The sequence below is a fragment of the Mesocricetus auratus genome, unplaced genomic scaffold (genome assembly GCF_017639785.1).
Source record: "Mesocricetus auratus isolate SY011 unplaced genomic scaffold, BCM_Maur_2.0 Super-Scaffold_100008, whole genome shotgun sequence".
Classification (NCBI taxonomy): domain Eukaryota; kingdom Metazoa; phylum Chordata; class Mammalia; order Rodentia; family Cricetidae; genus Mesocricetus; species Mesocricetus auratus.
This window is the reverse complement of record NW_024429192.1, coordinates 28,891,829-28,963,917: the sequence shown is the minus strand read 5'-3', so window position 1 is coordinate 28,963,917 and position 72,089 is coordinate 28,891,829. Positions and strand designations below refer to the sequence as shown.

General features: G+C 39.2%; 2 pseudogenes; one reads left to right on the top strand and one right to left on the bottom strand.

Moving 5' to 3' along the window:
- Positions 1 to 43,884: 43,884 nt before the first annotated feature.
- On the bottom strand, positions 43,885 to 45,199 carry LOC101827339 (annotated as a pseudogene).
- A 4,328-nt stretch (positions 45,200 to 49,527) lies between these two features.
- On the top strand, positions 49,528 to 66,907 carry LOC121141840 (annotated as a pseudogene).
- The last annotated feature ends 5,182 nt before the right edge of the window (positions 66,908 to 72,089 follow it).

Genomic DNA, 72,089 nt, shown 5'->3' with positions numbered 1-72,089 from the left:
GTTCCATGTGGACATCACTTGGAGGACTCAAGCATCCATCTCCCTACTCTATGTTGGTCACTAATAACTCACAGCTGCCACCTTCTAGAGACGATTGCTCTTCACAGTGTGGGAGCTTCCTCCATCAGGACACTGTGTGCTCTTCCTGAGACATCAATGCCAGATGTGGAGGTATATAAGGCAAACTCCTAGCTATAAGTTGGCCAAATTCTGTGTAATGTTTCTTGAAGCAGAGACTCTGTGTGATCTAACTGGCTCCAGCCTCTAGAAGAAAGTCCACCCATGCTCAGGTCTCCCCTTTCCCTATCCCCTTGTGTTCTCCCTTCTGACAACTCTGTCACCATATATCAGAGTGTCCCGGTTCTTGTTCCATATTCTGCTTCTAAGAAAGATGCTTAGGAGAACTGATTGATATACTCTTTGAGAGAGAAATCATTCTGAATTGTACATTGACTCAGAAGTAGATTAAGTTGTACTGAGTTCAACTTCTAAGTTCAAAGGATTAGCTTCGGGAATTCATTTGACTTTTATAGATAAAGATATCAGGAGAGAAAGTGAAGAGCCATCTTGGGCATGTAGCATTGCATGTAGAAAAAGACTGAGAAGAACAGTTCTGAGATTTCTAGAAGGGAGGTTTGTAGAGGCAGCAGAACCAGCCCTAAGGAAAGGAGTATTAAAGAGGTAAAAATGTACAATAACTTTGAGATCAAAGATCCTAATGAAAACAAAGGACAAATGACTGTGCTCAGAGAGATGGTGTTTTATTGAAGTGATTCTTGTGAAATCCATATCTGTCCTTTAGACTTTGAGCCTTATATAACTGACCTATGGAGTTGAAAGCTCAGGCGCTTATATAAAGATGACTTTGTGAAATAAAATTGAATTTTATCTTTAACATCTAGCAACATGCCATAGCTTGACCTTGAATTACTCACAAGGCCTTGAAGATATCCATGTACTATGCAATATACTCATAGTTTGGACCCTCCACACAAGACAGAGCTCTGATTGCATAGTTCCACCCAGCACAGCGTTCTGTATGTTCCTCAGGGTCTGTCTCAACAGCACTATTAAGAAATTCTCCCCCCAAAACTAGCTCAGCATATTTTCTTTCTTAAATTTAATTTAGAAACATTCTTATTTCACATATCAATCCCAGTTCCCTCTTCTTCCTATCCTTCCATAACTCCCACTGGCACCCCAATCCACTCCCCAGGGAGGGTGAGGCCTTCCATGGGGGATCATCAAAGTTTGTCGCATCATTTGGGCCAGTATATTTTCTTTTTTTTTCTTTATGTCTCTTATTACTGAAAACCTTGATTATATATTCATCATTCATTTAACAATACTTAATATTTGTAGTCAGATTTAATAATTGGCATCTCAGACAGGAATAATAGCACTTTTAGAATGTGGCAGGCTAGGACCAATAAGTATAGTTCATTGGCAAGGGAGGAAATAGTTGCTGAATTTCATGTTGCTTAATTTAACACATAATCCAGTATAATCTGTTGCTCATAAAGTTATCTGGTAGCATGTAATGAAGAGTCCAACAGCCCCCGTTTCAAAACTCTACTGCCTTTATCTGTATTGCTTATTGGAATTTGAATAAACATATGTATCAGTGAATGATCAGTCATCATAATTAAGAGTTGAGAAGAACATTTTGAGCTATGGAAAAATTGAAAACCTACAACCTTTTATGTTTTCTGTATACTTTGTTGATTCTTATTGTTTATTGAACAGGCACACAAAGCAAGACTCCCACAAAAGCCCTTAGATAAATCAGTTTACATGAACTTCCCCTATAATATTGTCCAGAAATCAGGACAAAAGGGCCAGAGGAGCAGGTAGATTGAAAAATATGTAATGAACTCATGGAGGTGGAGCCGAAAGGAAATGCAATATAATGTGATGTAGACTTTTCAGTTCTTTAGACTTTTATTTCAGTTTACATGAAATGACAAGCAAACATTGTAAGCTTGGGAAGAAATATATTCTAAATGCATAGTCTACATATCTTCATAAATCTCATCTACTCTGGCAGAAACAGGACCTGATGGAGAAAAATGCTCAGGGCAGTTCCTGCAAGCTCACTTGGCCACTGGCTTATTTACCCCAGCTCAGTGGGTAAATATATCAACATGTAGGCGCTGCCAACTCTTTTCTGCTGAGAGATATTTGCCTTTTATTGTGCAGCTCTGCTTCCTCTGACCAAAGAGAATTTTCAGTAGACAAGTAAGAGCTTTTAAAAATGAAGATTTGTGTGCATAAAGAAATATTTCCTTCTCAATTAACATTAGCACGATGCCATTTGTTGAAGCTGAAAACACAAGTGAGCATTTGCTTAGTTTGAGAATGCAACACATCTGCTATTAGGCAGTATTTATGCATATATGAGATTTTTACTTATTCATGTCTGAAACAAGGAGGCCATTAGCTTGTTTAAGCAGTGTCTACAGCAAATAACTATAATTTTCTGCTTAGCACAGTTTGAACTTAAGTGAAGAGCTTATAGGTGAACTCACACATACATTCAAGTTTTCTAACATGCATATTAAATGCTGTTTAGTAAAATTTCCTTTGAAGAACACATTATTCATATTTATTGGTATTTCGATGTCCCAAATTTGACTCATACAAATGAAAAACCTTACACAAATGTAGCATATGTTCAAATTATCCTGCAATGAATTTCACGTTAATGTTCCACTTATGGAGCAATTTAACAGCCAAATCTTTTGAGATGATTGTGTGTATAACAATGACAAGACAGGGGTGAATGTTTGAGTAGTCTTTTTCTTGGTAAATCTGGCAAAGTATATAGATCAGAAACTAGAGATTTCTATATTGTAAGAACAGTAAAGAAATTTTAAACATAGTGATTTTTTTCTAATTTTGTAATTAAACCAAACAGTAACATCAATATTATTGGATAATAGGAAGATTTCCTTCTCTCCTTAAAAATAGATGTAAAAAAACTGATGTCTATTCTTAAATGTCACTGTCTTGTCCTTGGGTGAGTTTCAATTCTTCTGAATTATAGTTTTAATATCCATAAAATAGAGGATATGAGCTAGCTCAGATATGGATATTATCAGATTTAAAATGTAGTGAGTTTACCTTGTAGACAAGCAGTTTCTAGTAGGATTAACTTTTTTCTAACTTAATTTTCTTCATCATAAACATTTGATGGGCATGTATGTTAAAGTTAAGAGGGGTATATGTAGACTGCAATCTCTAACCTTGAAAAGATAATTTAATCAGCTTTTAATTCCTTCTAGAAATTTCAACTTCTAAGTGATTGGTGCTTTAAAGTTATTTATTGAATAATATTTTATTATATTTATTACTCACAGGTTAAGAACTTGTATGTAATTATTGCCAGAGACTAAGGTGCTCTGTTACAGAGTATCTGTGTATATTATAGCATACAGTTTTCATCATATGACCTTGGGTGGGGCTTTTTCTTTCAACGTACTACTTTATTTGAATAAGAATTATATCCCAAAGACACATTCTATGTGTAACAATATCAAATCATTTTTGGTTTTTACTTATAAGTAAAATGTGTTTCTGAACTTGATCACTAAGGGGTTGTTCTATTTTTGGTATAATGTTACAGTTCTACTAGTTTTCAATTATAAAGAAGGAAAGAATACAAAAGATGTTGACATGACTACTTTTATTAGCTAACACCTATAATATGTTAAAATACTTTAGTAAATGTGAGATCTAGCAACTGAGTCATGAAGCAATGCCAGATAATAGCAACAGGATAAAGACTAAAGCTTAACTGAAGTTATAGTTAGAAATGGCACGCATTTTACTAAGGAAAACCTAAGAGTATTAAGTTAAAGACACATATGTGAGAAGGGACATACAATGGAGTAGTCACTTGCTCTGATTTCCAACTCAGTCCTTAACAGTTCTGGTTTGACTGTTGGGCAGTCATGCAAAAACCAAACCAAAAACCAAACCAACAACCACAACAGCAAAACCCTCTTTCAGGATCAAGCTTTTAATAACATCACATTCCTTTAAGACCAATTGGCCCATCAGGAGGCCACAGCTAAGGGCTTCTTTCTATGCCATGTCAATGAGGTCAAGACCAATAGAGGCCTGATATTTCAAGAATATCACTCATCAAGAGAAAATTTTTCACCATGTATATTTATGGCTTTGATACAAATGGAAGCTTGTCACTGGTCAACATAAATTGTTATTGTCTACTTATAATATGTGGTTTACTAAAGGGACCGAAAGAATGACTTCAATCATTACAGGTGGCTAAAAGCTGTTTTTGTTGTCTTGGGTACAATAACCTAGAGTCAGAACTTCACTAATTAGACTGGGAAGCAGAATCTAGACAGAAAGGAGTTAAATGACTCATTGAAGGTTTTTTCCTTTTTTTTTTTATTTTGAAAGGCAGGGTTTCTCTGCATAGCTGCCGTGACTGTCCTGGAACTCACTCTGAAGATTTTCTTTTTTGTTTTTTCGAGACAAGGTTTCTCTGTATTGTTTTGGAGGCTGTCCTGGAACTCGCTTGGTAGACCAGGCTGGCCTCGAACTCACCGAGATCCGCCTGCCTCTGCCTCCCGAGTGCTGGGATTAAAGACGTGTGCCACCAACGCCCGGCTCTGAAGATTTTTTTTAAAGACAAAATTACAATGTATTTTTTCAATCTTTGTAAAATATCCATAATCCCTAAATTTAAGAAAACTTGTCAAATGATAGTATTTTTATAAGAAACAAAGCAGAATTTTGATGTCGCAAAATTTCAAGTCAAATTTCATTGACAAATTTTCTATGCCAATATGAGGTATTACTCAAGTTCATCAAAGGATAATATGGAGTTTTTCCCTTCAAAATGAAAGGCACCAGGAAGAGGGACTTACTGTGCTAAGTTATTATGATACACCACACTAAACACATAGGTGATAAGGTACTGTTCTTGGTTGTTTTTACTATTTACTCTTTCTGGGAGCCTGCCACCCAGCTCCCAAAACACACACACACACACACACACACACACACACACACACACACACACGCACGCACGCACGCACACACGCACGGACATTCACACACACACACACACTCACACACACACACTCACACACACACGCACGCACACACACACACATGCACACACACACGCACACGCACACACACACACACACACACACACACTCACACACACACGGCTTATTCTTACTTATAAATGCCTAACCTTAGCTTGTTTCTATCCAGATTATCCTAAATATCACCATCTACCTTTCGCCTCTGGGCTGTTTTCTTTTCTTATGTATATCTTGCTTTCACTCTTATTTTATGGCTGGCTAGGTGACTCGGTGCCTGGCTGGCTGGCCCCCGATGTCCTCCTCTCTTAGTTCTCTTGTTCTTCCTTCTTTCCTCTCTTTTTCTCCTTTTACTTATTCTCTCTGCCTGCCAGCCCTGCCTACCCTTTCTCTTGTCTTGCTATTGACTGTTCAGGTTTTTATTCTATGAAACAGTTGTTTTAGACAGGCACAGTAACACAGCTTCACAGAGTTAAATGCAACACATCTTTATATCATTAAACAAATGTTTCACAGTATAAACAAACATAACACATCTTTAAATAATATTCCTTAATAAGTCACTGTGCAATTGCATCTTCAGTTTTAAAACTTCCAAGGGACCATTACACACCTGGGCATGGGAAATGAATGCCATTCATCTGAAATTTTATGTCTAATTAGAAAATGATATTTAAAAGATAAATAATGGCATACTTTGGCTGGTTCTCGGGACCCTATTCCTCACACTGAATTGCCTTGCCCAATCTAAATACAAGGGGCAGAGCTTAGTCTTACCACAACTTGACATACCATGCTTTGTTGACACCCATGAGAGGCCTGCCCCTTTCTGAGCAGAAACAGAGGAGGAATTTCCATCAGGATGTAAAATAAACAAATAAATTGAAAAAGAAAGAAGAAAAATACTAGAGTCCTCTTCTCTGCAGAGACGCTGAGCCAGCCATCATCACGTAGCACGTAAAGGAGTTACAGATCTGGTAAGCCAAGACCACGTGGAAACACATGGATTAGTAGTTATGGGTTAATAATTACGTCAGAGCTAGCCAATAAGAAACCACAGCCAATAGCAATCAGCTTTATAATTAAAATAAAAATAGTGGAGTCTTGTCTGGTACTTACTAAGATAAATATGTGTCACATATAAAATTAAATTTATTATGGATAACATGTAAAGTGAATGATAGATGGACTTAGGTAGGCAGGAAAAGCTCTTGAAATTTCTAAACTCAAGAATAAAAAGGGCACAGGTTTATATGACCACGGATATGCAGCTCAGTTAGCCGCTGTATATGCACTAATATATGCAGTGAGTTTATCAAGAGAACCAGTGACTCTCTTGCTGTTTTCTGCTTCCTAGTGACTTTGTGATTCTTTACATTGCTTCAGGTTACTGTCACTGGGGCTCCAGTATTTCCGTTGGGAGTTTTTCCATTTTACTAGCGAACAAGAGAGTATCTAGCAATTATTTATTATCATGTGGTCTAGTGAATAAAATGTTATTCCTTTCAGCATTATCTCTTCCATTCAATGGGTTAACAAAAGATAGAAAACAACTACGAAGGAATGTTAGTAAGAATTATTGAATCTCTACCTATAGGTTACAACGAAGTTAGACATACATCTGTTGCTCAGAACGATTGTTTCAAAAAATTCTCACTGATATTAACCTAATTTTTTCATTTATATGAGTTAATTTTTTTGCTACAAACCTTGCAAATTACATGGCCTATATGATTATGATTGTACACTGTAATGGAAAAATTGCAAATATTCATAGTACGCTAAATAACCAATAACTTTAGAAACATTACTTACAAAGGGGAAAATATTAAAATGTGAATTTCTGGCCAGGCGTTGGTGGTGCACGCCTTTAATCCCAGCACTCAGGAGGCAGAGGCAGGCAGATCTATGTGAGTTCGAGGCCAGCCTGGCCTACAGAGCGAGTTCCAGGACACCCTCCAAAACAATACAGAGATACCCTGTCTTGAAAAAACCAAAAAAAAATGTTAATTTCTTTAGTTCCTTAAAAGAATGCCCTGGTAAATTACAAATCCAAAACAAGAGCAGTATAGGTTTATGGGAGTTTGTGAGAGATGGGTTGGAGAGCTTTCTTCCTTATTGTCATGGCATCTTGAACTCCATTCATTGTACCCATCAATTTGGACTGAGATCATTGTCTTCTGCATTGGATCATGAGACTTGTGAGTCACAATCACTGCTTATTCACCTTATATCCCTGATGGTTTGTAACACGAATAGGGCAGAGTAGGTGGTTCCTTAGAGTTTGATGGAATAGAAGATTTCACTCATGTTGACTGCTCATGCCTATTGTCCAGTTACACGGCTTTCTAAAAGGAGCTAAAATTCTAATGCCTCCTCAAGAAAATGCTCATACCCACCCAGTCATGGTGTTCAGCCCAGTCAATTTCCACTCTGTAATTTAGGTACAATTTATATTGTAAAAGTTGGCATGTAGTTTTATTTTGTGTTTCTCAGAAAATATAGGTATGTATGCCATTACCCAAAAGTGCATATTTTGTAAGCTATTAGTGATGGTCAAATTTTCTTAGGTTAGATGTTCCTTTGAATGGCATAGTTTAAATATACTTTATTGTATTCAGAATGAAAGCTTAAGTGAATACTTAGTATTATTAAATACATTAAATATACAAATGAACAGTTTATGCTTTACAACAAACGAGAAAAAACTGATGCAAATTGAAATCAAAATGGCTTTGTAGTATTTACTGCTAGTTTTAAAAAGAAAGAACAGTATAATTTTGAATATTTCCTTTTTCAGGACCTATATTATCACCTAGAAATAGCCTCTATTAGTTCTATAATTTTATGTTAAGCAGAGAGGGTAATATGTTTTATTTACATATTCCAAGATGTGAAAGTAAGGAACATTTGTTTCATAAATAAAACCAATTTCCAAGCACTAAAGCCTGGGTCAAAGGATCCTTTCAACTTCCTTTTAAAGAGTCTCTGCCAACTTCCAATCCAGACAAAGAATTATGTGCTATTACCAAGAGACTGGAATATAAAAACATAAACTAGTTTGGTATCGGTTGATGGAGCCAGAGTAAGCAAAAATTCGAAGGAATTAATTTTTTTTTGGTCATAGTTCCCTCCATTTAACACATATATATTTTTCCCATGAGGCTTGCATTTTCCTTTATGTTGATGCCTACCTCTTCTCAAGATTTATGTGTATTTATATTTATATTGAGGATATTAATTTTTTCCCTTGTTTTGAGGAATTTCCCTAGCAAATGTGTATCTGAGCAGATTACTGAGAGTGAAGGAATGAGACATCTCACTCTATGGGAATAACGGGGTGATTTGTGCCCATAGAAAAGGGCACAAATGTTTGCAGAAAAGGGAAAGGAGTTGAAGGGAGTAGGCAAAAGTACCTTGTCCTAAATACTGCCATTTTGACTTCAGACTCCATTTTACCTGTATGGTGAAACAAAGTCCAGGTTCCCAAGCCCTAGAGGAGATGGGAATGTTCCAATAGCTCACCAACTTCCTGCTTAGACAATAGAAATAGTCTGCTATGCCCCTTAGTTATCTAAAACATTATGGTTGCTCCTAACAACAGAAAGAACAAATGAACCCAATTAATTGAATATTCTGTGTTGAATGACAATAATGGAACACACAGGGAAAGCCCCTAATCCCTGAATCCTGATTGGTGAAAAATATAGCTGTAACTTTGCATGGTTATGCTTACAGTTTTTGCTTATGAATCTTTTTTCTGCCAATACTCCAGGCTGTCCCGAGTTCTTGAACTGCAATCCTGATCAATGAGCGACTCCATTTATTTGGTGATTTATTCAAGTCTTTGGAACCCATAAGTGTTGTCTTTCTCCTTCCCCATGGCACACAATGGACTGGGTTTAACAGTGTGCTTAAAGAGGTCCCTAGGGATGCAGCAAGACCACAGGAGACGATAGAGGAGGCAAACCTGTACATGACACATGATATATCTTCAAACTTGATGGGAAATCAGAAAGATTTGATTGACACTTGAATTAATTTTTCCTTCAAAAATAAAATGATGAAGAGATGATTATGTCCTCACCTGACTCTCTGAATTGTTGTCCATGTTTCTCAAAGGCATTTGGGTAAGTATTTAGGCTTTCTAGAATTTAATTTTCTATATCAATAGAATGACATCATTATGTAGCAATATTTTGAGGAGGAGCTGAGACAATTTGTGTACATTCCATCCTGTAGTGCATATTATGTGGTGGTTAGGCCCTAAGATTTTACTTATCACTATAAAGTTTCTACAAGGATCTTCTTTTGTACAGTCTCAGCAGATATCAAACCCTGATGACCAAGTCTTAAGGTGTTATGTTACATAATGCCACTAAATTAGTCTTCATATGTGCAGTGCTCAGAGACTAGAGCTTAGACAAAATTCACCAGGGACTTTCTTCTCCAGATCCAAGTCTGGGCTCAAGACATTTCTCCATGTAGTCTCTATTGCCTTATACCCGCTGTTTCCAAAACTAAAAACCAAACCAAAAGAAACAAATAAAACTCTCTATACAGTTTTTATTAGAATATGTATTTTTGTTAAAGACAAATATTAACTCCAATATTATGATTTCTTATATAAAAGTTTAAGTATAACATGATACTTTATTCCCTAATTCTATGACATAAATTGCAACATTAGAAAGGAAAATATTTACACCAATAAGCTAATTATAATAATGTGGATATAGAAAAGATTTTGTGTATGCATGGTTAAAATATAAAAAGAGAATCTGAGAAGTCATCAAAGTCTAATGTTTAGAAATATATTCACACAAAGAAGCCAATACAAAAATAAATTATCCCAACTTCTGGTTCCTTATGATCATAAATGGCTTTCATATTATTGAAGAAAGAATTTCACTGACAAGTGAACTACTTGGCATATACTCTTGATAGGGTTTTTGCTTCGTTTTACACAAACTTTCATCTGTCATAAACAAATACTTAAAAGAAGAAATACAGTATCTCTAAATTTATATAAGAAAGGTTTTCCTATAAAACACTCATGCATACTGACAAACACACATACATACTCAAAACTCTAAGATTGTGAATACTACCTCAGATCTAGAAATTACTTTCCAAAAATTCTGAAGAAGGCAAATTATCCAGGTTTATACAACCAATAAACACAATTAACATTCAATGCCATAATTGTATATGACAATATATGGCAAACGGTAATAATAAACACTTCCATTCCAATAAGAAATTGGAAATTCCACAGATTCTATATATAAGGAAGAAGGAAGGAATAGATGGTTCAGTGGGTAAGATTAATTTCTGTACATGCGTGAGGATTGAACTCAAACTCTCAGAAACTCCCAAAAAAGCTGGCCATAGTTGCTATTGTTGCCTTCGCATTGCAGTAGAGTGAGGAAGACGGATGAATCCCAAGATTCTGTGACAGACTCTGCTTCAAGGCAATAAGGTGGTGAGGAATGGCGGGAGACACTGGTTGTCCTCCTCTGGCCCTCACATGTGGATGCACCCCCCACACATCTGCCTGTCCTCTCACACACACCTCAGGAAAACGGTGTAGGGACAGTCTGATGCGGTGGATTCTGCTTGATTAGCATTTTCTTCTCCCTGAGAATAATGGCTCTCCTATTCATTATTACAGCTCTCAATCCACTCTGAGGAGGACTTTGTTATTATTATTATTATTATTATTATTATTATTATTATTATTATTATATTTCTTCCCCTGACTGCAGATGATGCAGACTTTGGAGAAGAAAACATTCTTGGAAAGAGTAACCAGATTTTCCAGCAGGACTTCTGCCTTAGACAGCTGAGAATCCAAAGATCATCTCAGAGTCTAGCAATAAGTAATTTGCCCCAGAGATGAGAGCACCTTAGACTATACACATATTTTATAAATTATATTTTATTTTTAATCAAAATATCATTTCCATCTTTTTTTATCCTTTCATCATTCCCATGTATCTCACAAATTCCTGCACCCTCTTGAAATTATGGCCTGTACACACACACACACACACACACACGTATGCACCCACCCACATGCACTCCTAAATATATAAAAACAATTTTCTCATTCCATTTAGTGTTTCTTGTATCTACATAATCATATAATCTCAGGGCTGACTACTTCATAATCCATAACCAATTAAGGGCTCATATCTATGGAAGATTTTTTTCTTCCTTTCAGGTTAGTTGCCTGTGGCTATTTTTGTCTGTGGGTAGAAACCTGTGGGAGGTCCACTAAAGAATGTCTGTTGATACTGTACTTGTTCAAGTCTTGTTTAGGGTGCCATATTGTTGTCATATCATGGCTGAAGCTTCCCTGTTATATCTAGAACATAAAAATGTCACAGTAGATTCTCTGGCTTTTATAGCCTTCCGCCTCCTCTCCTGTGTTGTTTCCTGAGCCTTAGGCACTGCTGGAGTTGGGCTGTAGATATATTCACTGGGTCCAATGAGGTCACACTCACTTGTTCTCTGCATTTTGATTGATTATGATTTTTGAAAGTGTCTCCATCTGTTGCAAAGAGAAGTTTCTTTGATGGAGAATGAAAGGTACACTAACTGGTGGTTCTAAAGATAAATATTTTGAATGCAGTTAGTAATATACTAGTTTATGAAGGTGGCAGTAGACTTTCAAAGGTGGGAGGTAAGTCCCTGTTACAGAGAAACCATGTGCTTCAGACACAAGACCCAGAGGACAGAAATTGTATATGACCTGAAACCTTATTACTTGAAGACTAGCTTTCATGGTACCAGAAGCTGCTATGCAAGCTTCCAAGGGAGGAAAGAAACCAACAGTCCTACTGGGTTATGGACAATGATGACCAGCATGAGATGACATTTGTGGGTGCAATAGTGATGCTCACATCTTAGAGGTAACCAACATCTCTGTAATTGAACCAAAGGTCTGCTCAACAACAGGGAAATCACACCTGGTACTAGAAGCCTAGCCATCTCTCTAGGGCTAATGGAGTCATGGATCTTAGAGGACAATGCAAATCTTTTTTTTTTGACTATGATTTTTTAAATTTTATTTTATCATTTTTTTAAATTTTAAATAGCTTGTTTTACATGTCAATCCCAGTTCCCTCTCCCTCCCCTCCTCCCGCACTCCCCTTCCCCCCCACCCTCCCACCCTATTGCCAAATCCTTCCACATAGGGGATATCAGAGTCTGTCATTTTACTCTGGGTAGGGTCCAGGCACTCCCCTAAGAGTCCAGGCTGAGAGAGCATCCCTCTTTGTGCTATAGGCACATGAAGACTGTTTGTATATCAGGGATAGACACTGATCCACAGCTCAGGGCCCCATAGGTTGCCCAGGCCTTCTCGCTGACACTCACATTTGGGGGGTCCAGATCAGTCCCATGCTGGCCTCCCCACTGTCGGTCTGGGGTCCAAGAGCTCTCCTCTGTTCAGATCAGCTGTCTCTGCTGGTTTTGCCAGCCCATTCTTTGCCAATTTGCTCATCACTCCTCTCTCTCTGTCACTGGGTTCCTTGGGTTCAGTTCAGTGATTAATTGTGTGTTTGCCTCTGCTTCCATCAGTCACAGGATGAAGGCTCCCGGATGGTTATAGACATCAAGTTCATTATCAGGAATGGGCATTGGAGGTGGTCTCTCCACTATTGCTTAGCTTGCCAATTGGTGTCATCCATTTAGATCACTCGAGGTCGCTCTGGTGCCTGATCTGTATTCGATCCTATGATTCCCTCTTCCCCCTATTCTACCCCGACCCCCTCAACTTCCTGTTCCCCCATGACCAACTCTCTTCCTCTTCACCCCCTCTCTTCTTCCCAGGTCCCACTCCTCCCCACCCCTCGCCGTGTTCCCCATCCATTCAGGGGATCTTGTCTCCATCCTCTTCTCTTGGGTTCTATGCATATATGCATATCTTTTAGGTTCTTTCCTGTTTCCCAGACTCTCTATCAGTGGAAGTGCAAACTGGCACTGTCCTGATCCATGTCTACAATCCATATATTAGTGGGTACATACCATGTTTGTCTTTTTGCGACTGGGTTACCTCACTCAGGATGGTTTCTTCCAGTGCTATCCATTGCCCTGAGAATTTCAAGACTCCATTGCTTTTTTCTGCTGAGTAATACTCCATTGTGTAAATGTACCACATTTTCTCTATCCACTCTTCAGTTGAGGGGCATCTAGGTTGCTTCCAGATTCTGGCTATTACAAATAATGCTGCTATGAACATAGTGGAGCAGATGCCCTTGTTGTATGAACTTGCCTCATTTGGATATATGCCTAAGAGTGGAATTGCTGGGTCTAGTGGTAGATTAATTCCCATTTTCCTGAGGAATCTCCATACTGATTTCCAAAGAGGCTGTATGAGTCGGCATTCCCACCAGCAGTGGAGGAGTGTTCCTCTCTCTCCACATCCTCTCCAGCATAAATTGTCTTCGGTGTTTTTGATTTTAGCCATTCTGACAGGAGTAAGATGGTATCTCAGAGTTGTTTTGATTTGCATTTCCCTGATGGCTAAGGATGTTGAGCACTTTCTTAAGTGTCTCTTGGCCATTTTAGCCTCCTCTACTGAGAATTCTCTATTTAGCTCTGTACCCCACCTTTTAATTGGATCCTTTGGTGTTTTGGAGACTTGTTTCTTGAGTTCTTTGTAAATTTTGGAGATTAGCCCTCTGTCAGATGTAGGGTTAGTGAATATCTTTTCCCATTCTGTGGCCTGCCTTTTTGTCTTTTTGACTGTGTCCTTTGCCTTACAGAAGCTTTTTAGTTTCAGAAGGTCCCATTTGTTAATTGTCGATCTCAGTGCCTGTGCCACTGGTGTTATGTTTAGGAAGTGGTCTCCTGTACCAACCCGTTGAAGAGTATCTCCCACTTTCTCTTCTAAAAGTTTCAGTGTGGCTGGATTTATGTTGAGATCTTTGATCCATTTGGACTTAAGGTTTGTACAAGGCGATAAACATGGATCTATCTGCAGTCTTCTGCATACCAGTACCCAGTTATGCCAGCACCATTTGTTGAAGATGCTTTCTTTATTCCATTGTACAGTTTTAGCTTCTTTGTCGAAAATCAAGTGTTCATAGGTGTGTGGGTTAAAATTAGAGCTTTCGATTCGGTTCCATTGGTCTACCTGCCTATGTTTGTGCCAATATCAAGCTGTTTTCAGGACTATAGCTCTATAATAGAGCTTGAAGTCAGGGATGGTGATGCCTCCTGAAGTTCCTTTATTGTATAGGGATGTTTTAGCTATCCTGGGCCTTTTGTTTTTCCATATAAAGTTGATTAATGTTCTTTCCAGGTCCTTGAAGAATTGTGATGGAATTTTGATCGGGATTGCATTGAATCTGTAGACTGCTTTTGGCAAGATTGCCATTTTTATTATTTTGATCCTACCAATCCAAGAGCATGGGAGATCTTTCCATTTTCTGGTATCTTCTTTGATTTCTTTCTTTAAAGACACAAAGTTCTTGATATACAGGTCTTTAATTTCCTTGGTTAACATTATCCCCAGATATTTGATGCTGTTTTTGGCTATTGCAAAGGGTGATGTTTCTCTGATTTCTTTCTCAGTCACTTCATCATCTGTATATAATAGGGCCACTGATTTTTTTGAGTTTACCTTGTATCCTGCTGCATTGCTGAAAGTGTTTATCAGCTCTAGGAGTAACCTTGCAGAGTTTTTTGGGTCACTTATGTAAACTATCATATCATCTGCAAATAGTGAAAGTTTGACTTCTTCTTTTCCTATTTGTATCCCCTTTATCTCCTTTTGTTGTCTTATTGCTGTAGCTAGAACTTCAAGTACAATATTGAAGAGATATGGAGAGAGTGGACAGCCTTGTCTTGTTCCTGATTTTAGAGGAATTGCTTTGAGTTTCTCTCCATTTAGTTTGATGTTAGCTGTTGGTTTACTGTATATTGTTTTTATTATATTCAGGTACATTCCTGTTATCCCTGATCTCTCTAGGACCTTTATCATGAAGGGGTGCTGGATTTTGTCGAAGGCTTTTTCAGCATCTAGTGAGATGATCATGTGGTTTTTCTTTCGCAGATTGTTAATATGGTGGATTACATTGATAGATTTTCTAATGTTGAACCATCCCTGCATTCCTGGGATGAAGCCTACTTGATCATGGTGGATGATATTTCTGATGTGTTCTTGAATCCGGCTTGTGAGTATTTTATTGAGTATTTTTGCATCAATGTTCATGAGGGAAATTGGTCTATAGTTCTCTTTCTTAGTTGTGTCTTTGTGTGGCTTGGGTATCAAGGTAATTGTAGCCTCGTAGAAAGAGTTTGGCAGTGAGCCTCCTGCTTCTATTGTGTGGAATACTTTGAGGAGTATTGGAATTAGCTCTTCTTTGAATTTCTGGTAGAATTCTGCACTGAAGCCATCTGGGCCTGGGCTTTTTTTATTTGGGAGACTTTTGATGACTGCTTCTCTTTCATTAGGGGTTATAGGTCTGTTTAGATTGTGTATCTGTTCTTGATTTAGTTTTGGCAAGTGATATCTATCTAGGAAATTGTCCATTTCCTTTAAATTTTCAAATTTTGTGGAGTACAGATTTTCAAAGTATGCCCTGATGATTCTCTGGATTTCCTCATAGTCTGTTGTTATGTCCCCTTTTTCATCCCTGATTTTGTTAATTAGCATGCTCTCCCTCTATCTTTTGGTTAGTTTGGACAGAGGTTTGTCTATTTTGTTGATTTTCTCAAAGAACCAACTCTTTGTTTCATTGATTCTTCTCAGTGTTTTCCTGGTTTCTACTTGATTGATTTCAGCCCTCAATTTGATTATTTCCTGGCGTCTGCTCCTCCTGGGGGAGTTTGCTTCTTTTTGTTCTAGAACATTCAGCTGTGCTATTAATTCTCTAGTATGACTGTTCTCCAGTTTTTTCATGTGGGCACTTAGTGCTATAAACTTTCCTCTCAGCACTGCTTTCAAAGTGTCCCATAAGTTTGTGTATGTTGTGTCTTCATTCTCATTGAAATCGAGGAAGTCTTTAATTTCTTTTTTTTTTGTTCCTTTACCCAGGGTGGTGCAATTGTGCATTGTTCAATCTCCATGAGTTTGTAGGTTTTCTGCGATTTGTGTTATTGTTGAATTCTAATGTTAATGCATGGTGGTCTGATAAGATGCAGGGGGTTATTCCAATTTTTTTGTATCTGTGGAGATTTGCTATGTTTCCTAGTATGTGGTCAATTTTAGAGAAGGTTCCATGTGGTGCCGAGAAGAAGGTATATCCCTTTGTATTTGGGTGGAATGTTCTATAGATGTCTGTTAAACCCAGTTGGGTCATAACTTCTATTAGTTCTTTTGTTTCTTTGTTAAGTTTCTGTCTGGAGGTCCTGTCTAGCGGTGAGAGCGGAGTGTTGAAGTCTCCTACTATTAGTGTGTGAGATTTTATGTGCATTTTGAGCTTTAGTAATGTTTGTTTCACGAATGTAGGTGCCTTTGTATTTGGGGCGTAGATGTTTAAAATTGAGACTTCGTCTTGATGTATTTTTCCTTTGATGAATATGAAGTGTCCTTCTTCATCTCTTTTGATTGATTTTAATTTGAAGTCTAATTTGTTAGATATTAGGATTGCTACACCTGCTTGTTTCTTGGGACCGTTTGATTGGAAGATCTTTTCCCAACCCTTTACTCTGAGATAACGTCTGTCTTTGATGTTGAGATGTGTTTCTTGTATGTAGCAGAAGGATGGGTTCTGTCTTCGTATCCATTCTGCTAGTCTGTGTCTTTTTATAGGCAAGTTGAGGCCGTTGACATTGAGGGATATTAATGACCATTGATTGGTGATCCTTGTTTGTGCTTGATTTATTGTTAGTTAAGTTATTTTGTGTAGTTTCTCCTCCCTTTTTCTTTTGGTGTTTTGTAAAGTGTGATTATATGTTGCCTGTGTCTTTGTTAATGTAGTTATCTTCCTTGGCTCTAGGTTTTCCTTCTAGCATTTTCTGTAGAGCTGGATTCATGGATACGTATTGTTTAAATCTGGCTTTGTCATGGAATATTTTGTTTTCTCCATCTATGGTAATTGAGAGCTTTGCTGGATATAGTAGTCTGGGCTGGCATCCTTGTTCCCTTAGCGTTTGTAGGACATCTGTCCAGGATCTTCTGGCTTTCATCATTTCCATTGAGAAGTCAGGTGTAATTCGGATAGGTCTGCCTTTGTATATTACTTGGCCTTTTTCTTTAGCTGCTCTTAATATTTTCTCTTTACTCTGTAGGTTTGATGTTTTGATTATTATATGGCGAGGTGACTTCTTTTTCTGGTCGAGCCTATTTGGTGTTCTCTAAGATTCTTGTACTTTCATAGGCATATCTTTCTTTAGGTTAGGGAAGTTTTCTTCTATGATTTTGTTGAATATATTTTCTGTACCTTTAAGTTGAATTTCTTCACCTTCTTCTATACCTATTATTCTCAGGTTTGGTTTCTTCACGGTGTCCCATATTTCCTGGATATTTTGTGTTAAGGATTTGTTGGTTTTGAGATTTTCTTTGGTTGACAACTCTATATCCTCTAATGAGTCTTCAACACCTGAGATTCTCTCTTCTATCTCTTGTATTCTATTGATGATACTTGCATGTGTAGTTCCTGATCGTTTACCCAACTTTTCTATTTTCAGCATCCCTTCATTCTGTGTTTTCTTTATCATTTCTATTTCAGCTTTCAATCCTTCAACTGTTTGAGTTGTTTCCTTCATTTTTTTGGTTGTTCTTTCTTGGTGCTCTTTAGATTCTTTGAGAGATTTGTTTATTTCTTGAATTTTTCCCCCATTTCATGGATTTTTTTGTTTGTTTTTTCTTCTATTTCTTTCAGGGATTTCCTCGTTTCTTCTTTGAGGGTCTCCATCATCTTCATGAAATAATTTTTAAGGTCTGTCTCCTCTTTTTCGTCTATGTAGTGCTTTTCGGGTCTTGCTGGTGTTGGATCCCTGGATTCTGGTGGGTTCATGTTGGTGTTTCTATTGCTGAGTGATCTCTTATTCTGTCTTCTTCCCATCTCTTCTTTCAGTGGGTGCTGGTGGGGTCTTTCCATCTCCACTGGTCTCCTTCCTTCCTGCAGCTGAAGCTGGAGATGTTGACACGGAGTTTGGGTCCTGGTAGGGCTGATGTCTTTCCTGAAGCTGGTCTCACTGGGGTTGGGGGTCTTGGAATTGTTGACTTCTTTGCTGTGTGGGCAGGTCTCCTGAAGCTGTACTCGCTGGGGTTGGGGTCTTGGAAGGGCTGATGTCTTTCCTGAAGCTGGACTCACTGGGGTTGGGGTCTTGGAAGGGCTGATGTCTTTCCTGAAGCTGGACTCACTGGGGTTGGGGTCTTGGAAGGGCTGATGTCTTTCCTGAAGCTGGACTCACTGGGGTTGGGGTCTTGGAAGGGCTGATGTCTTTCCTGAAGCTGGACTCGCTGGGGTTGGGGTCTTGGAGGGACTGATGTCTTTCCTGTGTGGGTGGGTCTTCTGGATGCCAGGAGCGCCCCGAAGATCAAGGGGGATGGGGATTGGGCGGGCGGTCCCCGCTGGAGACCCAATCTCACCTGAAGCTGGACTCGCAATCTTTAAAGGAAAGGTGGCAAAGAATGTCCATGGATCAATAATCGTATTCATATCTTCATCTTTAAAATATACATACATGTATCTAAAATATATCTTAAAATCACCAGAGGCTTCCGTAAATATATTTTCCTGAACATTAGTGTTATCAAGCATGGGTTCCAATTATCTATAATGACATAAAGCATTTATCTTTTTATGTATTTTTTATTCCTGGTAGATGAAGAACACTTCTATTTTCAAACTACTATTCTGAGCATCTGTGATTTTTTTTATGTCTTCTTGCAAATAGAATGATTCTAAGTTTATCCAATGAGGAAAAGAAAATGATCAATGTCAGTAAAATGCAACTTCAAAGTCTCAAGTCTATTAAATATATTCCCTGTGTTACAGGTTACCACAGGTGTGGCTTATTGACATTGATAGCCTCTAAATATAGCTTTTGGTCCAATAACCAGTGTGTTGAACAGCAAAATTCCAGGGTTAGGTTTCACTTTATTCTGTCAGTTTTGCTGTGCTAACAAATATGTGACGTGTGTTCTTCCCGCCAGCTGCCTGGGTCCTGCTGCTGTCTATGCCCCCAAATAATACGCGAGACACTATATTAATTATGAAGTTGTTGGCCATTTGCTATGTTTTCTCATTGGCTAGCTTTGACTTAATTATTAACCCATAATTAGTAATCTATATATTTTTACAAGGACTTGTCTTACTGAGGATGTAGCCTCATGCATCCCCTCGTCCTCAGATCACATGGCTACCCTCACTCTTGACTACATTTCCCTGAATCCTCCTCAATTCCTAGTTCCGACTATCTTGCTTCCCCATTGGCCAACAGTACTTCATTTATCAACCAATAGGACAACGCATACACAGAAGGAATTCCCCCATCAAAAACCAACTTCCAAATCTCAATGGCTTACAAAAACAAGCATGTGTTCCTGCTGTCTCATGGGCTATTTATATCTTTCTGACTGCAGTCATCTCCACTTCTCTTTTGACTCAATAATCTAAACTGAATCAACAACCTTTATTTGGTTAAGATGCTCCCGTAGAAGAAGGTAGAGATAATAAAGAGCTTGAGTTGAACCAAGGAGTTATACTTAAAGCTTCTGTTTGGAAACCTTGTGCATTCCTCATCCGTACACTGTTTTCTTCACTCTATGTCTTAGCAATCATTTTCCAAGGAGTTGTTTATTCTAATGTTTCATAAACTCACTTTTGAGTGAGCTTTTCATTACAATTCTTCTTGTCTTTTTTTTTCTCTTCTCTACTTTTCAAATAAAACAAGAATGGAAATGGTAAAAAAAATTGCTTTCTTTTTTTTTGGACAGGCTGAAAGCTATAACATCATGTATTTACCTCGGTCCTCATTCAAAGTTAATTGCTTTGTTGACTTCAAATGAATGGATAAAGGCCACACTGTAATTCATTCAGTCCTAAGAAAAGCCCACCTGACCACTATAAGTCAGGGACCAAATCACTATCTTCAATCATATTTGAGTAACCATGAGTTTTCTTTTTTTCCTTTTTTTTAAAGATTTAAATAAGGAACAAGCTTGTTTTACATGTCAATCCCAGGTCCTCTCCCTCCCCTCCTCCCCTGCCCCACACCAACTGCCTATATCATCCCCTTTCTGCTCCCCAGCAAGGGTGAGGCCTTCCATGAAGGATCTCCAAAGTCTGACATATCATTTGGAGCAGGGCCTAGGCCCTCCCCTGTGTGTCTAGGCTGACAGAGTATCTATCTATGTGGAATGTACACCCAAAGTCCATTCATATACTAGGGATAAATACTGATCCACTGTCAGAGGCCCCATAGATTTCCCAGGCTTCCTAACTAACACCCACGATCAGATCTAGGTCCGCCGTCATATGCTGGCCTCTCAGCTATCAGTGTGGGGTACATGATTTCCCCCTTCTTCAAATCAGCTGTTTCTGTGGGTTTCTCCAGCCTGGTCTTGATCCCTTTGCTCATCACTCCTTCCTCTCTGCAACTGGATTCTAGTTATTCAGCTCAGTGTTTAGTTGTGAGTGTCTGTTTCAGCTTCCATCAGCTATTGGATGAAGGCTCTAGGATGGCATATAAGGTAGTCATCAGTCTCATTATAGGGGAAGGGCATTTAAGGTAGACTCTCCACTATTGCTTAGATTGTTAGTTGGGATTATCCTTGGAGATCTCTGGACATTTCCCTAGAGCCAAATTTCTTTTTAAACCTGTAATGGCTCCCTCTACTAAGGTATCTCTTTTCTTGCTCTCCTCTGTTCTTCCCCTGACTCAATCTCTCTGCTCCCTCATGTCCTCCTCCCCCCTCATGTCCTCTTCTTTCCTTCTATTTCTTCTAACTCCCTCTCCCTTCCTTCCATGCTCCCAATTTGCTCAGGAGATCTTGTCCCTTTTCCCTTCTCCAGGGGAACATGTATATCTCTCATATGGTCCTCTTTATTTCCTAGCTTCTCTGGCAGTGTGAATTGTAGGCTGGTAATCCTTTGCTCTTTGTTTAAAACCCATAATGAGTGAGTACATACAATTTTTGTCTTTTTGTGACTGGATCTCATCACTCAGCATGATTTCTTCTAGTTCTGTCCATTTGAGTGAGAATTTCAAGATTACATTGTTTTTTTTTTCCTCTGAGTAGTACTCCATTGTGTAAATGTACCACATTTTCTTTATGCTTTCTTCAGTTGAGGGCCATCTAGGTTGCTTCCAGGTTCTTGCTACTACAAATAATGCTGCGATGAACATAATTGAACAGATGTCCTTTTTGTATTAATATGCATCTTCTGGGTATATGCCTAAGAGTGGAATTGCTGGACCTTGTGGTAGACTGATTCCCATTTTCCTGAGAAACCACCATACTGATTTCCAAAGTGGCTGTACAAGTTTGCACTCCCACCAGCAGTGGAGGAGTGTTTCCCTTTCTCTACATCCTCTTCCAACATACACTGTCTTTGGTGTTTTTGATTTTAGCCATTCTGACAGGAGTAAAATGGTATCTCAGAGTTATTTTAATTTACATTTCCCTGATGGCTAAGGATGTTGAGCACTTTCTTAAGTGTTTTTCAGCCATTTTAGATTCTTCTGTTGAGAATTTTCTATTTAGTTCTGTACCCCACTTTTTAATTGGATTATTTGGTATTTTTGTGACTGGTTTCTTGAGTTCTTTGTAAATTTTGGAGATCAGCTCTCTGTCAGATGTGGGGTTGGTGAAGCTCTTTTCCCACTCTGTGTGCTGCCATTTTGTCTTGTTGACTGTGTCCTCAGTTTCAGGAGGTCCCATTTATTAATTGTGTATCTCACTGTCTGTGCTACTAGTGTTATGTTCAGGAAGTGGTCTGTACCATTCAGTCAAGGTTACTTCCTACTTAGAAGAGGTTTTTGATCCATTTGGACTTAAGTTTTGTGCATGGTTTTACATATGGATCTATCTGCAGTCTTCTACATGCCAGCATCCAGTTGTGCCAGCACCACTTGTTGAAGATGCTTTCTTTTTTCTACTGTATAATTTTAGCTTCTTTGTCAAAAATCAGGTGTTTGTAGGTGTGTGGGTTAATATCAGGGCTTTCAATTCAACTCCATTGGTCTACTTGTCTAATTTTGTGCCAATACCAAGCTATTTTCAAGACTATAGCTCTATAAAAGAGCTTGAAGTCAGGGGTGGTGATGCCTCCTGATGTTCCTTTATTGTACAGGGTTGTTTTGACTATCTTGGGTCTTTTGTTTTTCCATATAAAATTGAGTATTATTCTTTCAGGTTCTGTGAAAAATTGTCCCAATATTTTGATGGGGATTGCATTGAATCTGTAGATTGCTTTTGGCAAGAATGTCATTTTTACTATGTTGTTTCTACCTATCCAAGACTATGGGAGACCTTTCCATTTTCTGGTATCTTGTTTAATTTCTTTCTTTAAATACCCAAAGTTCTTGCTAAACAGGTCTTTCACTTGTTTGGCTAGCATTACCCCCAAGATATTTTATGTTGTTTGTGGCTATTCTAAAGGGTGATCTTGCTCTGATTTCTTTCTCAGTCTATTTATCATCTATATATAGTAGGGCTACTTATTATATTCAGGTTAATCTTGTATCCTGCCACTTTGTTGAAGGCGTTTATCATCTGTAGGAGTTCCCTGGTAGAGTTTTTCGAGTTACTTATGGAAACTATTATATCATCTGCAAATATTGAAATTTTGACTTTTTAAATAATGAAGTACAAATGAAATATGAACATAAATACAATAAAATTTCAAATATTATCAGCAAAATATGTATTAGTTCCAGAATATATATCAAGTATATGCATGATTTATTGCTGAAAACAATTAGCTTCTGAGGAGAAAATGAAAGGAAATGCAGGTTGTGATGAAAGCTTCACATCCAGTAAGGACGGAAGGTCCTAAAATGATGGACAAGAAGATATTAAACCAAATGCCACTATGAGTTTCGATCTCAAATTAGATCTCAGGAAATAGAATCATTCTTTAATTAGCCAGATTGTCAAGACACCATGCTCCATAGATAGGAGACTTATTAGTCAACTTCCACCATTCTTTCAAGCTTCTGGGGGCTCATTTTGAAACCCCTAAATTGGATTCATTTGGAAAACAACAACATTAAGAATCTGGAGCACCTGTTATGCAGTGTGAGCATGCCCTTTTCAGTTTCATCTCTTATAATGCCGGAGGGAGCTCTAAATGTAATTTTGTCTCCATGACCAACTCCATAATTTATGTGGATCCAAGCTAGAGTTCTATATTTAACTTACACCGACTTTAGAGAAAAATGCTTGAAAACACTGTCTTCAGAGTGTCGCAATAATAGTCTTCTCACATCAATTGCATGACTTATAATTATCCCACGCTAATTGTATTTCCACATATGTAACTCTGCACAGGGAGCCCTGTGAATAGAAGGAATTGCTTAGTGTCATTAGGGTTTCTGTACAAGCATTGCCTTTTTACCAATCCTGGTTCAAATACTCAGAAAACTACAAGGCCAAAGCCCAGTTGAAATGTCTCTTAGATGAGAGAGGGAGAAGGGGTTCTACACAGAGCAGCTAAGACATCAACATAGTCAGATTTTATCTACTTAGAACTCAGGTTTTCAAGTGGAGTCACTTTGTCACCTCTTACAAATTGATTATAATTTTGTGGTTTTGCCATTAAAGTTATATTGTTTGGCCCCTACTAAAACAATGCTGATGAAATAGCTCTAGGCAAGTGAGTGTTTCCAAACACTTCTTACCTAGCAGATGGTAGGTCCGTGTTCGTGGTCCCACAAACGGTCAGTCTGGTAATGTGGTTGGGAACTGGCTTCTCCATGTATGCTTTGTTATCTTATTTTGCCAGATTTACCTGACTTGGGATCCTGATTTATTACTCATGGTTTTCAATATCACATGCTTGTCAAACCACTGACTCTACCTATGCCATTCTGTTTCCTGTCGTCCAGCCACTTTCAGTCTACCCACCTCCTTGCCTTTCCTGGGGGCCAATGCCCATGCCCTCCATCTGGAAGCATTTATTATTTTGAGGCAACTGTGGAATCAGCATACAAAGAAAAATTTTATAAATCTCTAACTTTGTAGCCATGAGCCATCAGGAACATTAGTAGCTTGCTCTCTGACTTAGTTTTGAAAATGAGCTTGTCAATAGTTTTCCTATGTTAACTATGTGATAATATTTGGGAAAATAGAAGTAAAACATTTATAGCACACTTAAGATAAAATATAAACTTGTAGTAGCTTGAGAATTTATTAATAAATGAAACACTAAATTTTAGCCTTTGTACCCTTCTATTGGAAAGCATCTGCTATGTTAATGACGAACATCATTTCCCGAGTTGTTATTCCACTAAACTGATTAACAGTGACTTTTCCTGTGGACCCCAGTTGTGCATCTCCACTGTGTTTTAAGCCCTACATGAAATCTTACTCATTTATGCTGCCTCAACTTCAATATATACATCATACACTTAGACATAGTCATTAAAGTTAAATTGAAATGTGTTTCTTGCAATATTTGGTCTTAAAAGTGTAATACATTATTTTTGTCTCTGTATGTTCATCCTAAGGAAACACATTATTTATTTTAGGTATTCAAGATTTTTTGTTAACCCTGAACTAGTGGTATTTATGTTTCTAAGATAGGAGTTAACATCTTACAGTCTTAAAGTAAACATTTGTGGAATCCACAAGTTAGTTTAACGGCCTTCTACCAGTGATATTGAGATTTTAGTAAGTATATGATGCAAACAATAAATGACTAATAGTAGTTTTCTGTAAATATTGAATAAGACTTTTTAATGTGCTCAGAAGTCACTCTAAAATTGTTAAAAGGTAGACTCTGATTCAGCAATTCTTTGGTGAGTGAGTTAAGCAAATGATTTCTAACAAGATTCAGGTGGTCCTCATATTTCTGGTCCAAATAATACATGGCAAGTAACAAGTCCCAAAACTTACCCCCAGTGAAAAATTTTCTTAAGTGGTCCATACTGCATATTGCCTTTTATTTTCTCTTCTTGGAGAAGAGAACTTGGCTTGAGTTTATATGGCTCCAAACCAAGAGTAAATGAACACTTAAGTATATTCCTACCTTAGAAATAGTTTCTATTGCTGTAATAAAACACCATGACCAAAACCAACATGGCGAGGATAAATTTGATTTCATCTTACACTTCTTCGTAACATCCACCACTGAGGGAAGTCAGGACAGGAATCTGAAGGTAGTAATGGAAGTGGAAGCCTTGGAGGAGCGCTGCTTACTGGTTTGATCTCCATGGTTTGCTCAGTTTGCTTACTGATAGCACTCAGAACAACCTGCCCAGAGGTGCTCACACCCTTTGTGGGATGGGCACTCCCACATCAATCAAATCAAGATAATACCCCACATACTTTCTTACAAGCTAATTTTTATGGAGACATTTGGTCAAATGTAGTTCTCTCTCCTCCAATAACTGGCTTGCGTCAAGTTGATACAAACTAGCCAGGACAGCCCCTATAACCAGATGAGATGTGTAAGAATGAAACCTCTAGGATAGGTGAAATTAATAATAGGCGTATAATAGTGGATTATAAGCTTCCTAACACTGCGACCTGACTTCTTAATACAATTCCTCATGTTGTAGTGACCCCCAACCATAACATTATTTTTGTTGCTATTTCATAACTGTAATTTTGCTACTGTTATGAATCCCAATATACTATCTGATATGCAGATTGCCTCAGGAAACCCCTGTGAAAGGGTTGTTTGACTTCATGATCTCCAGGTTGAGAACTTCTGGCATACAGTGTCCTGTGATAAATATTTCTGCTGTAAACTTTATGTTATCAATAATGCTCACACTAATTGACTTCAATGAACACTGCTTATCTGGAGAATCCCACAATGTTCACCTCCTCCCTCTGGACCCCAGTATTTACAGCATTCTGAGTGTGCAACAGATTCCTGCTCTATAGTCATATCAGTGCCTGAGATCAGACAGGGTATTCATTATTATTGCACAGTTCTCTCTCTACCTTTGATTTACCTGGATATTCAAGAATACCAGTCAGACATAGAATTACATGACATAATCATACCAGATTTTATGAGTCAACCTACGTCCCATATATTTTGGCTGCAGGAGTCCAATGATTTTACTTAACAATTTATATAAGTGTAGGTAGAATAAGTTTAAAAACAGTACAAAGATGAAGCAAACTTGTGAGAAATTTGTTCTCCCTTATAACATGATATGTTTCACTGTCACAATCCTAGTCCATTACTTCTTTCACAGTTTTCCCCATTTTTTACCAATGTTATTAGATGGATTACATTTCATTCCTTCTCTCCTTTCTCACATGCTGAGACGTTCTATAGAATTCCTGATTTTATTGTAAGTATCTTCTTTTTCTGTCCTCCCTTGCCCTTGGAAAGTGACTGATTCTCTGTGTGTGCCAGCTTTTGAGTACCTTCCATTTCATAATTAAGTAAAAAAAGTATACTGTTGTCAGACTTGAGTTACTTTTGGCAACTATCTTCTATGACTCACTAAGTAAAGAGCATCATGGCCATGAAATATGCATGGGTCTATCATTAAAATGCAGAATAAGAAACTTAAAATGCCATGTGGGGACTCACAACACATAGGAATGATGATGCTAGGAGTGATCGACTTAGCTACTATGGTGGGTCTCTTCATGTTATTTTACTATTCCAGGAGATAGAATAATATAGATGCCCTATCTTGTATTGTAGATCCATGAGCATGTAAAATAGAAAGTTCATTGCTTGCTCATTCCTCTTTTATTTTAAGATCCTACAAACTTCAGTTGCTGTTTAATTTCTATTTGACCATCCTCCCATTGGGACTTTCATAAAACTCATTTTTTTAAATCATCGAGAACTTCTGGCATAAGAGCACATCAATGTTTGATACTTTTCTAATGTCCTTAGAAAAGTTGCATTTAGTATAGTAAAGCAACACTTACCAGATTACCTAAAGGCTTTTCAAAAACATTTAAGTCAAGCATGCTAATGAACATAAACAATAATATACCTCGGTGTTCAAGCACATCATTAAGGCGGGAAATACTTATATTAGGAAGGCACCAATATAAGAATGAGATACCATGAGAAATTTCTGGAGCTGGGACTTACTGACTGTGTATTATCAGAAGAAAATTCATTACCCACACCTTTGTTTTACAGGAAAAAGCATCTTTTCTAGGTGTTCCATTTTATGTTTATTCAAAAGAGATGAAACAGGTTTACAGGATGGCTAGCCATCAGCCATACACACTCTTCAGTTTGTGCTTATCACTAAAGTCAGTGAGCATGAAATTCTTTGTGATTTTACTATGCTCCCATGTCTGCAGCAATGTTGCAAAAGCATCTTACACTATGTAGAGACAAAAATTCTTTTACTACTGCTTATCTGATCAATTTTGGGCAGCATACTATATAAAATGAAAACTTAATTTCTTTCCTTTTGTCTCTATGGGTGCTCAACTCAAGGTAGACATCAGGGTTTACTTAGTATGCCCATTCAAACATTAATCTATAATATACTTTGGTGATTTGCCAATATAACTACATCTTTGAGGCGATATTATATATTAGTCTCATTTTATATGTTTTTGAATGTAGATATTTATGCTCAAATATATGTACATATATACACATATAAACATAGAGAAAATTCAGTGTATATGTAATATGTTCTTATTGGAAAGTCTGAATTTGAAGTGCCTATGGGGCAAATAGATTCTGAGTCTTGGTGTGAGTACTATGGAATATACTTAGAGACATGATAGACTTGAGCATTAATAACTATACACTAAGCAACTAAAGTGTGTTGATTTTGATTGAGAATGTCTTATGACTGGAATGTGAGTTGGAATTCCTTGTTAGTTATATTATGGCAAGTCTAACCAACTGGCCTCTCATTAGTTTCCTCACTTCTCTTGGAGCATGGATTCCCTATTCATCATTTTATATGCTTTCTCTTCTTACAGCACAACCCAAAGACTGCTAATTACCCAACCATGGTAATTAATTTTGTGAATCAGTTGGACTTGGCTAAGGCATACCTACAGAGTTATTAAAATATTCTTACTAAGTGTCTGTGACAACCATGCAGGAAAGGACTCGTATTCGAACTGAGTAAGGAAGGTTGTGTCATTAGTGGAAACAAGAAAAACTCACTAGGTTCCTAACTAGAACAAGTCAGAAGATGGTCAAATCCCCTTTTTCCTGGAGCGGAGATGCTCATCTTTTTGCCTTTGTTAATTATTACTCCAAGGTTTTCATAAACTGGAATGCATGTCATTAGGTTCCTGAATTACAGGCCTCAGAATTTTCACTGAACCATACCACTGTCCTTCAGGTTCCGAAGTCTGCAGATTTCTAAGTGTGATTCTGCTCAGATTCTAAGACCAAATGACAACTTTTATACAATATATATCATGCACTTCCTGTTAGTAATATGCATCTGGAGATATATTTGTGGGTAAGTCTAAGCAGACATTAAAACCTTTGTTTCAGTTAGGACAAACTAAAGAAAGTCTTGGAGTCTAGCTCCTGCTTTGTGAACTGTATATAGGCTGCGCTGTGGTCAAAGGAAAATTCTGCTAGGCTTCCTTCTTGCGTTCTTCTCCATTTCGGCATCCATGTTGCAAAACTGGTTATTGGGTTAAATGTAAAGCGTTTTTATTTTTCCCATGCCATTTAGGAATTCAAATGGATATACATCTTCATGTAAATAGAAAGTTTTCTACCATTTCACACCTCTCTAAAAAGTATTCGGGAAGCACCAATATTTCTGTTAATTGGAGACATAATGAAATTAATAAAGCTACATGCTTCTTTATTTGATTAGTGGTTACATTGGTTTCATAGTTATTGATTTTCTCACATTCTCCATAATTTTCTGAACCTATTAAGCTGATTTTTGTTTTAAGAAAAAAATTATGATTGAATCAAGATTTTAAATCCCATTGTGTATCATTTAGTTACCTATACTCAAGTATTCTTTTTACTTTCTAGGTCTCTTGGTTGGTCAGATACAGCAAATACTGAGTGTATTTGCACATATTATAAAAGATTGAAATTCTCTCTCTCTCTCTCTCTCTCTCTCTCTCTCTCTCCCTCTGTGTGTGTGTGTGTGTGTGTGTGTGTGTGTGTGTGTGTGTAGGAGGGCTGTATGTGTATGTGTGTCAGTGGATATGTACACATGTGAGTGAGAGGTGTAAGTGCACATGTATACATAAGCCTGTGGAGGTCAGAGATAAAAACAGGGTTCTTTCTCTATTAATATTTACCCTATTTACTTTTTAAACAGGGAGTCTCACTGAACCTAGAATTCATCCATTCAGTCAAGCTGTCAACCAATGAACTCTGAGGATACATTTGTCATTCATTAACATCTACCCATAGTGTTGGTGTACGATATGCCTGTTTGGGCTTTTAGCAAGCTTCTGGGAATTTAAACTCTGGTCCTCATGCTTGCAAACAGGCTCTTTTTTCACCCGTTAATCATTGATTCCCCCAGCCCAGACACTTTACTTTTAAAATCACTATTGCATTAAATTCCTTTATTTCTCTTTAATTCTTTGTTGTTGTTTTGGTTTTGGCACTGGGTTTCTTTCTGTAGCCCTGGAATTCTCTTTAGACCAGGCTAGCCCTAAACTCGAAGATCTGCCTGCCTCTGCCTCCCAAGTGTTGGGATTAAAGGTGTGTACCACCACTGCCCTTCTGTTTCTCTTTAATTTTTCATGATATTTTCATACATTTCTTTTAGTTTTCTTTAACATAATGAAATCTTGTTTTCCCATAATGTCTGAAATAAATGTATTAATTAAAAAATCCTTATTCTCATATGAATGCACTTTATACAACCATTCTCCTTTCAGTGTAGTTTTTGAAACATCCCCTTACAACATCACTACTGTTTGCTCAGCATCGCTAATTTATAGACAGTAGCTGTAGTCATTTGATGGGCTGCATAACCATATATCAGGTGACATAAAATATGGAATTGTTATCTCATATATCTAGAGCAGCAGTTTGTAACCTCCCTAATAATGTGACACTTTAATACAGTTCCTCATGTTCTGGTAATCCCCAGCCATAAAACCCTTTGTTATGAATCATAATATAAATATCCATGTTTTTTGGTGGTCTTAGGTAGTCCCTGTGAAAGTATGGTTCTACACCAGAGGAATCTCTACCCCTTGAGTTGAGAACCATTGTCCTAAAGGCTGAATGATCACACTTCAAGTTATTTCTGAGGCTCCTCACAGGCTTCAGATGGTCATTGAAATAAATCTTTCCTCATTTTACTTAAGCAGTTACAATAATTTCACATTTTATCAATTATTTCAGGGTATAGTGTATACGTTTTGGGGGTACAACACAATTTACAACAAATGTTATTCACAAAATGTTTAGGAGAACTTTCCTCAGCTTTCAGCAGGAAAGAAAAATGTCTGCCTTTGATGAAGTCAGCTTTTTATTAGTCATCAACAAATATAGTATGAATAAAAGGATCAAAACTTTTTGTTATTTTTCATCAACAATACAGTACGGATAATTTTCTATCAAAAGAATCAAAACTATTTGTAATTTCTCATGAATATATTTGTGTACTTTAAATCACAATGAATTGATCCTGAAATAAAGTCACACTCCTTACATATTTTGACACATTACTCTCAAGACATTGATACTTTCATGCCTTGTTCAACAATGATCAGAAAGCCCGGAGCTGGGAAAGAGGTCAGTCGGAACCTCAGGATTCTTGAGCACAGCTGCTGCATCATCAATGGAGAGGTTTACAGGCTAATCTTTGATGAATTTATAGTTCAAAAGGATCCGATTTTCTGATCCCAGGAGACAACACTCCTGTTCCAGAGGCTTAAAGACCCATGGGAAAGAAGAGCTCTTTCTCCTCTTTCAGGCAGTGAGGGTTCAGCATGTCTATGAACTCCACAGTTCATGATTTTAGTTGGACAGTCACTTCTGAATGTTTGAAGGTTCTGATTGGCCTCCAGTCTTTCACTGCTGAAAACAGAAGGATAAGCACAAGATGGAGGATTCAAGGTTGTTGGTGTCATATGTAGTTAGACATTTTGCCTTGATCCCTGAACTTCATACTGGTATTCAAGATGCTGCAGATAAATCTTTGTTTTCAAAAACTTATCAATGAACTGCACAAAGTAGTGTTTTATAAATTCACAATTATCAAAAGATTTCTTGGAAAAAATATGGGATAGACGAACTTTCGAATATTCAAAAGTCAAAACGGTGTTTTCTGGTGAGAACTTTGCATGTCTCAAATGTCACTCTCAGTAGTTGTGTGTACCCTCCTTTACTCTCCTAACAAGACATTTCCTGCAGATATATTTTACTGAATTTCATTTTTCCCATTTCTGCCCTCTGCTCCCAACCAACATCTATTTTGTCAGAACTATCAATAGCAAGCTTCTAAATAGATTTTTTTTCATCTTAAATATTGACTGCTTTCAGTTCTAGTTTGACAAAGAAATCTAAATCGTTTTTCTCATGGAATTTTCTTTCATATTCAAAAGGTTGTAATACTTTAGAGGAGGAACAGCTCTTTTAGCAAATCTTTTCTGTAACACGCCAGAGTTGCTAAATGTTTTAGAATGCAAACAACCAACAGAGTTTAGCATGGCCCTCAGGAAAACAGGTGTGAAGAAAAAACAATCAAACAAACAAAACCAAGAGCCCGGACTTAATGCAATGCATTCAGAGGGTGTAATAAAATTCTTTCATTCGTGGGTATTTGACAAAATAAAAATCAAGGTGAAGACACTTTCTTGTTTACTTAGAAAATGGTTCACTGGAGACTGGTGATGCTTTTGGCTATGATAGCAGTTGAAAGCATCAAATCAAAGTGCTGCCATTACATAATGGCATGTGAGGGGACAGCACTGAGGTATTCTTGGCTTCTCAGATCCTGTAAACTCTAAGCACTACTGATAAAAATTTCCTCAGCAATGTGAAACTGAGAGCAGGAAGTCAGAGTGACTAAAATACTAGAAGATTTGTTGCACTATAACTAGTCCAATTGCTGTGGAATAATCCTTCTGTACACTGTGTAAATTACACTATGATTGGTTTAATAAAGAAGTTGACTGACCAATAGCTGGACAAGAGAAGGTTAGGCAGGAAAACCAAACTAAAGATACTGGGAAGATGATGGGTGGAGTCATAGGAGTTGCCATAGAGACATGGAGAAGAAACAGGACATGCAAGATGACAGAGACGTAATGCCACATGGCAGAATGTAGATTGATAGAAATGTGTTGATTTAAGTTGTAAGAGCTAGTTAGAAATAAGCCTGAGCATTTGTAAGTAATATTGAGTCTCCATGTTGCTTATTTGGGAACTGAGGGATGGGAAAAAAGTCCTCCTACAAACCATATTATTACTCACTATAAATACAACTCACGAAGAATTAATGATAAACAAAGATCCATAAAGATCTGTTTGTTTGAAATAATGATATTTGAAAACATGGTGCTGTGTTTTATTACAAAGCTTGTATGGCATAAAACTAGAAATGTTATAATACTGAATTTAGAAACTTTAGATGGCAGTAGACTGAAAATGAAAATTCTTTAAGTGAGAAACAATCAAACATTGGTCACTTATTAGTGTGGCAATCTTTACTCAACTTTTCTAAACTACAGCTTTCTAATCTCTAGCAGAAAACTATTACCTATACACTCTTTAAGACATTTGCTATCCTTAGATGAGGTAAACGAAATTATTTAGCCCAGTGTCTGACATTAAGTAAGCATACAGTTCATTAGTGATTATTATTACTGATCCTACACTGAAGAAAGGAAACACCTTAAAATTGGTGAAAGTTCTTTCTGAGTCTATAAGTATTCACTAGGGTCCAGAAGCTTAGAGGAAGTAGCAAGCCAAACATTTGGGTTTCCTGTCTTCAAAGTGTTCTGTCTTGGGGGATGTGTAGTTATGGCTTACGGGAAAAGAAACAACAAAAATGTGGGCCCAAGAAGAACAAGGTATACTGATTTGCATTATGAAAAGCCCACTATTTTGTAAAGAAGCAGAGAGGAGGTAGGATGGTGCAGGCTGTGTTACATGACATATGACTTGAAGATGACAAGGGGAAGAGTGGTGGGTACAGAGCGGGTAATAAAAAGTCCTCATTACCTCCAAGAACAAGAAAGCAGGAAGTTGCCTGCCTCAGAGTTCTGTGCAAGTGTGTACGTGTGAGGGGAAGTGTGCTCATGAATGGTAGATAGCAACGCTTCACGGCAGAAATATGAAGCATTTTGGAGACTACAGTAAGAAATTTGGCCTTGCTTTGCAACAGGAAATATCTGGCAGGTTTTGAGCAAGGATGTTATAAGATCTGGTTAGCTGGAAAAGCTCCTGGAGAATACTCTGCAAGGAATGGCTTCAGGGAAAAAAGGCTTAAAGTTGGCACAGCAATCAGAAAATTATTGAAGTCATCACTACAGGGGTTGGTGCTGACTTGAACTAGGATAAGAGTATTGGAGACTCTTGGATCTGGAACATATTTTTCAGTTAGAAACCATCAGATGAATCAGAGAGGCGGTGTGAGAAACAGCAATGACCCTGGAGCTCTGCTGTTCTTGTTCAAGAAAAGTAAGTACAAGACAACTGCTTTCTTTCTTAAGTGAACAGGCTACACTGTAAACTAAAGCTATAGTAATAAGCGGACAAAAAAATCCACCAAACTAAAACCATTTCAAACAAAACAAGAAGGAACCAGGTTACCAAATTAACACTGTAGCAAATGTCTACAATCTAAAAGCTGTCTAAAGTTTTCTTTTCTTATTTCAATGGTTTCCTCAAGAAATGTATTTTTGTTTATAGACATTACAAGCAGCATCTCAGTCATTCCTTGAAAAGTGAATGAGGAGGTTTTTTGACTGATCTACAATTCTCAAGAAATGTTTGACGTACTTGTATGTGTTACATGATTTAAATGCTCCTTTAAAAATAGTAGAAGGTTCTGGATATATATTAACGCAAAAAATAAAATTGACTGTTCATTATAATTTTGAATTTCAGAATTGTATTATAAAATCTGCCATCCAAAGATAATGTTTTATTTTCCTAGCTTAATTTTTAAAAAGAGACCTCTTTCCACTTAAAGAAAAGTAAGAGAATATTAAGAAAATCTCCTAGGAATAAAAATAAGACAAATTAAGGATAAAGCAGAAACTGTAGGTGTGGGATTTACTTTGGTAGCTGGAGAACAGGTATTTATTATGTACGTGGACCATGCTCTGCTTTCCAAGATGGTATACTCCACTGCTGACATAAGTGAATATGCTGGTTTATTTATAAAAAGAGACTTTGAAGGTGTAATTAAATTGTTGATTATAAAATTGAAAGACCATTCTCGTTTATCCGGTTGGCCTCAGTCTAATCACATGACCCTTTAAAAGTAAAACTCTTTATCTTCTGGAGACACAGACATTTGGTAGTAGAATTTAGAGATATGAAATACCAGTGAGATTTCAAGGGATATGACTACATGGAATGCACATAAAGTGTAGGTGAGCTCTAGGGAAAAAAGGGGTCCTCCTATTCATTCTGTCAGTCATTCAATCATAAAGAGCAGAACCTAGACAAAATCTGAAGGATCTTGGAGGAAGACATATCCCTAGACTGAATCCTCCAGCAAGAAAAGCAGACTTGCTATCACCTTGGTCTTGGAAATATGAGACTCTAAACAGAGTCTGTGTCTGTGTCTAGATTTCTAACTATTCGTTTCTATTAATTTAAACTGCTAAATATGTGGGTAATTTACTATGATAGCAAGAGGGAATTAATATAACTGATGAGCAGAGAAAGTAATCAATAAAAGTCAATAAGGATAAAAATCAAGAAGAATAAGAATCCTTTACTAAATATTTTAATATAAAATTAATATCAATAATGCACATTATTGAATATGTGAGATACTTTTATTTTTATTTTTATTTTATTATTTTTTTGTATTTATTTTTCAGTTTAAATTTAGGTTAGAAACAAGGTTGCTTCACAAGTCAGTTCCAAGTCCCTCTCCCTTCCCCCTCCCCTCCTTCCGTGCCCTCCCCGCAACCCCCCCATTATCCCCTCATTTCCCCAGGGAGGGTGAGGCCCTCCATGGGGGTGTCCATACTCTGTCATTTCATACAGGCCAGGGCCTAGACCCTCCCCTAAGAGTTCAGGGCGAGAGTGCATCTCACATTGTTAGATGAGAGTCCAAAGTCCGTGTGTATACTCAGAATGAGTACTGATCTACTGCCCAAGGCTCAATAGATTACCTAGGACTCCTCACAGACACCCACATTCAGGGGGTCTTGATCAGTCCCATGCTGGATTCCCAGGCATCAGCCTGGGATTCAAGAGTTAACCCTTGTCAGGTCAGCTGTTTCTGGGGGTTAAACCAGCCCAGTCTTAATCCCTTTGGTCATCAGTCCTCCCTCTCTGTTACTAGCTTTCTTGAATTCGGCTCAGTACTTAACCGTGGGGGTCTGCCTCTTCTTCCATCAGCCACTGAATGAAGTTTCTGTTTCCCAGACTCTCTGGCCATGGGATTGTAGGCTGGCACTCCCCAGATCTATGTCTAAAATCCATATATGAGAGAGTACATGCCATGTTTCTCTTTTTGTGACTGCATTACCTCACTCAGGATGGCTTCTTCTAGTGTCATCCATTTGCCTGCAAATCTCAGGATTCCATTGCTTTTTTTTTCTGCTGAATAGTACTCCATTGTGTAAATGTACCACATTTTCTCTATCCACTCTTTGGTTGAGGGACATCAAGGTTGCTTCCAAGTTCTGGCTATTACAAATAATGCTGCTATGAGCATACTGGAACAGACATCCTTTTTGTATGAATGGGCATCTTTTGGATATATGCCTAAGAGTGGAGTTGCTGGGTCTTGTGGTAGGTTTATTCCCATTTTTCTGAGGAATCTCCATACTGATTTCCAAAGTGGCTGAACCAGTTGGCACTCCCACCAGCAATGGAGGAGTGTTCCCTTTCACCACATCCTCTCCAGCATAAATTGTCCTTGGTGTTTTTGATTTTAGCCATTCTGACAGGAGTGAGATGGTATCTCAGAGTTGTTTTGATTTGCATTTCCCAGATGGCTAAGGATGTTGAGCACTTTCTCAAGTGCCTCTCAGCCATTTTAGACTCCTCTATTGAAAATTATCTATTTAGTTCTGCAGCCCACTTTTTAATTGAATCCTTTGGTGTTTTGGAGACTTGCTTCTTGAATTCTTTGTAAATTTTGGAGATCAACCCTCTGTCAGATGTGGGATTAGTGAATATTTTTCCCATCCTGTGGGCTGCCTTTTTGTCTTGCTGACTGTGTCCTTTGCATTACAGAAGCTTCTCAGTTTCAGGAGGTCCCATTTATTAATTGTTGATCTCACTGTCTGTGCTAGTGGTGCTATGTTCAGGAAGCTGTCTCCTGTACCAATTCGTTCAAGGGTACCACCCACTTTCTCTTCTAAGAGGTTCAGTGTGGCTGGATTTATGTTGAGGTCTTTGATCCATTTGGACTTAAGTTTTGTGCATGGCGATACACATGGATCGATCCGCATTCTTCTACATGCCAGCCTCCAATTATGCCAGCACCATTTGTTGAAGATGCTTTCTTTATTCCATTGTATATTTTTAGCTTCTTTGTCAAAGATCAGATGTTCATACGTGTGTGGGTTAATATCCGGGTCTTCAATTCCATTCCATTGGTCTACCTGTCTATTTTTGTGCCAATACCAAGCTGTTTTCAGGACTATAGCTCTATAATAGAGCTTGAGGTCAGAGATGGTGATGCCTCCGGACGTTGCCTTGTTGAACAGGGTTGTTTTGGCTATCCTGGGTCTTTTGTTTTTCCATACAAAATTGATTATTGTTCTTTCAAGGTCTGTGAAGAATTGTGCTGGGATTTTAATGGGGATTGCATTGAATCTGTAGATTGCTTTTGGCAGGATTGCCATTTTTACTACATTGATCCTACCTATCGAAGAGCATGGGAGATCTTTCCATTTTCTGAGGGCTTCTTTAATTTCTTTCTTTAAAGACTCAAAGTTCTTGCGATACAGGTCTTTCACTTGTTTGCCTAGCGTTACCCCAAGGTATTTTATGTTGTTTGTGGCAATTGTAAAGGGTGATGTTTCTCTGATTTCTTTTTCAGCCCTTTTATCATCTGTATATAGTAGGGCTACTGATTTTCTTGAGTTGATCTTGTAGCCTGCCACTTTGCTGAAGGGCGAGATACTTTTAAAGAAGTTTGAAATGAAACAACAAAAACAATTTTTGTGAGAGAAGATGTTGCTGTACTCCAAGATAGATTTAGTTTCTGTCTTGAGTAATTTTTCACTTAGAAGATTTAATTATTTTGTCTAGGTACTAAACAAATTATATTGAATACCCATCAAACTAAAAGATTTATTCACTAATAAGAGGTCACAGAAGCAATGTAATTTGTTTTATTTAATTTTATAGTTTATGCTATTTCTTCACCTGAATATGTAGAAGAGACTTTAGTAATATTTAAGCATTAATATTATATGCCCTAGGCAGGTTAGTATCTCTGAGAGACATATTTCTTATATTGAGTAGGAATATTAATAGAACCTACCTTAAAATTTTGAGATGAGTGTGAAATAAGTAGAAGAGTTAGAATTTTGTGCTCAGAGGAACAGCATTTCATCATGTATTACATTTCTGTTTTGTTTATATGGAGGAGTATAGTATTAGACATGGCTCAGATTGGGCAGGTGATTTTATTAATTTTTGCTTATTGTTCAAATGGAACAATCATACAGCCAAAAGTCCAAGGAAAGAAGACAGATATTGAAAATAGCTTAAGGTGAAGAAAATAAACATTTCTTATGACCAATGTATAGGTGGTGCCACGCTTTAAGCCTGATTTGCTTGATGGATGCAAGGTTGCCTCTTGGGGAGTGGAATCCCAATATTCCCTTTAGAAACCAGCAGGAAGAAGTAAAGATATTCTAAAGAGACACCCATGTCTCTCAGTCTGAACAATTGACTAGCTCACACCCCCAGAATTGGAGTTTCCCCAGGAATTTCACCTTATGAGAAGGAAAAGTCACAATCTATTGGGAGAACTTGTCTTCCAGAAAGAAATCTCATAATTCAAGCAACTTACCAGTACACCTTAGAGGAGAAGACTGAAGCCCAGAGGTCAATAGAAGTTAGGATCACATCTTTATGGGACTGCTTAGATGTGCACATCCTTGGCCCTGTATTCAAACTTCAACTTTATTTCAGGACCACAATGACTCAGGACTCAGAATTCACTGGACCACTTTGTTCCTTTATCTCATATGGACACTTTGAATAAAGCTTCTTTTTCTGTTTTTTACTATGAAAAAAATTAGACATATAACAGTAGGTACAAAAGATGTGCCTAAATTCTACCTGGCTTGACAGCACTCCCATGCTTGGTTGTATGTTCCTATCTGTATTTCTTATCCTGCTTACTGACACCATAGCTCAGCATGTTTTAAGACAGTCTTGCTGTCTTACTTCTCTTTGCTGGTGCCTTCAAGTTAGTAAATAAAACTGGAGCATGTTAATACAATCAAAAGAGCCCCATAAATAAAATCACTACATCCCCACTGAGTTGTAGGAAAATTTCTACATAGAAAAAAAACTGTCTTGCAAGCTGAGGGACAAGAGTTATATTGTGCGTGGCTTGATGTTAATAGCAGTTTCTGGTAGTACAAGGAAAGCAACAGATACTCAATAAACAAATAATGGTGGGCCTCTTTGAGACCAAACCCTGCTGCTGTCCACACATTTAACAATTTTTCTCCTACTTTTAGATTTTCCACTTATGCTTCCTGACTCTAGGCATTGTTTATCAACTCATCTTGCTTCCTCTCTTGATTCCACATTAAATTCCATTGGTCTGTTTTGCAAGAAATTGCTCATGCTTTCCTTGCACTCTTTAAAGCATTACCTTTAACCCCCAATCCTGAACATTCTTGTCTTTGATCTTTTCTTCCTTCATCCTCTCCGTATTTCCTCAGGTAGTTCATAATTTACTTAGACTTCAACTCTCTTCTGTGAGGCTATCAGATGTTCACCTTATAAAGACCTTTCATCTATTAGTGAAGACAGGATTTGACTAATTCCTTCTCTTGTTCCATAAGTGAATTTACTGGGAGAATTCAAAGTAAAGAAAGACGTCATCAGCCACCACTATCTAGTTGAAGCAAAGAGGCAAGCAGAAAATGTGATTCAAAGGCCAAAAGCTAGTTAGGAAGTTCCTTATAACACTAAATATGTGTAGTAAGTGCTAAATGCAGTGTCTGCTGACAAATAGGGGATAGAAACTTAAGTACACTAGACAATTATCATTCCTGGCTCTTGATCAGCAGTTTTGTTGGAGTGTTGAACGGAGACCTGAATTGCTAGGTTTTTGCTGCTGCTTTTCTTACTGCTGTGACAGTGAGGTAGTGTTAAGAGAAGCTTTTTCTTTGAGAGGAGCCTTCCCGCCCGCCTGGTTCCAGATCCGCATCAGTCCCAAATAAACACACAGGAGGCTATATTAATTATGAAGCTGTTGGCCTTGCTTGTCTCTTACTGGCTAGCTCTGCTTTAAGTAATTACCCCACAATTGTTAATCTAAGTATGTTTCTTACCAGAGAATAGTTCCGGGCTCCTACCCCATGGCGTTACATGTTGACTCTCTTGTGTTTCTCCTTCCCAGAATCCTCCTGGACTCCTAGCCCCACCTATCTAGATTCCTATTGGCCAGACAGTGCTTTATTGACATATACACAGGACTTCCCCAACATCTCCTCTTTTCTGTTTAAACAAAAAGAAAGATCTTAACTTTAACATAGTCAAATTGTATATGACAGAACAGTTATCAAGTAAGAACACAGTTACAACATTTTGTCTATTAACATTTAGCAAGATTTAAAGAAAATATCATCCATCCCATCATTGTGAGTCTAAAGTTCTATATATAGCCTATCTTTTATCATAACTAAGGAAAACTATAATTATAACTATTTGTCTTCAACTCCATCAAAGACCACAGAAGGATAATATATAAACACTAGGATTGACAGAGGTATCTTACTGCCTGGACAGTCACCCGAATTTCCTCTGTAATGTTGGGGCATCCATCTTCAGCCCATAGGCCACAATGTGTCTGGAAGACTTCTCAGCAAAGCAGGAAATTTCAAACTGTCCATCTGCGCTGGCAGTCTGTCAGTCATTTTTCTTTGTCCTGCAGAAAGTCTGGTAGACTCTTCCATGAAGTAGGAACCCTGTAAGACTGAGTTTAGCAGTCACTTTCCTGTGGGTCCTGCATGTCTAGTTTATACAGCAACAGTCAGTCTAGGCAAGAGCAGTTTCTTGCCCAAATGGCTAATCTTGCCATGTTGAAAGCAAACTCCATAACAAGTTTCTTCGATGCCTGCTTTCCTCTCAGACATAATTGGTGCTGCCAGGAGCAGACATTTCTCATTGTCAAGAAAAACCCTAAACCATTTTAAATGCCATTTTCTGAAGGCCTTTGAGAGGTTTGAAGACTGTTTATCTATCTCAAATATATTTCTGTATATCTAGAAAACCTAACTTACCTAACTATAAGTTCTGACTATTATAAGTAACTATCTATAGTCTATTTAATTATTCATTACATTTTAAAAGATCAGTATAAGCACAATACTTAATCAAGAGGAGAAATATACATATCACAAAATTGACCTTGAATTTGTATCAATAAATGAAAAACAATATCCATACCATCATTCCCCTTTTTACCATTAAAAGGAGATTGGTTGTGATCATTAACCAATTATAAACCATCCCATTTAAATGAAAACAAAGATTTATAAACAAGATGGGAATTAGGACGTCACTCATTCCAAACTGCTTCATGCTGGAAGGGGGCGCTGTTCACACCATGGGGATCATGACAAAACTCAGAAACCTGTATAAGTCCGTATTTTGGGGGTCTGTAAGGCTGCATCATCTTAGCTGTCTCAGTTGTTGGAACATCTGGTCCACTGCTTCCGGGGGTCTTGGTTCGTCAAACCACAGAAGCCTGGAAGGATTCCTCAGCTTTTCATTTTCTGTGGAAACATAAGTAAAATCTCCTTTTGCAAGTAACATATCCTTATACTTAAATTTTGAAGTCAAGGCATTTTTAAAAGATAGAAGTTGGATTAATTTAGCAGCATTTATAATCAAGTGTACTTTAGTAGCAGTTCCTTCCTGAGTAATCAAAAAACTGAAAAACACAATAGTATACAGTATCCAGACTCTCTGTGTATTTTCCATCTTTGCGTGGCTTATTTATTTATCTATTATTACTTTATTTCTTTCACTTTTATTTATTTTTCTCTGAGACAGGGTTTCTCTTTGGAAACCTGCCTGTCTCTGCCTCTGGAGCAATTCCTACTGGCGTGTGCCCCCACAGCCAGCTTTATTTTCTCTCTCAATCTTACATATATTTTTAAACAAACTGTAATCCTTTAGAGGTTTTGTTCATCCAAGTCTGACTTTACTGTAAATATTTACGTTTTTCTGGCCACGTGTCTTATCTGTAAAACCGCGGCTGTTTTAAACTGCCAGATTTTTTTTTTCAAGATGGCAGGCGTAAGCATGATTCCAGCTTACCGCCTCAGTCCATGCTGACATCCAGCAAAAGCTGCCACTTCCAGCTGTACGTACATACCTTTTAATCGTTAGCAGAGTCTCTTAAAACAACCTTTCTGGTTTTTTTTTCCTTTTTATGTCGAGTTAGGAAGACTCCGGTAAGCGAGCCACGTGAATCTCGGCTTGTCGCTAGCAAAACACCTGAGAAAAATGCTGCTATCAAAATTCTGTGCTTCTCTCCGTTCTTCTGTTTCTAAAATCCCTTTAAATCTTTTGTTGTTTTGTGTGGAAATTCAACCCTGCTCCTGATCACCATTTTGTTAAGAGAAGCTTTTGCTTTGATAGGAGCCTTCCTGCCTGCCTGGTTCCAGATCCATATCAGTCCCAAATAAACACACAGGAGGCTATATTAATTATGAAGCTGTTGGCCTTGCTTGTTTCTTACTGGCTAGCTCTGCTTTAAGTAATTACCCCATAATTGTTAATCTAAGTATGTCTCTTACCAGAGAATAGTTCCGGGCTCCTACCCCATGGCGTTACATGTTGACTCTCTTGTGTTTCTCCTTCCCAGAATCCTCCTGGACTCCTAGCCCCACCTATCTAGATTCCTATTGGCCAGACAGTGCTTTATTGACATATACACAGGACTTCCCCAACAAGGTAGTATGCAGCCTCAGTGAGTGCAAATAATATCCCACATCTGTAGAGTCTATTGGACTGCTGCACAAGGCATCCAGGTTAAATTGTAGTTAGAATTCACAAAGGTGGATTCTGCCACTCATTAAAGTCAATGCATCAATAGATGTCATGGATCAGACATATATTTTCTTGTCACTCTTTTTTAAAATCCTTTTTGTGAGAGAAATAAGCAAATATATTATTAAAACTTAACACTGATTTCTCAAGCAGTAGAAACTAAGCAAATAGTCACCAAAATAATATCACTAGATTCTTTACATCAAATGCATCACAGCTTTCAAGAACTTGTCATTGCAATCAAATGAATGATGGCATTGTTCACCTGTGCTTATGATTTCTTTTCCAAGAAGAAGAAACAGTAAGTCATGGTGACTCAGTAAGTTAGAGACAAACAATTTCCATGTTGATATAATGGTTTCCATCTTTATACATGGTTAGAACTAAGCACCCAGGTCTTGGCCAGAGCACATGATGAACAGGGGGTCTTGGATTCTGCTGTATATACTGTTGGACTCACACACTTCAGTGGCTTGAGTCAATGGAGTATCAACTGAACAGTAGCTTAAGTAGTGGCCTTAAAATACCCAGCACCTGTACCTCAATTCCCCCTTTTGCTTTCTATAGGCCAGAATAAACTTGAGGCAGCATGGAGGCATCAAGAGAGGCTGCACCCTCTTTGACAGGGTGGCAATATTTGTATTAATGAACAGCAGAACTTTACACACAGCTTGTGCTTTCTCACAGAATACTGGGGTCACGTCTAAGGCCCTGACAAGCCAGACTCAGTTGACTGTCTTCAATAAGCCAAAGACGCAAATTAACAGTGAAAAGTAGGAAGCAGAGATGTATCCCATGTTGCAGTGTTGGGAAGAGTGATGAAGAGATCAAGTAATGCCTCCTCTCCCATGTCCATCTCTGGGATCCTGACATTAGGGCAGGGTTTAAATGGAAAGAAAGAGAGATGCATCACTAAGCAGTCAGGCCAAGGCATGGTCCCATCCCTACCATTCTCTCAGCATCCAGTCTCTCCTGAAGGTTCATTTGATAAATTGGAAATCTTTGTTAGAGAGTCAAGTTCCTCCTATGGATGCCTCCAGGACCCAGCCTTTTCTTCTCCTAACAGGAGATCCCTGGGTAAATTTTAATTTCTTGAGGGTCCATTTTTTTTTCAATAATCTAATAGCCAGAGAAGGGATCAAAAGGTGTATCTTTAGAATACATCCATTACTGCCAGGCAGCCAGTTTCATTTGGACTCCTAAGACTCTTTATAATAGAAAAATAAAACAATTTTCATTTTTTTTCAATGTTCAGTTTCCTTTAATGGCCCCCATATCCTTTGAAGGGTAGGTGCAGGCAGCTAGGCGATGGAAAGACATGCTCACTTGAAGATCTTGCCTTGACTGACGGCTTTGCCCACATGCTGGAAGGCCCCCTCCCAGGAAAAGTACTCTCGAACCAGGATCTGGGTCTCCTTGCTACCAGGATCTAATTTCCACCATGTACTTGACTCAAAGTCCATCTGCCAATCTGGACTCAGCGGAAAGGCAACCTCTTGGCCTCGGAAGACCCAAAAGCCAGAAATTGAGCTACTGTATTTGGTTCCAATGAGGATGACACTAGCAAAGGCATTCTTCTTCAGTTCGTCCAATTGCTGGAACATTCCATTGATGAGGTTACAATTCATGAAGGTCTGGGTGAGCTCTTCAGGGAAGCGGTACTCAGCATACCCCAGGGACCAGCCATCTTTATCAAAGTGCTCCTAAAAATACGGCAGCGCCACAGAGAGCGTGTCCTCATTGGAGTACTTACGCTTAAACTCATCCAACACAAAGGTACTCTTGGGCAGGTGGGCAAAGGGGTCCTTGGCTTTGAGCTCAGCAGCGAGTGCCTGCTCACACTCGTTCATCTCCTCCTCAGGAGCTGGGGCAGCTGCTTTTTTTTTTTTTTCTTTCCACTCAGCCTGGGGCTTCTGTTTCTCTTCTCGTGCACCCTTTTCGTTCCTTGGAGTATCTTTTTTAGGCTGGCTCTTTGCAAACTTCTTAGCATCAAATTGGGCCATCTTCTCATACAGCTTCACCTCCCCCAAGACTGCCCTGAACTGGGTCTGGTTAATGCAGGTAAGGAACCGCCCGTTGGTACTGGAGACGGCCTGGCGAAAAGAAGGCTCTAAACGTGTTTGTAGAGCCACAGAAGGGTGCAGACAACTGTGATATCAGCCAGCGTCACTCGCTCATCCACCAAAAAAGTCCTTGTCTTCAAATGAGTGTCCAGCAGCCCCAGGATTGGCCTCACCTCCCCTTTTGCATTTTCAGTGGCCTGTTTATTTTGCTGCGCTGCATACCCAACAAAGGTGGAGAACACCCAGGTGCTGGCTGGAGGAACGACGTCACTGTCAGCAAAGCTCACCCACTGGACCACCTGAGCTGCTGCCTCTGGAGTACTTCCACACAGGTCCTCGTATGTAATAGGCGATGGCATTGCTCTCAAACACACAGAATCCGTCTTCACCCTCAAATGCTAGAACCTTGCTAGCAGGAAATTTTCTGAGAAATTCAGGGGTACGGTTGGTTTGGCCAAAGTGGAAGTGGGGTGGTGCGGAGCACGCGGACCTGAGCCCCACTGTACTGAGCAGCGATGAGGACCTTGAAGGCTCTCCAGTTTTCAGGCTATGTGTACAGGGTGTCAGCCACCATGGTGATTCCGCAAGGAAAAAAAGCAACCATTTTCATTTCAATTAATTCACTGTTTTGCAATATCTTCATTATGGAAACGTAATTGTCCCTTCTCATGTGTGGTCTGCTACTCAGTTGTGAGCTAAATGAAAATTCTAGTTCGATGACAGAGCACTGTAGGGAATTAACCTGACATTGGACTGAAACATAAAAAAAACAGGATTGAGAGACAGGAGACTCCTCAGTTAAGCTCTGCCAAACAGTCAGTGGCAGTAATTAGCTAGCTTACTTTACTCATCAGAATCAAGTAACGTCCTGTTTATTTGTTTGTGGTATGTTGTTTTCCAATGATATAAGTTGCCCAAATACAGCTAGTTTAAATACTTTTTCAACAAAACACTATTTTTGTCATATACAATAATACAGTTAACATGAAAAAATTGGTAGAGTTATTAAAATTTTCTGTTCCTCATGTCAGATATAAAAACTGACATAATTGTTCTATAAAACTTCTCAATTACAACATCTTAGGATGATTAGTTCTAAAGAAAACTAAAATTCTTCCAAATCTTTATGGTTTTATTAATTCAAAAAAATTAGTTGAGAATTTACTTTGACACTAAGTAAAAAAACTAACGAGTAACAGCCAAACAACCAAGTAATGGGGTTAAAAAATTCCCCGGGTTAAGACTGCTGAACAGAGGGGATGGGGAGAGGGAGAAGTAGAGAAAAATGGTAAAAGCATTTTGTGCTGTTCCTTGAAATCAAGGACAGCACTGTGTGACAACACTTATTGAAGATATATAAAAAGTGCCTTGTAAATACGACCTAAGACTGCAGCTCATTTTTTGTTAATTTTTTTTATTTAAATTAGAAACAAGCTTGTTTTGCATGTCAATCCGAGTACCCTCTCCCTCCCCTCCTACCCCCTATCCCATCCCCATTCTGTTCCCCAGAGAGGGTGAGGCCTTCCATGGGGGATCTTCAAAGTATGTAATATCATTTGGAGCAGGGCCTAGGCCCTCCCCTGTGTGTCTAGGCTGAGAGAGTATCCCTCTATGTGGAATGGTCTCCCAAATTCCATTTGTATACTACGGATAAATACAGATCCACTACCAGAGACCCCATAGATTGTCTAGATTGCCAAGGCCTCCGCACTGACACCCATGTTCTTGGAGTCTGGATCAGTCCTATGCTGGTTTCCCAGGTATCAATATGGGTTCCATGTGCTTCCCCTTGTTCAGGTCAGCTGTTTCTGTGGGTTTCTTCAGCCTGGTCTTGTCCCCTTTGCTCATCACTCCTTACTATCTGCAACTGGATTCCAGGAGTTCAGATCAGAGTTTAGCTGTGGGTGTCTACTTCTGCTTCCATCAGCTACTGGATGAAGGCTCTAGGATGGCATATAAGGCAGTAGTCAATTTCATTATCAAGGAATGGCATTTAAGGTAGCCTCTCCACTATATCTTAGATTGTTAGTTGGGGTCATCCTTGTAGATTTCTACACATTTCCCTAGTGCCGGATTTCTCTTTAAACTTATAATGATTCCCTCTATTATGGTATCTCTTTTCATGCTCTCCTCTTTTCTTTCCCTGACTCAATCTTTTTTTTTCCACATATTTTTATTTAACTTTTTACGCATGTCACTTTCAGTTCCCTCTCCCTTCCCTCCTCCCCCATCCCCTGACCCCCCTAACTCCTCACCCCCACTCCATGCCCCCTCTGCTCCCCAGGGAGGACAAGGGCCTCAATGAGGGATTTTCAGGGTCTGTCATATCATCCCCAGAAGGGGAAGGGCCCAGGTTCTTTCTTCCTTATGTGTCCAGGCTGAGAGAGCATCCCTCCATGTGGTATGGGTTCCCAGAGTCCTTCTGTATGCCAGGAATAAATACTGCTCCACTCTCGCAGGTCCCACAGATTGCCAAGGCCTCGTCTCTGTCACCCAGGTTCTGTGGGAGGGTGTCTGAATCAGTCCCATGCTGGCTCCTCAGTCATCAATCTGGGGGCCATGTGTTCCCCCCTTGTTTAGGTCAGCTGCCTCTGTGGGTTTGACAGCCCGATCTTGATTCCTTTGGTCATCACTCTTCTTTGCAACTGGGTTCACAGCTGTGAGCGTCTGCCTCCATCAGCCACTGAATGAGAGTTCTAGGATGGCATATAAGGTAGTCATCATTCTCATTATCATGGGAGGACATGTAAGGTAGCCTTAATGCCAGTTGGTGTCATTCTTGTCGATCTGTGAAGATCTCACTAGTGCCAGATCTCTCCTCCAACTTATACTAGCTCCCTCTTTTCTGGTATCTCCCATTCTTTTCTCCCCTTTTCTTACCCTGGATCAACCTTAATGTTCTCCATGTCCTCCTCTCACCTCCTCTTTTCTCCCTCTCTTTCTCCCATCTCCTTCTATCCTCCCCTTCCCCCCCCAATCCAATTAGGAGATCACATCCCCTAACCCTTCTTCGCGTTACCATGCATATCTCTCTTGGGATCCTCCCTTCACCCCAGACTCTCTGGCAGTGGGGTTGTGGGCTGGCAATGCCCTGCTCTATGTCTAAAATCCATATATGAGTGAGTACATACCATGCTTATCTTTTTGTGACTGGGTTACCTCACTCAGGATGGTTTCTTCCAGTGCCATCCATTTACCTGTAAATTTCAAGATTCCATTTTTTTTCTGCTGAGTAGTACTCCATTGTGTAAATGTACCACATTTTCTTTATCCACTCTTCAGTACTACAGCCCTTTTTTGAATGTTATAGTTAGTAATAGGAAAATTAGATATCTTTAGCCATCCTAGGTTGAAGACAGGGCTGTTGTGGTCTGCTTCTGAATCCTGGTGTTGTGTATTGTAGTCCAGTGCCACGTCATTTGCCCACTGTACTTTGTTATTGCACTGGAGTGTTCATTCACCTGGCAACTGAGCCACAGACTGCACAAGAAAGGGGAAAATGGTAGGTTCCTTGACAAAGATAGCAATGAAACAGATGGAGATGAAGGGCAGGCTTTGGTAACAAAAGCGTCTGGCTTAATCTTGTGCAAAGCCATTTCTCTCTCACCTCCTTCATCAACCCCAGCTAATAGCCACAATAACACTTAGAAAAATTCTCTAAGTAGGAAAGGCAATGCAGGAGGAACAGCACGCAGGCTTTAGGCACAGTGAGGATGCTATAGGGATATAGCTCACCACAGAGAGATGATCACACATTTGTAGACAGACTTTCTTTCCCCCAGTAAACATCCTTTTAATAACTATAAACAGTTTGGCTGATGGCTCAGGCTTCTTACTGGATACATTTCTCTTAATTATTAACCCATTTCTATTAAACCGTGTATCTCCTTGTGGTTTTGGCTTACTGGCCAATGCTCCAGCATGTTATTCTTCATCAGCTACATGGCATCTCTCCAGTAGCTTCTTTCCATTTCTTCTCCCCAGAATTCTCCTTGGATGTGTTGCTGAACAGATCGCATTTCCAATATAAGATTTCAAACACATAAAGCAATAGAAGTGCACCTTTTTCAAAAACAAAATCACTTAGTTAATAGTAATTTAAAAAGCCTTTATCCAAAAATCATAGAGAAAAACTATATTAATATTATACAGAAAGTTAAGCTTTTACATTCTTAGCCATTGATATTTGCACTTTGCGGGACTCTATGGCAGGAAAGCATTTGATTTTATGTCTAATTTGTCAGAAAATATAATTTGTATTTCATCAGAAAACACAATCTTTAAAAGGTCATATGTTCTTTTCATAGCTCCCTTATCAGATACTGTTCAGGCTTCACATAAATAAGACAGTATTCAAGGTCTCAGCAAAGCTCACACAGAATCTTGGAGGATGCTTTTCACAACAGCTCCCACTATGCCTCCTGGTGACTGCCCTCAGGTCTATGTATAACATTTTGATCATACAATGTACTTTTATTTACAGTTTCCTTTCAATTGTTGTATATGCAGTATCTTACTCACTTCCTGCAGGGTGCACTTTGGTTATTATTGTGCAGCACAATATAGTGTTCACTCACTCACCGAAACATTTTTCAGCACTTAACACTAGGGAGGATTTTATAAGTAGTGGGTGAACATGAAGAATGAGTATCTTCTTCATGCTGCACATTCTTTGAAAAACACTAAAGCTGAATTTGCTTTCATAGGGACTATGTATTCCTCCAACCCAAATGTAATCAATTTTCTTATTAGTGGCTGTAAACCATCCACTTCTGATGATTATGTGGTTATTTGGGGAACCTGAAAGTAAGGCGTTGCCCCTCTATTCTATTTCACTGTGTTAGATTTATGTCTTCGAGAATTCCTGAATTTATGTAGAAGAAAGTGTATTCAAAGGTCAAGATGCACTTACATCATTTTCCTAATTGTAGGCGTTTTAAGCTGAAGGTACGAGAAATAACTGAAGGTCACGTGAGAATAATTCTGCCAGGGTTACAAATTGGGGACAAACGGCAAATGGCTTGGAAGCGCTTTTAAAAGAAAATCTCTAATAATGCTTCTTGCAGCCTCACTAAATTGTAAAGATCATCTGCTGCGGTAATAATAGTGGTAAATACAGTGTGTGGGTGGTTAATGTTACATCACTCGAATACCCTTTAGAAAGCTTCAGAAAAGAAAAGCCTAGAAGACTCGGATGAAAAGGAACGCTGTGCAATTGTTAGGTTAATGGGGATGCTGGTTTAAATCTATACTCTTTGAAATTAAATGAATATCATAGAAACAATTACGCTTTGTGCCATCGTGGTGCTAATTTTTCTTCGTGAAATAATTGTGTCCATTGCACGGCTGGGATTGGGATGATTAGCCCAGTTTCATACACAGCCTCTGTTGCTTTGGGCACATGGGAAAACCTCACAGATGTTGGAATAACGGAGCTAAAAGTACGAGCTAGTTTATCAAGAAGCCTATGAGTAAGCCAGCTTATTTAAACATACATGAATGTATGTGGACATTAAAATGTCATACAGATACCAAGCATATCACAAAAGGCAAAAAAGCACTAAATATTGTAAATTTAAATCAATTTTATCACGTGTTGTAAATGAGTGTAACACAGAGAACATTCATTAGGGGATTTATTTGCACTGGATTCACCAAGAAAATATCAATGTCCAAGCTCCCTTGAGACCCACTCAATAATACTATTCAGAGTGATGAGTACCACCATTGCTAGTGGGTCACATTTCTAAATATCCCAATGCCAAGGTTATATCTCAATTAAATTATAGCAATTAAATTAGAATTGGCAGCAGATGAATTCTGTGATATACATATACATATATATTTGTGCATATTTGTGTATAGAATCACAATATGATAGTATAGATCACTAATTAGTTATTGTTCATTTTAAGCATGACAGATTGTTTTATTATGGAGGCAAGCTGTGTGTGGGGGAGTGGGAGCTGGGAAGAAGAGAGGGGGAGAAATAGGAAGAGAGAGTAGGTCATGGGGGAACAGGAAGGCTGAGTGGGGGTTATTATAGGGGAAGAGGGAATCCTAGGTTAGAAGAGAGATCAGGCACCAGTGTGCCTGTAGTGATCTAAAGGGATGACACCAACTGGCAAGCTAAGCAATAGTGGAGAGACCACCTCGAATGCCCATTCCTGATAATGAACTTGATGTCCATAACCATCCTGGAGCCTTCATCCTGTGACTGATGGAAGCAGAGGCAAACATACAATTAATCACTGAACTGAACCCAAGGAACCCAGTGACAGAGAGAGAGGAGCGATGAGCAAATTGGCAAAGAATGGGCTGGCAAAACCAGCAGAGACAGCTGATCTGAACAGGGGAGAGCTCTTGGACCCCAGACTGAGAGCTGGGAGGTCAGTATAGGACTGATCCAGACCCCCTAAATGTGAGAGTCAGTGAGGAGGCCTGGGCAACCTATGGGGCCCTGGGCAGTGGATCAGTGTTTATCCTTGGCATACAAATGGACTTTGTGTGTCCATAACACAAAGAGGGATGCTCTTTCAGCCTGGACTCTTAGGGGAGTGCCTGGACCCTGCCCTGCGTGAAATGACAGACTCTAGATATCCCCTATGTGGAAGGAAATGGTGATAGGGTGGGAGGCTGGGGGGGGGGAATGGTGGGAGGGTGCGGGAGGAGGGGAGGGAGAGGGAACTGGGGTAGACATGTAAAACAAGCTATTTAAAATTAAAATAATAAAAAAAGAAAAAAATCAAGCGTAGGGATAGGTTGTAGCAATGTTTTATAATTAGACATGATAAAACACATTATAATCCCAACACTAAGGAGACTGAGACAGAAAGTCACAATTTTGAGGCAGTCTGAGCTACATAATGCGACTAACTTGAACTGTGAAACAAGATGGCACATCCGAATATTTAACCTAACAAAAAACTAAGGAGGCGATATCTTTCCCAGTGTGTTCTTTTGTATTGAGATGGTATATATTCTTGTACTGAGATGATATACCCACTACCTAGTATCACAGGATAGGTGACTGAAACAGACATCTCCATAAGTCTGAAGTCAAGGATTCTTTGTTTTAGTTTCTCAAGACAAAGGTTCTCTGTATAACAGCCTGGCTGTTCTGGAACTCTCTGTAGACAAGGCTGGTCATGAACTCAAAGAGATCTGCCTGATTCTGCCTCCCAAGTGCTGAGATTAAAAGGTGTGTGCCACCACGGCCCAGCTGAAGTTAGGTATTCTTAGAGTTGGTTTCTTCTGTGAACTCCTACCCTGGTTTGTAGATGACCATCTTCTTGTTGTTTCACACTGCATTTAATTTCCCCCTTTTATAAAGGCCCAAATCAGATTGGATTAGGATTATGCTCTTGACTTCATTCTAACTTATTCCTTTTCTGAATATCCCATAACAGCTGAACACATGAACTTGGAATGGAAGGCACAATCTAGCCTATAACAGTGAGAGAGAAGAACACTTTTGGGTTTGGGTTTGTCATTTAAACATAAATAGGGAAAACAGTGCTACTGTGCCCACCTAGGATACTCATTTTAATCAGAAAAGATAACAGGAAATCATTCAAATTTGTAGATATTATCAATGGTAAGACAAAACTGACATCTTTCTGAATGAAAACCTGCTCACACAACTTTGCGTCATATGTTTTTCTCACTTAAATTTGGTGTTTTCTGCCTTACCTTCCCTGCCTAGAGCAGAAGTTTGTCTGTGAATCCACTGTTACTCTGACTCTTGTAGGCTCTTTGGATATTTGCTTCTGATTATATCAGCCTTTTGTGATATTCAAAAGACCAACAATTCTTCGTGGATAACTATTAATGATAGTTTTATTACCATGATTCATGGTTACAATAAGCACACAAGCTTTTGAATGACCTCGAATTTATAGAAATAAAATATAAGCTTAAACAAGGAGGCCACCCCACTAAAGAACTCAGGAAGTGAACAAAGGGCCTCATTCCAGGAACTGGCCAAACCACAGAATGGAATGTATGATTTAGCAACCTTAATTGCAGAAGGGCTGTAAACCCACAAAAGGCCAAATTCCGGGCTGCTTATCACCTGTGACGAACTGACCAGGGTGTCAGAGATGGGCAAACAAGATTCGTGGGAAATGATGAGATGATAACCACCATTTACTTAGGGAGAGCTGATTAACACATACCAAAGTCTGACAACATGTAGGTCAGGAGGACATCTACTTCCCTGGTCAGTAGTCACATACCCCCTCCCTTCCCCCCCATCACCCCCCTCCCCGTCACAAGATAGGGACCCCTCCCAAAGGCTTGTGGTTTTTGTCTTTAAAAGCTGATTGTAACTGAACCTTGGGGCCAATCGGTCTAAAAGCTGACCAAGAGGCCCATCTGCAGATGCCTAATTAAAGCCTCTTGCGTGTTGCATCAATTGGCGCATGGACTCTTGATTCTTGGGGCGACGAATCCAGCTTGGGGACCCCTCTTCAATTTGAGGGACCCCAACACTTTATTAACATTACAGTGTTAAAAATGATAGAAAAAGTAGATACTCAAAAGAGATTGTTGCACAAAACTGAGATAAATGAAACTCTCTGGATAATTTTTATAAGCTAGAAGGGTAGCAGGCCTCCTGCTATTTCAAAACTACAACATATGGTAAAACCCATAAGGTATATGCATCTTTAAACCTTTAAATATAACATATACCAGTGCTACTCATCAGAAAATAATTAACCATCTTAAAAGATAATAAATTTTTACATCATAATTTTCACTTTTTAGACTATAAAGAGCAGTTTATCTCTAACCAAAAGTACCAACCATAATTACAAGTTATTATACAAGAATAATTCTATAAAACTTCAATGTTTTATTCAATATTTCTTCTCAATGAATCCAAGTCTGTCCCCAAATTATAGCACTACCCTTCCTGTTGGGACAAGGTCTCCCTATATTGCTCAAACTCCCGGGCTCCAGAGATCCCACTGTCTCAGCCTCTCCAGTAGCTGGACGCATAGCTAGCTCCCCTCCACAGTATGGTATCACACTTTCTTCACCACCTTAGGCCCACTTCTTACTAACTGCCTTCTCCGTGTACATGCCAAACCTCTTTTCCTCAGCTTGCTCTAAGTTTTTCATGACTTCCTCTCCATCCGGCATTGTCAACAATCCACTCAGCACTGCATCAGGTCTGCCTGCTGCCAAGGGTCAGGACTGCACACCCATGCTCTAGCACAATTCCACTTGCAGTAATAATTCAGCTTTCATCGATAAAGAGAGCTCTGCCTATCTTTTAAAACTCCCTGCAAGCATTGTTTGTAATAGACAGAACCTGAAAACAAGTTAGATGCCTCTCAGCCAAAGAATGGGTAAGAAAATGTGGTACATTTACACAATGGAGTACTACTCAGCTGTAAAAAAAATGATGACCTCATGAAGTCTGCAGGCAAATGGATGGAACTAGAAAAAAACTTCCTGAATGAGGTAACAAGGCATGTATTCTATTCCCTCATGAGAGATATCAGATGTAAAGCAAAGGAAAATTGGCCTACAATATACAGCTCCAGAGAAGCTAGGTAACAAGGAGGATCCTAAGAGGGAAACATGGATCTCCCTGGGAAGGGAAATTACATGAGACCTACTGGGTAAAATAGGGATGGGGACTGCTAAGGGGGAGGGGAGGGATGGTGAGAATGCAAGGGAATGGCATGGTCAGGTGGGGGATGGAGTGGAAGAGCAATGAAAGGCGTATCTTAACAGAGAGAGCCACTATAGGGCTAGGGAGAAACATGGTACTAGAGGAGAGCAGAATGAGAGATACCATAATAGAGGGAGCCATTATAGGTTTAAAGAGAAATCTGGCACTAGTGAGATTTCCAGAGATCTATAAGGATGACACCAACTGGCAATCTAAGCAATAGTGGAGAGGCTACCTTAAATGCCCTTCCCCTATAATGATACCTTGTATGCCATCCTAGAGCCTTCAGCCAGTGGCTGATAGAAGCAGAGGCAGATACCCACAGCGAAACCCTGAACTGAACTCCTAGAAACAAGCTGCAGAGAGGGAGGAGTGATGAGCAAAGGGGTAAAGACTGGGCAGGTGAAACCCACAGAAACAGGTGACCTGAAAAAGGGGGGAGCTGATGGACCCCATACTGATGGCTGAGAGGCCATCATGGGACTGATCCAGACCCTCTGAATGTGGTGTCAGTGAGGAGGCCTTGACATTCTTTGGGGCCTCAAGCACTAGATCAGTATTTATCCCTGGCATCCAAATGGACTTTGAGAGCCCCATTACATGTGGAGGAATGCTCTCTCAGCCTGGACACATGGGGGAGGTCCTAGGCCCTGCCCAGGATGATATGACAAACTTTGGAGAGCCCCCATGAAGGACCTCACCCTCCCTGGAGAATGAAATGGGGAGGGGGGGGGTTGGGAAGTCGGTAGGCGTGGGGGAGGAAGGGAGGGAGAGAGAACTGGGATTGACATGTGAAGTAAACTTGTTTCTAATTTAAATAAAAAATAAAAATAGAAAATAAAATACTGAAACCTACAAAGACAGCTGACCAGACAAGGGAGAGCTCTTGAATGTTGGCTGAGAGGCTGATCCAGACTCCATGAATGTAGTGTCAGTGAGGAGGCCTCAGAAATCTCTGGGGTCTTGGATAGTAGATCAGTGTTTACCATGACTTACGAATGAACTATGGGAGCCCATTCCACATAGAGGGATGCTCTCTCAGCTTGTACACATGGGGAAGGGCCTAGGTCCTGTCCTGGATGAAATGACAGACTCTGGAGATTCCCCCTAAGGAGGAGGGCCTCACCCTCCCTGGGGAATGATAAGAGGATTGGGTAGGGGGCTCGAGGGAGGATGGTGCAGGGACAAGGGAGGAGGGGTAGGTGAGGGAGCTGGGATTGACATGTGAAGCATGCAGCATGTTTCTAATTTAAATAAAAACATATATTGAGAAAAATAATAAAAGAGAATCCACAATGACCTTAGCTAAGTTGCCTAGCAATAGTGGAGAAGATACCAGAACTGGCCTACCTCTCTGTAATCAGATTGGGGAACACACAACTCTCATCGCAGAGCCTTCATCCAGTAACTGATGCAGCTTGACAGAGATCCACATCCAAGCACCAGGTCAAGGTCTCAGAATCCAGTTGAAGGAGAGAAGAGGGAATATATCAATCAGAAGGGAGGTCAAGATCACGATGAAGAGACCTACACAGACAGCTGAACCACGCTGGTGGAAACTCATGAACTCTAGACCAACAGCTGTGGAGACTCCAGGGGACCAAACTAAGCCCTCCATATGTGGGAGACAGTTGTGAACCTTGGATTATGTGAGGGGCCCCTGGCAGTAGGACCATGATTAAAAAACTCTCTGCAACCAATTGTACAGTACTCTGTGACTTCTTTTTTCACCATATTGTGTGTGATATTCATCCCATTTATTAAAATCCATTCTTCTTTTATTGGAGTATTTCCATTGTAGAATCTGGGCTGTTGATTCTCATTGTTCAGTTAAATTCTAGTTTGGAGCAATGATGACTACAGCTTGTATGAACAATTTTTGAAATTTCCTTTAAATGGACATTTTTCTTGATTTCTCTCTCTCTCTCTCTCTCTCTCTCTCTCTCTCTCTCTCTCTCTCTCTCTCTCTCTCTCAGAAGTAAGTTATTTGGATCATAAGCTAAGCAAATACTCCAGGTGTTCTATCTCATTTCAGGTAAGCCATTTGTTTCCTTTTGTGTCTTCATAAACACGGAATTTGTGGTGAGACATATGGCAAAATCTTTTCAGTAATATGGCAAGGCACTGAAGAATGAGTCTTTCCCTTGTACAGATGCCAAATGGAGCTGCTTTACTAAAAACTGTTAAGATTCACATTAACTAAAACCCTTCATGTTTGTTTGTTTGTTTTTTAAGAAAACTTATCCATTTCAATATCATACATGCACTTAATGCTTTCTGGCCACATTTTCCTCCACCCCTCTTCTGTTCCTCTTCTACTCCCATCAATTATTCCTCCCACACCAATTTCCCATCCTACTTTCCCAACTTTTTACTTTGTCATTGTTTTTGCTTTGTGAGCCACTGTATGAAACCAGGGCAGTGCCATGAGAGTGAGTGGGAAGCTACCTACTAGAGCATGAGTAACTTTTCATTGTCTCTGTCACTGAAATCGGTTGACTTTTTCTACACCAGTAGCCCCAGACTGCCATTGCTCCCTCGTGTCTGAGGGACATTAGACCCTCCCCTATCTATGACTGAATGCTAATGGGTTCAGTCTTGTTCAAGTTCTATTCAAGTAACTTTAAAACGTGTAATGAGTTCATGAGTGCTATGGACATGCCATGCCTCTCAGACATTGTTTCTTGGCCCTCCCTCCCATTATCTTTCTCTTATATTGCTCTACTGATTCCTTTGTTATACTCCCTGAGATTTGGAGAGAGTGATATGAATTGGCTGTTTTATACTGAACACCTGTTCTCAGCATCTTAACCAGTTGTGTGTCTCTGTATTAATTACTGTTCTCTACAAACAAAAGCTCCTTTTTAGGCTGAAGAAAGCCTATAGTCTTTGGATATAAACATAATCACTTAAGAGAAAGTTTAATGACATATCCACTTAGCAAAATAATAGTAGTAGGTTTATCCCTATGCCGTTTTGTCTCTGGGCTTTTGACAAACTCTACAGTATGGGCATGAACTCTCTCATGCAGATGAAGCCTCAGATCCTTCCAATAACATGTTGATTATACCAATCTATGCTAGGAGTAAACTGGCAACATCTATGAAAAGAAACAGCCATTGTTTCAAACGGATCTTTATATGCAAATTTTATTTAAACTTATTAATACACCTAAAATTTTTATTCCTCTTTCTTTTTCTTTCTATTTTTTTAGTTAGTTTCTTTATTTATTTTGGTTCATTTGCTTGTTTGTTTTTTTAAGAGAGGGTCTCACTATGTAGCCCCGACTGACGTGGAACTAGCTAAATGGACCAACCTGGTTTCTAACTCACAGAGATCCCCCTGCTTCTGCCTTCCCAGTGCTGGGATTAAAGATACCTGCCACCACTTCCCACTTATATTGTTCTGTCAAATGTGAAAATGGGGAGAGTGGGCTAGCTAGGCTCAATGGCAGTTTAATGAAATGTGGAGGACTTAGAGCCAGCTCTGCTTGCTAACAACAAGCTGTAGGTTCAAGTCTTCCCACGTGCATCTCTGTAAATAGTCACAGAACTCAAGCCATGGATTTGATTGTCTTCAAAGCCAAATGTATTAATTAGAGTGATTTAAATTAAATATTTATGACAGCACATTAAATATTTAAGTATATTATAGAATATAACTTTATTTATATAAGTTACATATATAAATTTATGTTCTAAAATCAAGTAAAGTGTAATGTGTTTATTTAATGCTGTGCTAATATTTGATTATGCAAATGCATTCTGAAAATTTCTTTGTTACTTTAAGTGGTAGATTTCAAACATATTTTCATTATGATTTACTTATTAATAAAATCTATTCCAAACATCAAGCTATTTTCTCTGTTGTCTATGCTGTGGAAGACTCTTTGGTTTCACGAAAGTGTTTAGTACTGTTTTTAGTGTCACATTTGTAGGTGGCTTCTTCCTGTTATTATAAAAAATTTATTTATCTTACTGGAATGGAATGCTCATCTGGTCTTTCAAAATGATTCTAGATTAGAAAATTGACTGTTTTTAATACACCAATATACACAATACACACATACACACACCCCATCATCAAAGCAAAACACATTCTTCCTTTGTTTAGTATATGCATTTTTAGTCTTAAGGGGTTCCTATAAAAATAGAAGTCAGACTATCTGGATTTCATATGTACACCTGGAAATGAAGCGTTATTAACAAATTTTATTTCTTTTTCTGTAAAATAAGTAGTTTCCTTGGATGAAATCCAAAGGCCCTCTGTTGACTATTACTTTTAGTTATTTGTGTGTTGAATAGAATTCATTCACCCCTACTATACTAACACCCATTGTGCATCACAGTTGCAATACTGCATCTGTTGTTGTTTGAGTAGTGAGGCTTCTTAATGGTATATTCTACCATATGTGTGTATATATACATATTTGTGTGTGTGTGTGTGTGTGTATGAAATCACCCTATTCATATTTTCCCAGCATCTCTCTTACGCCAAAGTTTCATTTGATCACTTGATGATTTGAGTCATAGATAACTAAAGTAATAAAATATATTAACAGATCATGCAAACTTGTCATTACTGACTAAAACACTAATGTACTGGGACTGGAATGATTGATCAGCAGTTAAAAGCACTTGTTACACTTACAGGGGACCTAGGGTCTGCTCCTAGCACCCATGTATGGCTCACAAACACCTGTAACTCCAGGTCCAGTGGCTCAGACACCATCTTCTAACCTCTGCAGGCACCAGGTATATATGTGGTACGCAAATACATGTAAACAAAACACTCAGAAACATACTTTTAAAAATAAATCTCTAAGACAAGAGTCTAGTAGAGTGATCTATACTTGCATGTAATCCAAGCTCTAACTGGATGACCTATAGGACTGGGGAAGTGTGGGTTGTAGGAGGATCTCTGCAGTTTGGTGACCAGCGTAGCCAACGGATGAGACCAAGGTTCAATAGGAGAACTTAAATCAATATATAAGGTGGTGAATGATTGACTAAGACACACGACATTGACCTATGGATTCTATGCATACATGCATATATATCTGAGTACACATGTGCATGTATGCACATGTCTTTATAAACAAATGTATGCATCTATTGCCTAGTCCCTCCCTACTTCCAAAGAGAGAATTTCACAGTTTACTCCAGGTTGTCCTCAAACTCGTCATCCTTCTGTTTCAACTTCCTACTCGACAGATTAGAACTTTGTGCCAGCATGTTTGGTGGCCTCATTGACTTTCACCAATTGGCTGAGTTTTTATTTGTTATTTGTTTTTTTAAGTAGTATTAGACTCTAATTCTCTTCATTTTGGTTTACATTGTTTTATCTATGAATCTCTGGTATTTTTTATTTTCATTTAAAAATAGTTATTTATGGCAACACAAATTTAAATACTATACTACTATGCATATCTTGAAGTATTGTTTTATGTCTCGTAGATTATAATATTGTGTCATGAATCAAATATATACAGAAGTAGAGAGAATAGTACTAAAACACTCATGTATTATTCATCTCTGAAATTTCTTGCCTATTGTACATAATTTTTGTAGCTTCTTATGAAGCTAAATTTTAGATACAATGGATTTCTATTGTAATCACCTTAAAAGAAGTGTTCCTACTGAGATAAATTTCTATTCTTTACCATAATTTATTTTGTTTACACTAAAATATTGATTCATCCACCCATTTAAGTAAGAAACACACACTGCTTGCATGCTAAGTGCTATTCAGCTTAGTGGAAGACATTTTTGGTGGGGGAGTTGGGTTCATCTACCAATTCTAACCTTCAAGTGGCCATTTGCTGAGCTCAGCATAGGGTTTCTGACATGCCTGGAGCTCTGGCTTTTGGAAGACAAGACTGAGAACCATCCTCACATAGAAATAAATTAGGTTATTAGGTTATGATATATGTTGGGAACTGAAGGAGTTTAGATTTGGGTCACCAGAAATCTCAGGTTCCTTTTGCATGTTTAATTACCTTTGGTTTTTTTTAACGTGATTTATCTTCTGTAAGAAAGTTGTATAAAATTCAAATTCTTTGTATTTTAAACCCTACAGTTGATTTTAGCTTGCAGAATTTCTGCCTTTTACAATCTAAGTAGTCATCTTTCTTCCTTCACGGATATGGTTTATATAATTTAATCTTTCATTGCATTGAAATAAAATAGGACTACTGAATATTTATTTGAAAATATGTCAGGGAAGACATGTAGGAATACATGGTTACAGTCTAGAAATTAGTCATGCTCACCTCTAAAACAATTATGTTTTGTGATCCCAAGTGTATAGGTATAAGTTATACTGTCTGGGCTGATCTTGTCTGGTGTATTTTGTGACTTTGTTGCAATTTATTTTCACCACAGAATGTGTTTCTGACATGAGAATTATTGCAGGCATGTAGTTATGTTTCAGTCAGTTTCACATATTAACTAATTTGATTTGTACTGAATTATCCAGAAGGTAGGGAATAAATTACATAAAATCCTCAACTTAGTGAAACAGCTTGTGGGAATTCAATTAGTTCATCCAAGCTCATTTGATGACAAAAATCTCACTAGAGCTCAGGTCTTCTAATTCAGAATAAATCCGACTGCCAAGTTTTCTGTTAGCATGACAGAGTGTTTTGTAATTTTAGGAATAATAGCTATCTTTCAGACATTTCTTTTTATTGACATAAAATAAAAAGACTCTAAAATTACTTATTATCTCCTTCTGGATCTCTCATAGCCCAATCAGAATTTATTAGAATAATTTGTTTCCACTTATGTGTGCTGTGCACTAGGCATGAGTTGGCAGTGTGCCTCTATGGGTTGGTCCAGATTTTGTTTCATTTGTCCTATCTTCGTTTATTGTACCTTTACCCAAAACCTTGACACCTGGCAGAGTAAGACAAACATCTGGAGTATTTATTTTAATGCTTTTTAAAACATTTTTGTGTCTGTTCTGCTCCTTTCCCTAACAAAGGGCTTTGCTGTGTATTCACTGAGCAACACAGAAAACATGGCATAAGGAAAAAAAAAAAACAAGGTATTCTTCACAGAGATCATCAACAGAGTCTTACAAGGGAAGGAGTTACTTTACAGACTCCAACTGACCCAGTGTAGCACTCAAAACCCCAGAAATGCTATGGACATATAGCTGCACATTGTAACATTTGTAGTCTATTTGTTTTCTTTAAGATTGATTTTAACCTGTCAGCTATTTTCAGCAAAAGATTGTCATAGCGTACATACATATGTATAGGTCTGAGTCAAGGCATAAGAGTTTAATAGTAAAACTATGCATTTAGCTTAGGGTTTACAAGCTGTTTATATGGGAAGTCCAAGGCATAGTAATGTAGTTACATTGTTTTCTTAAAGGGAATTAGAACAAACTGAGTATACAGTGGGACAGCAGGTTGAGCACACAGTTTTAAGTGATCTCAAGGCACATTATTAACTTGCTTGCAAAGTCAGGTAGGAGTTCAGTATCTCTGAAGTCAATAGATACTATTAGAAAAAATATTATACAATTATTCTTTTGCGCATGTGTGCGTACACGCACATACTCATACACGCCAACACACAGAGCCTTCTGAGTCCGTTGACAGTGGGTCATATTGAAATGGTTTTAAGGCCAATCACTTGGTTTTGAGTACCAAGTTAGGGGAACACAGATTCCCCCCTTTCTCAGTCATTAATTGTCTGTCACTCTTCATCTGTGTGTAGGTAGGGCCTTTTGTGATTTCCCCTATTCGCATAATCATGTTAACTGATGTTGTCACTGACCTTTCAATTATCATTTAGGTGATCATATTGTTGAGATTTCACGGTGCAGCTTTCCTGCCACATTCAGAAGACACATCTTATAGTAAATGTGTGGACTCTCTGGCCCATCTAGTCTTTCCACCCCTTCTTCTGAAATGCTCTCTGAACCTTAGGTGTAGGGTTTCTGTTTTAAATGTGCCTGTAGTCATGTTGTGTCCCGTGGTCAGCTGTTTTCTGCATTTTGGCCAGTTGTAGCTTTTTTGTAATGATTCCTCTCTAAGCCAAGATATATTTCTTGGCTAAGGGTAAGAACTATACTTATCTGTGCATATAAAGATGGATATTTATAATGTATAAAAACTGGAGCATTTCCTGTGCATCTTCACAGACACAAACCAGTCGCTAGATCTGGCACACAGAAGCTCAAGAAAAGAATGTCAAGGTCGTGGTTATGATCCTAGATGCTTCTGAATCAATATGCCTTTAGTAAGACCACAGAAGATTAAGAGAGCCATTGCTTAGGACTTTTTTCCACTTGTAAGCCATATAAAATGGAAACTACTGAACACACCAGCATGAGATTTAATGGGCTCTTGTGATGGAAAATTGTTCCTAGTGTTACAGCGTTTAGGGACTAAATAAGTGTTGTGTGGAATGAGGGCATAGAAAGTCTTCTTGACTGAGAAATCCATTGTGTTGTGCAGAAGTGGGGAATAGGGAAGGAACTCCTGGAAGACAACAGAAAATGTGTGCCCGCAGACTTCCAGGAAAAAAATATATTTCATTGATACATGACATCTAAGTTTATCTAAGTTTACATATTACTCAAATTGTATATATATTACTGAGTTGTTTTGCATTTTTAAATGAACATTTTATTTCAAGTATATACTATTTAAAATCTTTATTATTTTTTCATACAGTGTATTTTGATCATGGTTTTTCCCCCTTTCCCAGGTCCTCCCAGATCATCACCACATCCTTATCCTCTTAACTTCATGCTCTCTCTTTCTTTCCCTGCCCCTTCTCTCTCAAAAAGAAAAAGAAACAAAACTGAAAATTAAAACAAACAAGAAACAAATAAGACCAAAAAAGCCAATACAAAGTAAAAAGCCAACCAAAACAATGGAGTCTGTTTTGTGTTAGTCAAGTGCTAACACAAAACTGTGACACTCCATTGGAGAAAATGGATTTGTCCTTTGTCAACATATAGCAAAATACTTTAAAATTGTATCCTCTAAGTTTTAATGCAAAATTGATCTTGACTAAAGGAAAGTAACAGATTTGTTAAAAATAATAATAATAAGGAAACCACTTCAATTCTGTTGGTCAACCTTATCTTGGCAAGTTTTAGTCTTTGGATCAATGAAGAGAATATGAACCTGGGTTGTTTTCATAATTCATTTGACTTCTTCAGTTCCAAGGCTATTTAGGTTAAACAGTCCATTTTTCTCTAGTTTTTAATTTAAATTAGAAACAAGCTTTTTTTCCATGTCAATCCCGGTTCCCTCTCCCTCTTCTCCTCTCCTGCCCCCTATCAACCCTCATCCCATCCCTTTTTGCTCTCACAGAGGGTGAGACCTTCCATGGGGTATCTCAAATTCTGTCATATCCTTTGGAGCAGGGCCTAGGCCCTCCCCTGTGTGTCTGGGCTGAGAGAGCGTCCCTCTATGTGGAGTGGGCTCTCCAAGTCCATTCGTATACCAGGGATAAACACTGATCCACTACAAGAGGCCTCACAGATTGTCGATTCCTCTTCACTAACACCCACATTCAGGGGGTCTGGATCAGTTCTATGCTGGTTTCCCAGTTATCAGTCTGAGGTCCATGAGCTCCCCCTTGTTCAGCTTAAACAGTTCTTTTTATGTGGCAAATTATTTTAACTATAACCATATAACATCCGAGTTACTTGGACTGACATAGGGCCCTTTAAAAATGTCAGTAAGAAAAGAGACTTTTATGTTTTATTGTTTGTTGGGGAAGTCCTGTGTATATGTCAATAAAGTACTGTCTGGCCAATAGGAATCTAGATAGGTGGGGCTAGGAGTCCAGGAGGATTCTGGGAAGGAGAAACACAGGAGAGTTCGAGATGTAACGCCATGGGGTAGGAGCCCAGAACTATTCTCCGGTAAGAGACATACTTAGATTAACAATTATGGGGTAATTACTTAAGTCAGAGCTAGCCAGTAAGAAACAAGCAAGGCCAACAGCTTCATAATTACTACAGCATCTTGTGTGGTTATTTGGGGACTACAATGCAGCAGAGCCCAGGCGGCTGGTGGGGGATAAACCAAAGCGGCTAGCAAAGAAAAAGCTTCTCTTTACAGAATTGTTATTTGAAAATGTTACTTAGTTTGTTAAACTTTCTTCACATAAAAGCAGTTTTAAAAAATAGAGGATGTGGAGAGAGGGAAACACTCCTCCACTGCTGGTGGGAGTGCCAACTCGTACAGCCACTTTGGAAATCAGTATGGAGATTCCTCAGGTAAATGGGAATTAATCTACCACAAGACCCAGCAATTCCACTCTTAGGCATATATCCAAAGGAGGCAAATTCATACAACAAGGGCATCTGCTCCACTATGTTCATAGCAGCATTATTTGGAATAGCCAGAACCTGGAAGCAACCTAGATGTTCCTCAACTGAAGAGTGGATAGAGAAAATGTGGTACATTTACACAATGGAGTATTACTCAGCAGAAAAAAACAATGGAATCTTGAAATTCGCAGGTAAATGGATGGCACTAGAAGAAACCATCCTGAGTGAGGTAACCCAGTCACAAAAAGACAAACATGGTATGTACTCACTTATATATGGATTTTAGACATGGATCAGGATAGTGCCAGTCTGCACTCCCACGGACAGAGAGTCTGGGAAACAGGAAAGAACCTACAAGATATGCATAGTACCCAAGAGAAGAGGAATGAGGCAAGATCCTCTGAACAGATGGGGAACACGGCGAGGGGTGGGGAGGAGTGGGAGCTGGGAAGAAGAGAGGGGAAGAAGAGGAAGAGAGAGTAGGTCATGGGGGAACAGGAAGGTTGAGTGGTGGGTTAGAATAGGGGGAAGAGGGAATCATAGGTTAGAAGATAGATCAGGCACCATTGTGACCTCTAGTGATCTAAACGGATGACACCAATTGGCAAGCTAAGCAATAGTGGAGAGACCACCTCGAATGCCCATTCCTGATAATGAACTTGATGTCTATAACCATCCGGGAGCCTTCATCCTGTGACTGATGGAAGCAGAGGCAAACATACAACTAATCACTGAATTGAACCCAAGGAACCCAGTGACAGAGAGAGAGGAGTGATGAGCAAATTGGCAAAGAATGGGCTGGCAAAACCAGCAGAGACAGCTGATCTGAACAGGGGAGAGCTCTTGGACCCCAGACCGACAGCGGGGAGGCCAGCATGGGACTGATCTGGACCCCCAAATATGAGTGTCAGTGAGAAGGCCTGGGAAACCTATGGGTCCCTGAGCAGTGGATCAGTGTCTATCCCTGGAATACAAACAGTCATTGTGTGCCCATAACACAAAGAGGGATGCTCTCTCAGCCTGGACTCTTAGGGGGAGTGCCTGGACCCTACCCTGAGTGAAATAACAGACTCTAGATATTCCCTATGTGGAAGGAATTGGCAATAGGGTGGGAGGCTGGGGGCGATGGGGGGAGTGCAGGAGGAGGGGAGGGAGAGGAAACTGGGATTGACATGTAAAACAAGCTATCTAAAATTAAAATTAAAACATAGAATATGATTTCTTGTCCATTGCTCACCCTCACCTTGTCAGTGTGCCCTGTTCCTTCACGGGAGCCTACTTTTTCAGGGTATACAGAGGGTCAGCTGAGACCCCCAACCTCATGGATAGGGCAATTCCTATGTTTCTGGACTTTGCATCCACAGCTGGCCATTGCTGGACTGCAGCCTGATGTGCCCCGAGATCCTGGTAGCTTCGGGTCTGCGGTGATGGATGGACTGTGGAGGTTCAGCTATGCGAAAAGGAACTGAAGCTTCCTACCTTCCTTCCGCACCTACTCCCGACCACTCCCGACTCCTGAGGAGCCGTCGGTTCTTTGCAGACCTTCTGACTCTTCTAAGCAGACACTGCCATCTAGCCCCTCAGTCCGGAACCCGGCCATCTACCTGCTGGACCACTTCATGGACCAGTACAACATCACCCCCTCCAAACAGCTGTATACTGTGGCTGTCCCCTGCCTCGTGCTGGCAAGTAAGTTTGAGGACAGGGAAGACCGTGTGTGCAAACTGGAGCAGATAAACAGGACGAAGATCCTGAGCAGCCAAAAATTTTCCCTCTCCATGAAGGATTCCCACGACAGAAGTTCTGCTCCTGGAAGCTTTCACCTGGGGCCTCTGCCTGCCCACACCTGCCCACTTTCTGGATCACTACTTCTTGATCTCCATCAGTCAGAAGGACCGCCACTGCCACACCTGGCCTGCCACCTGCCTCCGATAGACCAAAGAGTGCCTCAAGGAGTATGACCTCTACTTCCTGGCAGTTATCCTGAAAGATCATGTCTTTTACAAATTCCCGTCTTCGGTGGTCGCCACAGCCTGGGCTGGGACCTCCAGGATCTGCCTGCAGATCTCTCCCTATGGGACCAGAGACTCGCCGAGGATCTCAAGCTACTCCCTGGAGCATCTCAGCTCATGTATCGAAATCCTGCTGGTAGCAAATGATAATGTCCTCAAGGATGCTGACGCAGTCAAGAGTCAGGCATCGGCCATGGTGCCTGGCCCGTCACCAGCTCCCACCCAACTGCTATTCCAACCACCCTGGATGCAGACGGGGCGCTGCCGTTTTGTCAGTTAGCATAGGAACCTGCACATTTGTTTGTTAATTTTGTGCGTTTTGGCTCCCACCCTCCATCCCCTGTACCAGCCTCTTTGTGTTTATGTGCAACTGGTTTGGAGTCCAAGCTATTATATCTGTCTGCTCTGGATTGGGGCTTGTGAGAAGCATCTCCACCAGGGCCCCAGAGGTAGTCTGATTCCCAGGACCAGCTGTCCTGCAATAAGCACATCACCTGCTCTTGGTCTCATCAAAAAAAGAAAGAAAGAAAAGAACATGAGCAACAGTCTGCAGAGTGAAAAGGAAGCAAAGAGTTTCATGAAAACACGGACTTTGGACTCCCATAGAACAATGTGAGGTGCACTCTCACCCTGAACTCTTGGGGGAGGGTCTAGGCCCTGCCCTATATGAAATGACAGACTATGGACACCCCCATGGAGGGCCTCACCCTCCCTGGGGGAATGAGGGGATAACGGGGGGGGGTTGGGGGGAGGGCACGGGAGAAGGGGAGGGAAAGGGAGAGGGACCTGGAACTGACTTGTGAAGCAACCTTGTTTCTTATCTAAATTTAAACTGGAAAATAAAAGAAAAAAAAAGAAAAGAAAAGAAAAAAAAAAAAAAGAAAATGAGCTGTCCTAGTGTCTTAGGATGGCCCTGAGGAACCCGAGGTACCTGGGAGAGCCACTTGTTTGTGGGAGTAAAAGGGATGATGGGAGCTGGGACAGGGACATTTATACAGAGGAGGTTGACTCACTGCACGTTATCCTTATCAGGCTAACAAATGTGTTGGCCGATTACCGTTTATAATTGCATTGTGGTAATCTTTAGTATTACAGGGTTTTCATCTTGCCTACCACCATGCAACCTTTGGATAATTGCTTTCAATTTTCTGCAATTAGTTTTTTTTAAATGTTGAAATAGCATAGGAGACATTTTCAAAGGACCTACACCAAAGCTCACCATAGGTTTCTTTATGGAAGATATTGTAAATTAGACAAGCTCATATTTATTTTATCAACCTTGAAGCATGTGCAACTCTTTTGAAATATGACAAAAAGAGCAGATTCTAAAGAGACAGTTTAAATAATTTCTTCATAGATTAATAGCATGAGGAAATCCCACACCAGACCACTGCATCATTACAGATAAATAAAATATTTGATATGCTGCAAAGATCCTACAAATTCTATCATATTCAGAATACAAATTATTTTAAATTTGAGGCTTGATTTCTTTCAATTATTTAATATTTCTGACTGTTCTTAAATGTCTTCATTTCATTTCCCCCCATTTTTATGCATTGACCCATTTATCTTTATCCTCATAGTGCTTGTCTAGGTTGCTGCTTCATTTAAAGCTCTCAGTCGTTGACTCCTGATCCGTCTGTGACAGCCTCAATGGCACTGGTACCAGGCTGCTCTGAAGTGTGATGGCATTGCTTTCTTCCCTAGAATTAGATTCTTATCTCTTAAAGAGTTAGAGAAACATATTGTTTATCTATACTGAGGTGACTGTAACGAGCTGGTCAATTTGGCTGTCAGTAAACTAAAGTAAAATAGTTATAAATAGTACAAAATAAATCTCTCACAATTCTCTCTTGTTTTATTTCTGTCACCTTGAAGGCAAATGACAACTGTAGTTTGTTCCTGAGGTAGCCAGCTAGCAACTGCAAGTAATGTCCCCAAACTTACTTTGTTCCCTTACAACAATTATGTTACTGTATCTTTACATACCTTGCTAATTTCAAGAATTCATGATTCCTTTTAAAACTATGATGCTCCATAGTTTTAATTGCTGATAATTATTACTATTGATATATGTTGGTATAGAAAAATGTGTCATGTTTTTAATATCTGGAAAGTCATATGACTTGGCAATGGGGCTCCACTGTTAGTTTTCATAGGGTGACCATCTGTGCTAGTATCGGCCTGGGTTGTTTAGGGAGGTCCTTACCTATAGAGTTTCTCCAATGTTTTGATGATGCTATAGTGATTCCTTGGATGACAATACATTCAATATTTTTAGTATTTGTGACATATGGACTCTATGGTGATTCCTCAAATTTTGTATTCACATTATGTTGTAGTGAAAATCTTGTATCTGCTTATAGATACAGAACTTCCTTAGAAAAAGTTGTCTGATGAATGTGTGTATGTGCACTCACTTCAAACGTTCAAGGACATTGTGCACTATAAAAAATGCTCCAACTCACCCACCATCACAGTGAAGTTGTGTCTTATCACACTTGTCTTCTACACTGTGTTACAGTTTTCTTCATTCTTTTCTAGTAAGTGAAAAGCAAACTCATTTTTCTTTATTTGTTTTGAATCATGATGCAGCTGGATTTCTTTTCCCACTTTGAAGAACCATGTTTCCTCTCCTTTAAGCTCCATGCAAAAAAGGAAATAGTTGGAACCACAGAACTGTAAGCAGCATCCATTTTCAAGTAGATAAGATCTGCCCCGGAATGGTAAGCTTCTTCCAGCCTATTAATAGTTGCTTCTTATTGTTCCAGGAAATGCAGGAGAAACAATGCTTATGAAAAATGATGCCATTTGAACACAGACATGGCAGTGACAGCTGTTGAGTTTCAGTGGTAGAATATTTTATGGATTTCCCTGGAGATCTTGCTGCCGAGAACCTCTAAGTGAAGCTGTCTAGATGAAGCCCGTCTTTCTTTGTGCTGCTGCTTCCAGCCCTAGCGTTAGGCTCTGCTATCAACCTTCTCATCAGCACATCACCTGAGGATGAGGACTTTTTAAGATATCTGATATCAGCTTGCTAGATGAGTGTGTGTCTACACTCTGGTTTAGACATCTTTGGTATTCATGGATGAGTCAGATTCCTTACAAAGCACTCTGTGCACAGATCCCTAATTATTTTCTTGAGATTTTCCTCATCATCAGTCTCAGTTCAATCTCCCTGGCTAGTTATTCTTACTTGATCATAGGTGAGAAGTTTGGAAGAGCACCAAATGCTGTTAACTACTGAATCACATCTCCATTCCTTGCTTTCTATCTTTTGGGGTGCCTTATAACTTGGTAAAGCTCATGCTTACCGCCATGCTATCTGACAATCAAGCTGAACTCCCAAATAACAAAGCACATCCTCTCTTTTCCTTACTTCCCCAAATACTATAATTGGTTTGCTCCAATAAGGAAAATAATACTACGGATTTAATTTACATAATGCTGTTTGAAAGTAAAGGACTCCCAAAAGGAGTGGCACTATTAGGAGGTGTGGTCTTGTTGGAATAGGTGTGGTCTTGTTGGAGGAAGTATGTCACTGTGGCGTGGACTTTGAGGCATCATATATACTCAATATAGCACCCAATGTCTCAGTTTACTTCCTCCTGTTGCCTGAAAGATGTAAAATGCTAAATAAAAAATATGAAAAAAGTAATGAAATTTGAGATATCACAAGTTAATTTCATATCGCATAAGGTAAATTCTATTTAGGAATTAAATGGGTGTGATATGAAAGACAATTTAGAAGTTTCTATAATAGTCTATCTTCATTTAAAATTGTAATAAGTCCTGCTATAAGAATGCTATTGTATCCCAGATACATGAAAGAGGGCCTAGGCTCTCCCCCAAATGATGTGATGGACTTTGATGGTCCCCATGGAGGACCTCACTATCCTTGGGGAGTGGGTGGGGGTGGGTTGGAGGGATCAGTGGAGGACATGGGAGGATGAGAGGGCAAGGGAATGGGATGATTGATATGTAAAATAAGATTGTTTCTAAAAAAATATGGAAAAATATGTAGAACACTTGGTTACTTACCCAGCACCATGTCTGCCTCCATGTTACCATATCACACCATGATGATAGTGGACTAAACCTCTGAAAATGTAAGCCACCCCAATATAATGTTTTTCCTTTAAGAGTTGCCATGGTCATGGTGTCTCTTCACAGTAATAAAAGCCCCCAAATAAGACAGATATTGGTACTAGGCCTGGGGTATTCTGTGATAGGCCTGACCATATTTTTGGCTGTAGGAATTTGGACTTCGGTACCTTGGGTTAGGAAAGCAGTAGAATGCTTCTTACTGGGTCATACCAGTAGGAACATGAAAAACAGAGGGGCTAACAGTGATTTGAATTATGGGGGGCTTGCTCAAGCGATTTCAGAGTAGAAGAATATTAGTATGTTGTCTAGAGATCATTCTTCTGATATTTTGGTGAAGAATGTGGCTGCTTTCTGCTCTTGCCCAAAATGTTTGCCAGAGGATAAAGAGTTTTAGATTAATACCTTGGCAGAGGAAATGTCAAAGCAGCCTAGTAGAGACTCTGTTTCGTGGTTACTAGTGTTAATTCTAATGATGACATATAATGAAATGGGGCAAGAAGAGCAAAATATTTGAGGAGAAAAGAAGCACCAGAAAGTGCAATGGTGCTAAGTCCTATATTCAAGGAGATAAACAGATTAAGAAATGGAATGAAGGGAGTGGAGCCTTCAGGGCAAGATCCCACCCATCTACAGTCCCCAACTTGTAAAAAGGACTTGAAGAAGAGCTTAGAGCTTGGTGTAATGGTGTGTTGTGGAATATTATTTTAAGGTGTTACATTTATTTATGCTGTGGAAAATTTGTTTTAATGATGCAAAGATGTGTTGTATTTTTTCTCAATATATGTTTTTATTTAAATTAGAAACATGCTGCATGCTTCACATGTCAATCCCAGTTCCCTCTCCCACCCCTCCTCCCTTGTCTCTCCACCAGTCCCCCCCCCAATCCCCACCCACTCCCCACATTATTCGCCAGGGAGCGTGAGCCCCTCCTCCTTGGGGGGATCTCCAGAGTCTGTCATTTCATCCAGGGCAGGACCTAGGCCCTTCCCCATGTGTCCAGGCTGAGAGAGCATCCCTCCATGTGGAATGGGCTCCCAAAGTTCATTCCTATGCCATGGTAAACACTGATCTACTACCCAAGGTCCCAGAGATTCCTGAGGCCTCCTCACTGACACTACATTCATGGAGTCTGGATCAGTCCCCTGTTGACCTCTCAGCCATCAGTCTGGAGTTCAAGAGATCCCCCTTGTCTGGTTAACTCTGTGAAGCTGTGTTACTTAGCCTGTCTAAAATACCTGATTGGTCTAAAAAAAGAGCTGAATGGAAGACTCTGTGTGTGTGTGTGTGTGTGTGTGTGTGTGTGTGTCTGTCTGTGTGATTATTTGGTAGTTGGGTGGTGGGTTTCCTAAAAG